Genomic DNA, 72,089 nt, shown 5'->3' on the forward strand with positions numbered 1-72,089 from the left:
CCCCCATAGTTCATATCCCTACCGATGATTCAGACGAAGATACCCTCATCACTTTCCTTAAGAGGAAAAAGAAACAACAAACTGCAACCCCGGTAAAAAGAAGAACTAGGGCCTCATTTAAGGCAGCTACTATTTCTGATGATTCCCTTACCCTGAGTAAAAGTCCTCGCAAGAGGAAAACAACTGTCTCTCCTGGTTCCCTACCTCAGCAACGAACAAGGTTGTTTGCAACAACCGAGGCCATTATTCCAATTGTCCCTCCTATCATTTTAAATCCCCGTATCCCGCATAACCCTGAACCTTCACCTCCTTCACCCTCAGATGCCGAAATTCAAAGTGTTCACGATTTTGTGACATCATTTTTCTCAACAGGGGTAGCTGTTACACAAGAACCAGTTGCCAACAAATTCAAAATAGACATCCGAGATGATATAGGACATGTGGCTATTACACAAGAACCAGCCACTGACCCAATAGGTGCCACACAAGAACCACCTGTTGGGGAGCAAAAAGAAGACGACCTGCATGTGGCTGTTACACAAAAACCAGCCACTGACCCAATAGGTGCCACACAAGAACTGCTGTTGGGGAGCAAGAAGAAGATGCCCTAGGTAAAACTGGTACACAAACTGACCCAATAGGTGAAACACAAGAGCCACCTGTTGGGGACGCACATGATGAATTTAATGCTGAACAACAATTCTCTTCTCCTTTGGAATCTGTAACTATAGAAGCCCCGGTTACTTTAGCCTCTCTACAAGAAGAAAATGAGTTCTTAAAATCAGAAATTAAGGCCCATCAGAAAGAGTTAGCAATGGCTAGGGAAGCCTATAAAAAAGAACTCAATCTGTACATGTTAGCTCAGGTAGCATCTCAAGCTGAAAAGAGTGTAGAGATAGAGAAATACAGTGAATACATGTGGGGATATCTATACTTAAGTAGGATATAAGATAATTGCAGTCCCATTGACTGGAAACAGCCTTGTTATATTAAAAAAGGAACACCCTGTTGTTACACAAGAACCAACAGGGTGTTCAAGAATTTCAGAAGAAGAAGCAAAACCACCCCAACCTACCCAAGTTATTGATGAGCAGAAACCAGAATCAAAATCTTTTACAACTGTGCATATACAAACTGAACCTCCCTGTGTTAGCAATGCTCATGCACAGACTTCTAGTTTTCAAGAATTAAGAAACACATGGAAAGCAGAATACGAGCTCTCCCAAGGAAAGGCATTTCAACAACAGAAGTCATTATGGCTTAACTATGCCTATAGGAATTGGGAAGCAATGGAACAGTCTCGTGCACAGCACAAAGAAAATAAGAAATTAAAAGCCAGACTGTCCCTTATCTTCGATTTGGTCTAGCGCTTACTGGCTAAAAGAAAGCCTTCTTTTAATTATTTGTATTCTTGAGAGAACGCTTAGCATTCCTCCAATTAAAAGCAATAAAGGATGGAAGACTACACCAGGTCTCTACACCACAGCAATTCATTGAAACTTTTGCAAAAGCACCAAACAATGACCAGAATTTGCTGTGTGAACTCTATCTTCACAATGAGGCTATGCCTGAAGATAGAAAGATTAATTTACTTCCTATTTGTGGTGATATTCAAATAAGAGCTTTTATTTCCTTTTTGGCCAACCAGCTTACTTGGCAGAATTCTTTCATGTCTGCAAAACACAATGAAGAGAACTGTCTTCTCTGGATTCATCCGGAACCACAAAATGCAGCCATCTTCCTTATGGAACATCAACGGAATCTACAAGAACCAGGGATGACCGATCACATTAGGAATCTGCAAGCAGCAGTCTTGGAAGATTGCCAACATTATGTCAAAATTAAAGGACCTATGGCCATAAAAGCAAATGAATTATTCTGGGAACACTGTCCCAAAGAAAGACGGGAATATCATCCCTACAATCCCCTCAATCTTCAGGCGGCAATCTCACAGATACCTGATTATGTAAAATGCATGAGATGATGTGTTGAACGGTGGATTGGTTACCCTTTTCATTTCCCTCTCTTATGGCTTCCTGGAGAACAATACAACACTCAATTTACATTGACTAAAAAGGAAGAATTGGCAGCATGGAAAAGACTTTAGAATGTCCAAGGGTTTAGAGACATGGTTGACAGTACCTTCTACACTTACTGCATAAGAAATCTACACTGTTCAGCCCAGTATTCTGATTCTGATTTAGAGTAGACGTTGCATGCGGACATGCAACATTTTCAGTTGGGGGGATGTTAGGTTCCCATATTGTCTATTTTTGACTGTATATTTTTGCCATTATATTACCCTCTTCAACCCTTAGTTGAAAGCCTTTGCTAGTGTTTTGGCTTAATCACTCCAAAAGGTACATAGTAACTTTCCTCATTGCTATATGTTTAATTATTCAACACGTAATCATGCTATCTTTATAATTTTTCCCTGAAGTTGATTAAAGTGCTGACCAATTGCTGAAACTGCCTAACTCGCAGGATCACATTTTTCCGTTGCTGAAACAGCGGAAACACCGCAAACCGTGAAGCTGAAACAACAAGAATAGCATGAACCTCGAAGCTGAAACAGCATGAACAACATGCGCACTTTGAGGAACAGTTGATATTTGCGTAAAAAATCTGCATCGGCAAAGGAGTCTGATTGATTACTATATTGGTCGTAATGATCATGATCCTCATGACTGTAACAATATTTTGTTATCAAGAACTGACTTTCCTATTTATAGTACAAAAGGGTTGAATCAGGATGTATGAAAATCTTTTGTAATATATGTCTCCTCTATAAAGAGGAGACATCTACATTAAAGAGATAGACAGAAAACGAGGGAACAAGTTGTAACACAGAAACAATAGTGAAGAGATGAGACTGAATCTCTTTTTGTAATATGGTTTATTGGCATATGAATACAACTCTGTTCTGAGTATTTTATCTTAATTCTTACGTTCTGGGGAATCTTGTGAGAAGGAAAATGCCCACCTTCATCACAAGATTCACCCATATTCTTTCTGTTATGTGGTGTGTGTGTGATTTTTTTTTTATATCACAAGTACTGCTTCTAATGATATTTACTTTTGCTGAAACTCTGCTTTCCTTTTCAACTGATTGATGTTGTATATGAGTGCCTCACCGGTGATTAGGATTTACAGAGTGTATTGGTGAACTAGAAAACAGAGGCAGGTGCTGAAAGTCCTTACTCTGAGGATAGGGTCCTGATCCTTTGTTGCAGGACAACCATCACTTCCTTTTGTACATTTGTTTCCTTTAAGTTATTTGTTCTTACTTCATTTCTGCAATAAGTTGTAACTGATGTAACACAGAGTAGGGATTTAATAGATAATAGATTGTTTATACTACAGCTTTTAATACCATTAAGATTGAGTACATATAGTACGTAGTCCCCTTTGGAATAATCAGACTTTCCCGGGTTGATAATTTATGTGGCACTCGACTGTTTTATTAATATACAATTAAAGTGATCAACAATATGTTTCATTTGTTCCTCCATTGGTGAACGTATCCTTATGCATTTGCTCACTTCGTTCATCACATTTGTCGTCTTTTCATGTTTGTTGGCGTACCTGTACTTGTAGTCACTCATGACAAGACGATTGTTGTAACATTATTGTTTTTGATATGTTAGATATTAGATGAAAAAATCAAAATTACATACAAAAAATGATAGGTTAGGATATGGACCAAAAACAACTTGGAAAATAAAAATGTTAGGAATTATTATTATTACAGGTCCATATCAAATAAAAAGATAGGATAATCGCTCTAAAAAAGGAATGCAAAATGAAAATGTTAGATACGCAATAAAATAAAAATATTTTCTTTAGAAAATAAAATTAAGGTTGCTACAAAATGACACATCAGGCACCGATAACCAATGGGCACTTTTCAACGAAGATCATTCACTCCGCTCGGATAAATGGCAAAGGAATCCTTTCGGCCCCCCTTCATCTGTTTCCCATTAACGTGAGGAGGGGTATAAAAATAGTTTTCATGGCTATCAGTTTTTGTGAAGTTGTGCCTGCACAGTGTTTCGGACCCCCAAGGCTTGAAACCACAAACCATTATGCCCCCCCCTTCGAAATTCGTTGCTGGTTTCCTTCCATCGAACCGTTGGCTTCTTCCCACGCCATAAGCATCCATTATCCTCCATCCATTCACAAACCTCTATGTCATCAATCCTTTTTCACTCACCCATTTGTTGGGTGGTGTTATATTCTTTCCACGTAGTTAATAGGGGGTTTGAAGGGCACCCGTAACCCCACTTTATGGGGTCCGGGGTAGCGCCCCAGAAAATTTTGGTTTTGGACCATATGTTAGGTTGGCCGGACCCACCTATGGTTTTGTGCATGATTTTCGCACATTTTTTTTGGACGCGATGGTTTTCGGTCCATGGTATTGGACGCGATGGGTTTTGGTCCATGGTATTGGATGCTTCGGCATGTATAAATATGTATTGTAACATTCAAAGGAACACAATGAAAAATCAAGCTGGTAGTCCCGGTTTTGGGATCCAGGGAAAAATCTCTGTGCATATGTGTTTTATGGGTTATGCTCTCGTATTGTTTATTTTCTTTGTTTAAGAATTCGTATGCAGGTAATTTCTGTACAGTGTTAAAACCTACATTTGGTATCAAAGTTGTTTTGGCTTGAAGGGGATGCCTTTGTTGCTAAGGGGTTTCGCTCGGGCCTGTGGTAGACCCTGTTTAGTAGGAGATCTGCGATATTGATTCTGGTGGTGAAAGAAGATGGCGAGCAGTGGAAAGATAGAGATTGAGAAGTTCAATGGTCAGAATTTTGAGTTGTGGAAACTCAAGATGGAGGATCTATTGGTGGATAAAGATCAGTGGATCGCGGTAGATCCAAGTACTAAACCATCGGGAGTGACCGATGAAGAATGGAAGAAGTTGGATCGGAAGGCAAAGAGCACAATACGATTGTGTGTCTCGGATTCAGTATTACTGAATGTATCAGGGGAAGCTACGCAAAGGCTTTGTGGGTCAAGTTAGGGACTTTGTACCAATCTAAGTCTCTGGTGAATAAACTGTTCCTGCGGAAAAAACTGTATAACCTGAGGATGAAAGATGGAGACTCGGTGATAGAGCATCTGAATGCGTTTAATACTGTGGTAAGTCAGTTATTATCTATTGATATTAAAATTTCAGATGAAGATAAGTGCATCAGTCTGTTGTGTTCTCTACCAGATTCGTGGGATAGTTTGGTTATTGCAATAGGTAGCAATGCAACTGCTTTGCAGTTTGATGAAATAGTCTCAGCCTTGCTGACGGAGGAGATGAGATGGAAAAATATGGACAACCAGAATGGTGATGCCTTGTTTGTACGAGGACGGTCCCAGAACAGAAACAAAAATAAGTCATCGAGTGGGAGATCTAAATCTAGAGGGAGATCTGAATCTCCAGGAAAACCTACAAAAGTGGTGTGCTGGAAATGTGGAAAGGAAGGGCACTTCAGAAGGGATTGTAAATCTAAAGATCCTGATAAAGGAAAGGGATCTGATGATGCTCCTTTTGCAGAGGCGAAAACCACCTCAGATGAAGGTGGGGATGTGTACTTGGCTTCTTCAAGTACACATGTAGATCATGAGGCATGGTTGATTGACTCAAGTGCATCCTTTCACTTCACTCCCCATAGAGAGTGGTTCTGCGAGTATGAGAAATACGATGGTGGTGATGTCTTATTAGGAGATGACAGGAAGGCTAGAATCATTGGTCAGGGAAAAGTAAAGTTGAAGTTGCAAGGTGGAAGGGTTAGAACACTTCTAGGTGTTCTGCATATTCCTGCATTGGCCAGAAATCTGATTTCTGTAAGCAAGTTGGATGATGCAGGTGTAAATATGGTGTTCGAGAAAGATACCTGCAAGATGGTTCGAGGAGCACTGATATTAATGCGGGGAGTTCGGATTGGAACTCTATACAAGATGCAAGGTAGCACTGTTGTTGATGGGTGCAATAGTTCTATGGTTCCTGAAAATGGAGTAGAGAATCTAGTGGTCTCTGGAGAGAAGACCATGTTGTGGCATCAAAGGCTTAGACATATTGGAGAGAAGGGCCTTCGAATACTTCATGGTAAAGGTATGGTAGAAGGTATGAATAATAGCTCTCTGGATTTTGATTTCTGTGAAAATTGTGTATATGGGAAGCAGAATCGGGTGAGTTTCCCCTCTGGTGGTAAGAGGACGAAACAGATATTAGAGCTTGTGCACAGTGATGTGTTTGGACCTGTAAAGGTTCCATCACTGGGTAAGTCTGTGTACTATGTATCATTCATAGATGACTTCTCAAGGAATACATGGATATATTTTCTTAAGAAGAAATCTGAATTCTTTGACAGGTTTAAAGAATTTAAGGCTCTGGTGGAAAATCAGACAGAGAAGAAGATAAAGGTGTTGAGGACAAATAATGGTGGAGAATTTTGCAGCAAGAAATTTGAAGAATTTTGTAATAAGTGTGGTATAGCACGGCAGAAGACTACTCCATATACACCTCAGCAAAATGGAGTCGCAGAAAGAATGAACAAGACGTTGATGGAAAGGGAAAGAAGCATGCTCAGTGGTGCCAGGTTAGGACAGGAATTCTGGGCAGAGGCGGTGGATACTGCATGTTACCTGATCAACAGATCACCTTCATCAGCGTTGGAGGATAAGAGTCCACAAGAAGTATGGACTGGTAAGAAACCCTCTCTTTCACATCTAAGGGTATTTGGATGTGATGCATATGTACATGTTCCAAAGGAGAAACGAACCAAGTTGGATAGTAAATCTGAAAAGTGCATCTTTATTGGGTATAAGGATGGTTTAAAGGGTTATAAGCTTTGGAACCCAGTCACACGGAAGGTTGTGTACAGCGGGATGTGTTGTTCAGAGACGTAAAAGATGTCATTCAACATGAAGTCCAACCAAAGGAACCTGAGAAGATAGAGTTTGAGCCAAAGGAGGAAGAATCAGACTCTGCAGCAGAGGAGGAATCAGAAGATGAAGAGCCACAAACTCCGGCTGTGAGAAGATCAGTTCGAGAAAGAAGGCAGCCAGAAAGGTATAGTCCATCTTCTTTCAGTTCAAATTTTGCTTTGTCTGTTACTGATAATGATCCCAGAACTATGAAGGAAGCAGTGGATTCAGAGGATGGAAAACTTTGGAAAGAGGCCATGGTCGATGAAATGGGATCTTTGCACAAAAATGAGGCTTGGGATCTGGTGGAGTTGCCGGCTGGAAGGAAACGCATTGGCAGCAAATGGGTGTTCAAGAAGAAGACAAATGTAGAAGGAAAGGTGGAGAAATACAAAGCTCGGTTGGTAGCAAAAGGTTATTCTGAGGTGCCGGGGATTGATTTTGGTGATATTTTTTCTCCTGTTGCCAAGGTAACTTCTATTAGATTACTTTTATCTGTTGCTGCTGCTTTTGATTTTGAGGTAGAACAGATGGATGTGAAGACAACATTTCTTCACAGGGATTTGGAAGAGGAAATCTACATGAAGCAACCTGAAGGCTTTGCAGTGAAGGGTAAGAAAGAATTGGTATGCAAGTTAAAGAAGTCTCTATATGGGTTAAAACAGTCACCAAGGATGTGGTATCAGAAATTTGATACATTTATACGTGGACTTGGATTCACCAGAAGCAAAGCAGATCATTGTGTGTATTTTAAATTAATTGGTGACCGTATTATTTATCTAGTCTTGTATGTGGATGATATGTTGTTGGTTGGAAATGACAAAGAAATTATCCAGGATTTGAAGACCCAATTGTCCTCCAAATTCGACATGAAAGATATTGGTGCTGCAAACTATATTTTGGGCATGGAAATTAAAAGAGATCGGTCAAAGAGGAAGCTCTGGTTAAACTAGAGGAAGTATGTCGAGACAATACTCCAGAGGTTTAATATGCAGGATAGTAAACCGGTGAAGGTTCCTATTCCTGTAGGTTTGAGTTATCTGCTGAACAGTGTCCCAAGACACAAGAAGAGGAAGAGGACATGTCCGTGTTCCATATGCAAGTGCAGTGGGTAGCCTGATGTATGCAATGGTCTGTACTAGACCAGACATTGCACATGCAGTGGGAGTATTGAGCAGGTTTATGTCAAAACCTGGGAAGGAGCACTGGACAACAGTAAAGCGGGTTTTCAGGTATTTGCGTGGCAATAGTGATTATGGTTTGTGCTACCAAGGAAGACCAAGATTGGACAGAGTGTTGGATATTCATGGCTTTGTTGATGCAGACTGGGTTGGAGATCTGGATCAGAGAAGATCTACAAGTGGGTATGTGTTTAACCTATTTGGAGGTGCAGTCAGTTGGATGAGTAAGAAACAATCTGTAGTGGCACTATCAACTACAGAGGCAGAATACATGGTAGCCACTCATGCAAGCAAGGAAGCAGTTTGGTTGCAGAGATTGTGTTCAAGTATGGGGTTAGTACAGGGAGCTATAAGAATAGACTGTGACAGCCAAAGTGCAATTTTCTTGTCAAAGAACCCTGCTTATCATTCAAAGACAAAGCACATTGATGTTCAATATCACTTTGTGAGGGATATGATAGAAGACAGAAAGGTGTTGCTGGTAAAGGTGGACATTTTGAAGAATAATGCATATGCATTGGCAAAATCTGTGAGCTCTGAGAAGTTCTCTTGGTGTAGAGAAGCAATGGGAATCTCAGGGCTGAAAAATGACTAAGCTCTCCTGTGGCCCCCTGTGGAAAGAAAACAACAAGTGGGAGATTGTTGGGTTGTGTTATATTCTTTCCACATAGTTAATAGGGGGTTTGAAGGGCACCCGTAACCCCACTTTATGGGGTCAGGGGCAGCGCCCCGGAAAATTTTGGTTTTGGACCATATGTTAGGTTGGCCGGACCCACCTATGGTTTTGTGCATGATTTTCGCACATGTTTTTTGGACGCGATGGTTTTCGGTCCATGGTATTGGACGCGATGGTTTTTGGTCCATGGTATTGGATGCTTCGGCATGTATAAATATGTATTGTAACATTGAAAGGAACATAATAAAAAATCAAGCTGGTAGTCCTGGTTTTCGGATCCAGGAAAAAATCTCTGTGCATATGTGTTTTATGGGTTATGCTCTCGCATTGTTTATTTTCTTTGTTTAAGAATTCGTATGCAGGTAATTTCTGTACAGGGTTAAAACCTACACCATTCACCGTCCACCACGTTACAATGTTGTTTCGCATATGCTCCTAAGCCATTGTTGTGCCTAATTAACCATCTAAACATCCATTAAACATTAATTCACATATTTATGCAAATTGATTGCCTACGGCTAAATTTAAACGTTAAATTGAGCCCAATTGCACCTATAAATGTTCCATGGCTCCAATATTTTCCACTTTTCACTTCCATCCATAAACCAAAAGCAACATTTGTCACTTTGTTTGTATTTTCGCCACTGTCATCCATTTTTATTAAAAAAGTTTCTGAATTTCCCCTGTAGCAAGATGGCTCCTAAAGAAAAAATACAGAAGGCTATTGAAGAAGGGAACCTCTCCACTGTCTCACTTGATTTGGATCATATGCCCCTTGTTGATTCCCTTTTCAAGATCAATAATTGTGAATGTGAATTTGGTTTTTATGAATTACATTCATGGTTAAAACTCAAATATGTTGATAGAGAGGATCCCATTTGCTTCTGAGAGACACTTTTGCCATCATATTCTTTTCCTAAGACCCATCACTTCCCTGATTTAATCTCTTGGTGTCAGGCCAAGTATGATTTTGTGCAAAGAAAAATGATGACTCAGGATGGAAAAATGATGATCACCATTACTGCTAAGAGAATAAACCAAGTGTTAATGATACCTCCATCTGACTCCCTTAGCCATTTCTCACCTGCATCTCTCATGGACCTTTATAATAAACTTACCTTCCCATAGAGAGCCCTTATCTTTGAACTTTTCCTACTAGAAGATGTCGAATTACCTAAAAGAAATCCACCATATTCATCTTCCATGTTCCCTGAACCTACTAGACATATTATCTCTATGTTATCATACCTCCTAGGTTATGAAAATGACCAATCTGTTGATGAATCCATCCTTGGATTCTTTTCCACTTTTTGGTTGATAATATACATGAAAAATTTATGAATTTGACCACATAGGGAGTTTTCAAGTACATTTCAGTCATAATCCATTTAATTTTGTTTCAACAAGGAGACCTATTTCCCATTCAGCTAAATAGACAAGATGAGCAGGGAGTGAATCAATCAATGATTCACCGGACATAGTAAGTAAGAGAAGGATCATCCAACTTTACATTCTCTCAGTTCATTGATTATTTTATACATCCAGTTCTTCAACTACTCAACGGCTAGGAAGAGCCCAGAATTGGAGAAGAAATTAAAAAGACATTTCACCTATCAGAGAAGGCCAAAACTGGTGACTGGTACCTATACCATAATTACACTGAGATTAGGATATATGGCAGTGAGTTGGCTCCATAAAAATTGCCTAAGTATGTGCCATTGAGAATATTCTCACTGGAATACATCACACAGATGATAAATATGGATGAAGTCCATTTTGTCTCAGGTAGCAACAAATCACAGTTTAAACTTAAAACCAAGGTATGGAATTTCATTTGTAACACTGGGTTTGCAGGTACAGAAGCAAACATATTACTAAAGAACATGAACCTCCAGCCAAGCTTAAATTGGTCTTATGATCCCTTTGGGATCATTTCATCTCTAAGAGTGTAGTTGAAGGCAACACCTTACAACCATACTCCCAGACTAGAATTGGAGAAGTTCATGAACCGGGTGAGTGGTCTGAAGGAACTCTCACAGAAGCAAATGAATAGATTATTTCTACTCCACAAGTAAAGACTCCAGCTACTCAGAGTTCTCAGCATAAAAGAGCCAGAGAAGAAACTTAGTCAGCTACAGAATCAGGTAAAGAGTACTATATGTTACAAAAGAAGTTGAAAACTGGACTATTAATGTCATCAGGAAGCAAGCCACAAGAGGTAATTGATCTTGGAGAATTGGAAGATGTTTCATCCATAGGGACCATAGATCCCAAGCCTCCTTCTACTTCTTCAAATCCTTCTTCAACTAAACCTATGGAGATTATTCAGTCAACTGAGACCAACTCAGCAGGAGATACTAATATCTTCTCAACATTTTTGGAAATCAAGCAAAAGAATGAAAGTCTTAAATCTCAAGTATACAGTCAGTTTTGGAAACAGACATCCACTTCTCAGCATAGACTTCTTTCTTCCTTTGACAGTGAAAGAGGAAGGGTGCAAATGGCATTTTTGCAGGCTAAAATTTCATTTCCCAAATCCATAGCAGATTACAAGAAGACCATATTCTCATTTTATGTGAACAAGATACATCCAATTGATTAAATGGATTTGCATAGGCAATCAGGTGAGATGTTATTTTCAACAATGACTACAACTGCCATGTCTCTTTCCAAGCTTAAAACTGCTTTGTCCAATGTACAGTCACAGCTTAAAATTGAAAAGTTGTCATCCTTGTCTAAAGATAACAAATTAAAATATTTAGAAGATATCGTTATCAAGATTGGATATGATCCCCACGACTGTAAATAAATTGAAGAAATAATGCAAAAGAAGAATGTAGAGAATACAACCTTGAAGAAACAATTGAAGCTTCCTTTAACTAAGGATCCGAAGACCAAAGCAATGGAAAAAAATGAATAGCACAGGAAGGAGATGCTGAAGCTCATTATTGAGAAAAACACAGATCAAGAAAATAGAGGAGTAGACAGAACAACTTCTCAAGGAAAAAGAGGCATCACAGCTTGTTGTGACCTCGATGACATCAATTCCAATGATAGGTGCAGATTTAAGCTTGTCTCCTAGTGACATTACTTCATCTTCAACAACATGTGAAACAACAAGGTTATCATAGGAGCTACAAGCACAGAAACAACAAAATGAGAAGTTACTCAAGAAGTTCCAAACCCTAGAGACACAGAAGGAAAAACATGATACCGTGTATGTAGAGGAAATGAAAACGTCACATAGGTTTGAGCTCAAGGTTAAATAGTTAGAGAGCAAGACTCTAGTGGAAAACACTTTGGCCCAAGCCAAAGAAGACATCTGGTTAGATATTAGCCACTTTATAACAGAAGTATGGCCATCCATACAAATCATTTTTGACCAGCGAGAACTGATTGCTAAATGCAGGGGAAAGATAGAGACCTAGAAGGCAGCATTGGGCACAAAACCCAAAGAAGCATCAGGGATGATCAGGGTACTAAAATATGAAACTAGGCAGCAGTTACAAGACATGAACATTCCAGATATGACAACTAATATTTTGGAAATTAAGAAAGTCCTAGTGAAGAAGAATTTGTTAACTCAGCTGAAAACAAAATGTGAAGCCTTGAACACTACAGTTAGAAGGTTTCATTCTAAATTCAGTATGTTGCATAAGAAAGGGTTGCCAGAGATAGTGTCATTAAATGATAAACTAGTAAAATTAGAGGATTATTGTGAGATACTATATACTATTGCAGCAGACAACAGTCAATTTGTAGGGATTAAGAGACAGATTACTGGAAAAGAGGTTTTGGAAGCCTTGAGCTCTAACCCCACCATCAAATATGAGGTTGGACGCCTGTTTCCCACTAAACCCAATTTTAAGAGATATACCAAAGTTGATGAGATATTTAGAAGGATGGTAAATCTCGAGATACCTAGAGAGAAAAGGTGGGATCAATTATGTGAAACAATTGATTAACTTTTCATTCCAACAAGAAGACAACAAAAGTAGTTTTTGAAGGAATAGTCATCAACAACTTCCTGTCTAATAGGGACACATCATGCAACAATTTTTCTTTTCCTATCTTCTTTCAAGCTATTTTGTAATCAGTTTAGGATATTTTGCTTAAACTTGTATAAATAACTCTCTTCTATGATTTATTAAAGGTGGTACCTTCCATAAGAAATTTTGTAAAAGAGTTGGTGTACAATCTATTTCTAGATCACTGATAGTAAAGCAAAGGATTCTAAATTTGGTGTCATACAGTCTCATTTTATTCTATAAGTTTTCAATGTGTTTCAATTCATTATGTTTATTCTGCATATGCTTAAGTTTTACAGAGATATCAAGTGACAATAAATGTGTTACACTTATTCTTAAAATTCCTTCTGAAGTTATTATCATAAAGAGACTGAGATATTGGATTGTCTGTCTGAAATGCTCCCTCTAAATCATAAAATTGTCAACATATTATGTAATTTTAAGCATAGTTTGTTTAAATTTTGAACATTGGACAAATTTTTTCCCACTTATGATAATTTATCTTTCTGTCTGAAATCTAAATTAATCATATCTCCTTACTATTTTTTCTACACACCTTATAAATTCAAATCATTGTGTGAAGTTAAATAGCAACCCTTTGATTATCTATTAGTATTATATAAAAGAGTTAATACATCATTCTTATAGTTTGTTCTATGTATTGTTCCTCCATAAAAACAAAAACCAAAACCCCCAAAACAAATATCTTAGATGATCTCGCATGATCAATTGACCATTATCATCTCAGAGGAACAACAACGACATCGAATCCAAATCCTCCCAGTCTACCATTACATATGATCATTTCAGAGTAAGGTGACCGGGAGAGGAAGCAAGGTTGTGATGCGGGATGATGGCTTTGGGCAACTGCTGATGAAAATTGAGCAAGAATCACTAAAAGATGGAGAAAAGCAAGCTATGTCGACAGTGACTGTCTGCATGGTCAGGCTCGACTGGGAGGCAAAACTACACAAATTTTGGGAGGAGTAGTCTGGGCTGCTAGAAGGAAAGGTAGGTATGATCTACACATTTTTCAGAATGAATGGGCAGCGGGGCTAGACAGCTAGATTTTCATAATTTTCCAAAGAAACGGGTCGAGTTGCATGAATGGTCAGCAGGCAGGGATTGCGCAGTTTTTCTAGGGAACTGCTCGGGAGACTGGCAACCAAAACTGTTCAATTCCCAGAGGGAAATACCAGTTGGTTACGTTAGAGCCTGGATCTACCTCAGGCTGAGAAAGGTAGGTCTAGGGTAATATCAAACCATGCTTAACCTGGTAGCTAACCATACCAGGTCAGGAGAGGGCTCTCTCCTTGTCAATCTCAATGAAAATTTATCAAGGAAGGATTGAGATGATTGATATGAAAACTAATTTTAGGCTAGATATGCTTGCTTAGAGGATTTTTTTTGAATTTAATGGTTGGTTGCTAGATCAGATGGGGAAGGCAGATTTGGGTCTGGGAAATCAACACGGATTTGTAGAGGTTTCTGTCGGGCGAGGTAGGAAAGTGTTTTAGCACTTTGAAATGAGTGTAATGGAGAGTCTAAAGACTGGTGAAGAGATGGGGAGGGCATGAAAATGTCATGAGTCCTCTTCAGACAATAGAAAACATGTAAAAATAAATAAACCCTAAGGCAGAGCACTGAAATACCAATGGATTCTACCTTTTACACTTGATTCATTTAGTTTATGCAGAATAAGAGAGATGATGGTACACATAAACATAAGATCAATTGAATTACAAAAAAGAAAACAATGCTAATTCACATTACCACAAGAATCCCACAAAATGCTACAAAACCCTGGTTTATTTCCTTGCCAAACTGTAGAAATGATGTACAAAGTAGCTCAATGCATCCACAAGAGTCCAACCTTGACAAATGACTAAGAAAGTACAAGATATAGGAATCAAACCACCTCTACTAGCCATCAGGGGTCGAATCCATGAGTCAAGGAGATTTTTCAACAATATCTAAACGAGGAACTAAAAAATAGGCAGTGGAACAGCTTGCCTCTAAAACTATGGAAACTGATTCATTCAGCTCAAAACCACCTAACACTGATGTATCTAACTCCTTAAGTCATTTTTCATCATTTTTACATCATAGCACATCAATTTACATAATATTACATCATGAATTTGACCATGAGAGAATAAAAAGTCAAACTAGTAGAAAACTAGGCGAAATTTTGAGTCCTTGAGCAAAATTGGCAAAATTTTGCCTGATGCGCAACACCCTTAGTCTGATGCACAACGCCATTCCCAAGCTGAGTTTGAAGGCCTTCCCCTTCACCAAATTACCTCCAAGATGGCTTGTTATAAATCTGTATCTATATACTTTCTAGGACAACTAGAATTTTTGGATTTGTAGTCCATTTTCCCCTTCAAAAATCACTTCTCCCAAGACTGCTTCCTGTGGGTCGAAAAAGTGGCAGAGAGGGCATTTTTTAGGTGTTTTTTTCCCTTTAGGTGACCCAGATCTCCTCCAAAATTCATGAAACGTTATGGGTTTTAGTATTTTTTCATGAGGAACCAAAAAATGCAAGCCATTTTGCAAAATTCCCAGCCAATTCAATGTGCAGCATTAGTGGCGCTGCGCATGAAATGAAATTTCATGTGTTTTGCAAAACTTTGATGCACAACGCCCTTTTTCAGACCAATTTTGGAGGCCTTACCAGTGTAAAAATTATGTATAGGATATCTCATTAGAAATATTATTGAGTCTACTTTCCAACGGATCTTGAATTTTTCAATTTGGAGTTCATTTACCCTGTAAAAAGTCAAATCTCCCAAGACTGGTCAAAATGTGCAAAATGAGGCTGCCTAAATGCAAAGTGTTGTTGCAGTCAACTTTTGAAGGTCTTCCTCAACTCCAAATTGAGCTCATGATAGCTCATTGGAAAGTCTTTGTGTCTAGTTATCATTTCACTTATCAAGAAAGTCTTTTAGCCAACCAAGCTAGGAGAAAGCTTGATTTTCCCAAGGTCACTCTAGAGGTGCAACAACCCTCCTGAGGCAACTTTATTTTTGACATTTCTCTAAAACCATGACACTATGTAAAAGGTGAAGGAGGTTTTATTCCTTGGCCTATTGTAGAAAAAAACCTCTCTCACATTTTCTAAATTCATTTTTCCTTGCTCAGAAACATCATTTGAGTAAAACCTATCCCAATGTGTGGAACATGGGATTTGTCGAAATGAAGTGAAATGAAGGGGATAAGGGGATTCTAAATTCTTGAGAAAGTTTTGGGAAGTAGGGAGGGATGTTAGGAAATACGGGAAAGTGGAATATCAAATATTGAGTGAGTGGAAAGGGTCCAAAATGGAAAAACACGGGGCTAGCCTAGAAACTTGTCAAATTGTAACAAGAAGATAGGGTTTGTGGGAAAATGATGAATTTGAGGGATATCAGTGATGGGAAGTGTTTAATAAGGTACATTAAGGATAGGGGAAGGTGTATGAACATCATGATACAAGTTTTGTTGATGATTTGACCATACAAGAGAAATTACCTTCAAAACCCTAGGAGAGGGAAATGGGCCTTACCCAAGCACAACTGAAACATGTGGTAGCAAGGGGGCAAGCAAGGAGTTCAATCATGCTAATAGGTTCCTTTATAATAATTTTTCCACCCTTGTGAGGTATCCTAGGTTGTACATTCCTTTCTCTTGAACTGTCACTTAATGTTTCCTCTTCATAGCTTGAATCACTGTTTCTTGCCATGGTGCTTGGTGTTTGTCTTAGGGAAGTGATGTGATGAAGATATGGTAAAAAATGGTAATGAGGGAGGACAAAGGTGATGAGTATGAAAAGATTTTACTTTTGGGAAATGGAGTTGGGGAATAAAGTGATTAGTTTTGGGAAACTAGGGTTTAGTGAGGGATTTAGGGTTTGGTGAAGGGAATTAGTTGTTTTAGGGGAATGGAATATGGAAAATGGGATAAATGGAGTGATTTAGGAAAATGGAAGAGGGAAAAGGGTTTAATTATGTTTTTATGATGGTGGAGTGAAAATTTCACAACGGAATGGAAAACAGTGAAGACAATCTAGGGTTTAACTTTCAATATGCAAACTCATGAGGAACACAAGTATGACATCAAATTCAGCTCTAGGACAATGATCACTTCCTTGTAGAATGGAAATGTAGCAATTTTGAGGGTTATTTTACGATTTGGAATGATTTAGGAAGTTCTGGACTGATGCGCAACACACTGGGCCCAATGCGTAGTGCCCTCCTGATGCGCAATGCCCGTGCAAAGTGACACTACAAGAAAGCCACTGGTGCGCAGTGCCAGCCTGATGCATAGCGCCAGGCCAAGTTGCTTGAAAAACAAGGTTTTTGTCTCCTTTGCTCCAAATCGTGTTTTTTGCTCTCCAAGAGTATTTTGCACAATGAAATGACAAATGGCACCCCTTTCACTTTAAATATGAATGACTTTAAATTTTTACTTATACTCAAACCCACTTTTCTAATGTCAAAGTCACTTTTGGTCTTGAGCTCTGTTTTTCCATTAAAATTGACTTTTCTTAGTCATTTGCTAAACTGATGCATTGATGCTTGTGTTTTTGTCTGCATTGGCTGGATTTGGAAAGGTGAGCAAGGGCAGCAGCTTTGAATTTATTACATATACAAAATATTGAAATTACATAAAAATTTTGTACATAGAAAATAAAAACTCTATTTTACCTCAAAACAGAGTTTGGAGGTAAAAACCACTTATTGAGCATATCATCATTGAAATTTTGATTTTGTGAACTTATTAGACCTCCTCATGTTCCTGCTGACTACTTATTGAATTTTTGTTGACCATGGTGCCAAAGCGTAGACCTAGTAAGACCTAAAACCCTAAAAATGATTTTTGCAAACGTAATGACAAAAAATGACTGTAAATGACCTGAACATGTGAAAATAGGCCAACAGGTAAATGACATGAGGGAAATTGACAATGAACCACTACCATCAGTTGATCCATGACCTAATGGAATGCAACTGATTGGATGGGACACCTAAAGTGAATGCAAAAAGAGAAATTTGATCACTAATGGAGGGATGAAGAAATCGACACTAACGCGCTGCTGGGGTCACTGCCAGCCAAAATTGTGCAATTCCCAGAGGGAACTAGCAGTTGGTTGTTGGGGTCACTGGCAGCGAAAACTACACAATTCCCAGAGGGAACTGCCAATTGGCTACCTGAGAGACTGGCAATAGAAAGTGTGCAATTCCTAGAGGGAACTGGCAGTCTACTGTTAGGGGTTGCTAGCAAGGAAAATTGCACTGAGGTTGGGAGATCGACCTGCTAACCATCTTTGTGCAATTTTTGAGCTGAGATGACTGATGGGAAATGAAATGCCTATTTATGAACATTGTACAATTTCTAAGATGAATAGTTGGTCGATTGTCGGGATGACTGACTAGGAAAATTGCGCAATTTTCTGAGGGAGATAGGGATGGGAAAATGGTGTCTATACAGCTTGTCCGTGCAATTTCCTCAGTCAGTTGATCAGGTGGGGTTAGTGGCCTCTATGAAAATTTTAAGGGCAGTCAATCCCAGGGTGACTATTGGGTCTGACTGCCTGGGTGGCCAGCATGAGAGTTGATTGGATTGCTTGCGGGCATCACAACTTGCAAAGATAACTTGGTGCTTATGTGTTGTTTTGGTTGACAGTCGATCGAGCCGATGGCAGGGTGATGGTCTGGCTATCAGAAGGGAGTCTGGTTATCATAACATTCATCAAAATGTCTAAGTGTGTGAACAATTGAAAGATGCATAGGTGATCATACAAACACACACTCTCATGACTTGACAACGAAACGACCAAACGATCCAGACATACATATTCAACATGACTCAACAACAGTTTAAGTGACAAGTGCGACACTCGTGATTGATCGTTCATTGATCGAGACGATTCTTGGGCGACTTGACTATGACTCCATGTGTGAATGCGACAGATGCTTTCATAGCAAACACAACAAGCACATACGAAGCGAAGACATTGAGCATAACCAAAACATGGTCGCAAGCATGACTTAGACATCAGCATGCAGAGACTTGAATGCAATGAACAAGAAAGGTGGATATAAAGACTCAGATGAGCTCACGGAGTGAACCCAAGTGTGCACAGTCATCAAGTGAATCTCTTCAAGGGATGCTCCAAAATTGGTGCAAGCCAAAATTTTGGAGGGCGGTTGTAGCTACTACAACACCTTCTAAGCAGTAAGGCTTCTCATTTGATCCTTCACCACCCTCTCAGGAGTGATGAACAACATCTTGTGCATTAATAGGAAGATCTTCGATCTTCTTAACATCTCCTTTCTGGGTTGCTTTCTTCATCTTCTTCCTTCTCTTCTTCTCATTATCAATAGCCTTCACAGGTTTAGGCTCATTGCTTGAGAAACAAGGTTCTTCACCCTTCTCTTGAGTTGCATAGTTTTCTCCTCCATATATACATTGCAATTTGTCCAACATTTCCTTCGCTAACTCATTATGCCTCACTTTATCAACATTTGGCTTAGATGGCCCTTTCATGATGATTTCCTTGGCTTCTATACAAAACTCATTCATTTATCCATATATCACAGACAACCAGATGTTTTCATTGAATTTCATCAAATAAGCCTCCATTCTAATCTTCCAGATCCCATAGCATGATCCATTTAGAAATGGAACTCCTTTTTTGTTAGCCAAACTTGATTTGCCAATGTTTCCCTTAGATGTTCCTTCTAGTATTCAAGTTATTCCTTAAGGAACTTGGCTCTGGTACTAGTTGTTGGAAACAATGTTTAATACTGATATGGGGGGGTGAACCAATATTAATGCTAATTTAAACTTTTATGTGAATTTATCTTTTCATTCAAAAATTGCAACCATCCATATAACCATCAACAACATATCATGTGGCAGCAATATGAAATCATCACATGAACACAAACACCATGAGCATCTTACACATTGGACAAAAGTTTAACGTGGAAACCCTTCTGGGAGAAAACCCACCAAAGATTTTTTTTGTTAATGATGTAAAAATAGGAGAACCTAGTCTATTACATCAATATGTTTGTGATCCACCACTCATAGGAAGAACCAACTCCCCTTGATTGTTTGCTAGCATACACTAGAAGGAAGCACCAACTCTCTCCTTTGGTAGACACCTAATCAAATTACCAGAAGCACCAACTTCACGAATTTGTTGCAAGCACCAACTTGTAGCTCTTGGATTTATGCAAGCACCAACTTGCAGGAGGAACCAACCCCTAATCCTCTCAGACACCAACTAGAGATGGAAGCACCAACTTCTTGTATGCAGGCTCCAACCCAAACTCAAAAAAAAAAAAATTACTGCTCACTGTAATTGGTAGCCTCTTTGCCTATTTCTAGCTCTATTCTGCTCAATATCCATTTGGCCCATGCAACAATTTTCCCTATGCACACTTTATAGTAGTTCATTGTTCTACTCGACGGTCTACACTAATACACAACACTTTCTATACTCTGCCCACTCTGTAGCAACACACTATACTAAGCCCTCTACTCTCAAAAATGATACACTCATATCTTGGTCTTCTTCTTTTTCTCAGACACTTTTGAACTCTTTCCTCTTCATAGGCACTCTCAGCCTCGTCTTCACAGCACAAGCTCATCCAGCCTCTTCCAAGTAGCCCACACACATAGAGCTTTCTTCTCTCATCTCTATTCTTTAGCACAATCATATCTTGCCTCTCTTTAGAGTGCACACAATCATAGATCTCTCCTCACATATCACTCAACAATGTTTCCTTCCCCCATGTTGCTCAATTACAATCCTGAGCTTTGTTCCTCTGTTGCACACTAGTCGATGTTGTCTTTGTTGTCATCCACAATTCCTGAGTGTGTACTTCATTCATGGCTTCCCATATTGCATAGGACCAGCCTACCTAATTAATATCAACATGTTGTTGCATCGAAATTACTTGGCCACTGTAGATAAATTAACTCAAGGAATGGGCACCTGAGTGTTCTTCCATACTGAAAATTAATTCTTAGCCAATTTTCAAATTATAGCAAGGCTATCCATGCTTCTTGATGCCCACAGAGATGAAAATGTACTTCAGCATGGCTTCTGTAAGCTTGGTTTAATATTTATTCAATTCCAGGAACCATGCAAGGAAGACCAAGCATAGTTTTTATGGAGTTAACTTCCACCTCTTCAAATCATGGTCATCTTTGTCTTAGTATCCTACCTTCGACATTGACCACTGAATCCATTGCAACATATGTGCAATCGTGGTCCTTTCTGCCTTGACTCAGTGCTCTCTACAGTTGCCATTACCACAACTGCAGACTCGTTTTCATGCTCAGAGGTGATAATATATTCACCATCTGCTGACTCATCCATGCCTGCTAACCAACCTATAGAGGTCCTCCAAATATGGAACAAGTGCCAAGCTTTGCCCAAGGTGCCAGAGCACTACCAAATATAACTATGATGCCCCTTTTATTGATTAGAGCCCTTTTATTCCTCCGGGTGGCCTTTTTTTCCTTTTGTATTTGGCTAGAAGGCCCATCTTCATAATAACATATAGAACCATTGTAGAACTAATTCCTGGGTGCTTTTTGAGCTATATCCCTAAGGGATTGTTTTTCTTCATTAACGTATTCATGCCCTTGGTCTCATTTTCCACAATATGGTTGTTTCCTATGACTATTGGCTAAGCCTATAGGCTTTAAGCCACTTTATGCCCTTGGTGTGCCAAATTCCCCTTGTTAATGGATCTGCACCGTTGGTATCATTTCTACACGAAATGACCAAGGCCTGGAACTAAGTCCAGAGCTCCCAAGCCCGATGCTTTTATAAATTGTGCAAAGAACTTCTTCCAAGTTCCTTGTAGAAGGCTTAATTGTCCCATGGGGTCCACCTAGTGCAATCACTGGCCAATCAAAGGCCTTGATGAGATGAGTTGTGTGACTAACATGTCTCGACGCTTACTTCCTGGAACATTCACTTTATGCACCATTAAGAAAATTCTAGGATTTTTCTGGTAGGATGAGCTATCTTGCTCGGGTCGACTTGATGGATTTTCCATTTTCCCATGATTTGACACAACCACATCTTCCCAATGCCCAGTCAGCCCATTGGTTCCTCTGCACACACCGCTCAAACCTTCTGAGGTAACCCTTTAGGGATGATGGAATTCTTACATCATCAACCCCACGTGGCACCTCCTAAGTCATGACATGTGCCACCCAGATTTGGCCCATTAGGCCACCTAAAAATGCTAAATCTTCCTGCCACATGTCCTTCATATAGCTAGGTTATGATGACATCATCTACCAACATCATCTCTTGAGATTCAATCAAATTTTTCCACATGTCCTACTAGAGGAGAGAGAAAGGGTCCTTCGAGGCCTTATTTTGCGACTAGCCTCCATTATAATAAAAAACCACCAGATTCCAAAATTCGATTCTAACACCACTCCTAAGTGGATTTTTTTTTTGGGAGGGGTTCCCCTAGAGTATCTCTCCTTCGTTGATATGCATATTCAACTATGCGGGAAAACACTTCTAGAAAGTCGAGGCCAGACAAGACTTCCCTCTATCGAGATGTCAGAATGTAGCTATATGGCCCAACACCTATCTCCCGACACTTCCATTTTGTTCCACTTAATTTTCCTTCGAGCTAGCCTTTGTGAGATTTTTTGTCACTATGGAGACCTCCTGATGCCTTTATCATTGACTGTCACTACCAACCTTACCACAACTATGCCTCAACGCCTTGTCTGTTGGCATTTTTTCTTTATAAGCCTTAAGTCTTTGTCGGGGCTATATTGTCAGGTTACCTTCGTCAGGCCAAGCTATCAAGTGGGGCCTCCACTTGCTAATAAATCTACTTCCATCTAGTGTACTATCACTCCTTGTAAGCCTGCTAAATTTCATTCTGGTGCTTTAATTTTTACACCAAAACTATGTCTTCGGGGAAACTCTATCAGGCCATGTTGTCATGTGGGCTCCACCTATCAGCCAATATCCCGTTGTTGTGTTTTCCATGCCACGTTTGCTTGGAACTCCTTTTCGCCACTCTGTTAGGATTTTTCATTGAGTTTGGCACTGCTACCAACTTTGGCTATGTGCCAAAAGTAGGTTACCCCTTTGACCCAAGGCCACCTTTAACTTTGCCATCTAACTTTGGGGCACCTCAAATTTGACTAGCAATAACTTCTTATCCAGGATCCCCTTTATAGACTTCCACATATCGTTGGAAAGATATTTCCAAGCGCTATCTGACTGTGCCACTTCTAGGAAAATACGAGCTATATTCTTAAGGAATAATCTCCTCCAAATATTGGGACTCCCATCCATAATAATCATATTATAGATTCTCCAATAAGCCTACTACTAAGATGATTCTTTACAAGAGACAACAACAACCATGGGACTCCCCCTGAGATTGACACATCAAGCACATTAACACCATAATTTGTTGCCTCTAGCTCTAATGATCATCTGGTTGACATCAATTCCAACACACTTGTTTCCACTAGCCACTAGACCATGCCAATAGTCAAACAATTTCAAAGTAGGTATTATTTTCTACTCTAAGTCAATTCATTTCCATTTCATTTCCTTAAAAAACATGAATATTTATCATCAACATTTCTATCTAAAAACAAAACTATATATATATATATATATATATATATATATATATATATATATATATATATATATATATATATATATATATATATATATATATATATATATATATATATATATATATATATATATATATATATATATATATATATATATATATATAGATATATATCATGCCTCGTAGATTTAGGGATAATTGAGGAAAATTTATACCTAAAACCCCCACTCCTACCTACATCCAGCCTTCATTAGTTGATTGTGGGCCTCCTACTTTATCTACAAGAGATATAAAAGGCTTCTTTTGTGAGAAACTATAGATTTTTTAAGAGCCTATACAAGGAGAAGGACCTCCATCACCTAGTGAAAATATGGATAGAAATAGATAGCCTAAAGTCTTTCCTATCCAGGAAAGAAAGGGGGAAGCTAAAATGAAAAACATCAGCCCCACTTCTCTTCCACTTTTCCATGGAATGGATTTTGAGGACCCTGACACCTTCATGTTTGAATTTTTTGTATTCTGTAGGACATATGATTATACATCTAATGAGTAGAAGCTCAAATTGTTTCCTTCTACAGTCAAGGATGTAGCCTTGTTCTAGTTCATGAGTTTAGAAGGAGGCAACATCACTGCATGGGTCCAGATGTAGTAATAATTCAACACCAAATACAGAGACTATTGCAGAGAAAAAGATACAAGGGAGGAAATCTTCATAATGACCCAAGGGCCAGATGAATCACTAGAATACTATGAAGAGAGATTTCAGCTGAGCTACAAGAGGGCACATATTTACACAATTGATCTAGATTCATTGAAACTAGTCTTTCTAGAGGGGGTTAGAGAAGAACTAATGGAGACTCTAAATCTGTTGGTCAATGGACATATTTATCAACCCAATTATGGAAATTAAAATAGTGTTTAAGAACCATTCTAGATCTGTCAGAAAAAGAGGTAGATATAGACAAGGTTTGGTAAGTGTTTCATCCTCTACTTCAACCATTAATAATGAAATATGGGGTACATTGTAGGATTTTAAAAGCGAAATCTTACATACTTTTTCCCTGTATATGGACACATTCATATTAAGAAAAAACAAGAGAAGGAAGAAAGGGAATTAGCCATATTTTTTCCTATATGCACTAAGAGGTACCCTAGAAATGAATGTCCAATAAATGTCATAGAAATCTACTCTATGTGTAAATATAATCATTCAATAAGTGGCCATCTCATCTAGCTTTAAAATTGGTGTATAAAGGAATAGAAGGAGGTATGGAGAAACTCTGCTTTGTTAACCAGTAAAGGCCACAATGCCACAGGCCATATTTTCAAGTTATGAAGTATCCTTCCTCTTTCAATACAAGTTATAATGCACCATTTCAATCTTGGCATCCACCTAACAACTCACCTTGGTTTATGCCTACTCCATGGTACTATCCTTCTCCTCAACTTGTCATTTCCCCTTTTTCAACCATACCAATACTAGCCTCCTGAATGGTCTAATCCATCATTAGGATGGAAGCTTTAGGAATCCCAACTATCTGCCCTAATGCCTCCTCCTCCTCAACCACAGCCACCCCAAAAATATCCACCAAAACAACAAAAAATTCTTTCTCAACAAAATTTTAACCCCAAAAATAAGTAGTCCCAACAAGTCTACGGTGGAGAGGCATCTTATCTTACCTCTGCTATAGAAATCTAAGAAATCAAACTCAAGTCGAGGAAGGTACTTCCTAATGATCACCCACCTTCTCCAGTAGAAAATATTGAAGAAGAGAACGAATACAACACTCCTCAAGCCAATAAACCTCCATATCCTAAAAGGTTGATCCATCCTAAAGCACACACCCCAGAAGAAGCTGAAATTTTGGGAGAACAAAAAAAATTGTGTCAAAATTCCCCTCCTTCAAGCTATCAAGAATGTTCCTATATACAATAGATTCATCAAAGAGGAATGTATTAAGAGGCCAAGAATGAGAAGGAAAGATGCCCCTACTATCAACGTCATAGGGAAAGTAGATGATCTCATGCTTGGGAAGATCATCATCCAAAATTATTGAGACCTTGGAAGCCCAGTAGTAGATGTGCACATTAAAAAAATTGTAGTTCCGAACACCCTCATTGACTTATGAATTCTAATCAATGTCATGACCAAGGAAATTATGCTCAAGATTAATCTCCAAGGAGCCTTAAGAAAAATCACCGCGATAATGCAACTTGTTGAAAGATACACAATAGCACTAGAGGGCATCCTTGAGGATGTCATTGTTTCCATTGATTCCTAGGAGTACCATGTTGATTACCTTGTTATCCATCCCAAAACCAAGTTCAATGGATATACCCTTATCCTAGGGATTCCTTGGTTTTCTATTGGTGATGCCTACATCAATTGTAGATCTGGAAACATGACAATTACAAATGGGCAGCTAAGAAAACAACTTGTACTATATCCCCCTTCTTAACCCCTTGTTGACTATGATATTCCTATGTGGGTAGAATAGGAAGAAAAATAAGAACTATATCCATCATCATCATATCCCAATTGTACATTAGAAGCCACTAGTGGTAGCAGGAAATTAGATGAGGACAATATGATTGACAATTTTTTACAAAATAAGTATCTTACTACCATGAATATTGACGGTATAAAAGAAGAATATTTAGAAAATCCTTCCTTCTCTCAAGACAGCTCATGAGAATATTTAATCATTGTTGGTTCTTATTAAGGTAATGTGAAATTCATATAAGGCATCCCCTCTAAAAGTCTGAAAATCATCCCTTTTCTTTCAATTGATCAGGAAGAGAAATTACTCATTATTTTAAGGTCTAACCTTGATGCCTTTGCATCGGATTACAAAGAGATGAAAGGATTTCACCCCTCTATCTACACTTATCATATATACAATAAAGAAGAACATAAACCTGTGCTCCAACCTCAAAGAAGAATGCACCCTACATTAAAGGACATTGTAAAAGAGGAATTGAAGAAATTATTAGATGTGGGCTTCACCTATCCAATTTTAGACAGTGAGTGGGTTTCACCTTTGGTAATTGTGCCTAAGAAAAAATTGAAATCAACATTTTGCATTGATTACAGAGAAATTAGTAAGGCCACCAAGAAATATCACTCAACATTTTATTAACCAAATTTTGGATGCACTTGCAGGAAAGAATTTGTTTCCATTTATGGATGGGTTCAGCGACTACATTCAGATCCAAATCAATCCTAAATACCAATATAAGACCAATTTCACCTTCCTACGGGGACCTTTGCCTATAATGTCCTTCCATTCAACTTGTGCAATTCCCTTGCCACCTTCCATAGGGCGGTATTGAGTATTTTCTCTACCCTTATACATGACATAGTAGATATGTACATGGATGACTTCACACCTTATGGTGATTCTTTTCAAGAAGCTCTCTCCAAACTATGCAAGGTTTTGATAATATGCATAGAAAATAATCTCTCCTTAAGCACTAACACGTGTCAATTTTTTTTATGAATCTAGGAATTGTTCTAGGCCACTTCCTCTCTAAATATGGAATTTAAGTGGGTGCTAATAAAATTTCCATTATTAGAAAATTTTATGTGCCACAAAGACAAATAGATGTTAGGAGATTTTTAGGACTTGATGAATGTTATAGGAGATTATCAAGGATTTAAGCAAAATTGCTTCACATTTATATGGTTTACTATCAAAATATTAATATTTTTGTTGGATGGACTTATGTCAAAAGGCATTTTAAGAGCACAAAGACAAATTGACAATTGCACTAGTCCTTAAGGGACCAAATTGGCCCTTTCCCTTCCACAGACACAAATGCATCAAAAAAACAGTGGGGGGAGCATTGGGCATACTTAAAGGTAAATTTCCCTATGCCATATATTTCATTAGTAAAAATTCGTCCAAGGCTAAAATCATTTACACAGCTACCGAAAAATAAATTTTGTCAATTGTGCATTCTTTTAATAAATTTAGGAACTACATTATTGATATCGTGTTTTTGTGCATGCTGATGATGCAGCCATTAAGTAATTGAAAAAACCTTGTGTAAATGCTTGAATAGTTAGATGGCTATTGATGTTACAACAATTTAATCTATCCATGGTTGATAATATAAGGAAAGAAAATGTTGTTGCAGATTCCTTGTCCAAGCTAACCTTGTCTACAGAAAATGAAGAGATGGTGGATGACTAGCCCTCTGATGAGCATCTCTTTGTCATATCATAATTATCTCATTGTTTTTCTAAATTAGGAAACTTTTTGGTTTCTAGTTAGTTTCCCCATAATTTGTCTACAAAGTTAAAGAGAAAAATTGTTAGGAAAAGTGTTGTACCTGGATTGGGGGAAACATCTTCAGGTTGGGGCTTGATCAAATCCTAAGGAGATGTGTAAGAGAAGAGGAGGTCTATGACATCCTCTCAACATGTCATTATCGACATTATGGGGGTTATTTTACTGCTAAGAGGATAGACTACAAGATTCTTCATGCTCGATACTAGTGGCCTACTCTTCATCAAGATGCCAAAAGATAAACTACACTATGTGATGAGTGTTAGAGGATGAGGAAACCTACTCAGAGGGATGAAACAACCCTACAACCTCAAGTGAATTTTTATCCATTTGAGAAGTTAGGAATGGAATTCATTCGACCTATTGACCCCCCTTCTGGATATAAAAGTACATAATTGTATGTACATATTACTTAACCAAGTGGGCTGGAGTGAAGGAAGTTAAGGAAACAATAGAAAAAAAGTAGCAAAGTTATTAAGGGATATTTATTTTTAAAATTTGGTTTCCCAAAGGAATTAGTGACTAACCAAGGTGTTCAATTCACTTCCAATATAATAAAGGGGATATTGAGTATGCATTATATCAAACATATAAAGTCCACCCCATATCACCTTCAAACAAATGGGCAAGTGGAGGTGACAAATAGTGCATTAGAAAGAATTTTGACTAAGGTGGATAGCAACTATTGAACCCCAGAATTGCTTGTTTTTGACAACCCTTTTTCACTTTAATGCTTGCTTTTTTATCCTCACAACTACAATTTGGGTATCAATTTACAAATTAAAAGCATATCAGGTACATAATCATCTTATATTTCATAAATGTCATTTTTCTTTATTATTTAACTTAATATCTACTTAAACTAGATAATTAAAATGATTCTGCAACTAATGAATGTTTCTATAGCTAAGTCCAAGGTTCGATAGGTTGTGGAGCCTCATCTAAGAAACAGGGCACATGGGTAGTTGACAATTAGCTAGAACAATGATTTTTTCCTACTTGCAGAAGATGGATCGATGAAGAAAGAACTCTATTAGTTCCTTTGAAAGGTGAATCAAGCGAGTGAGACGCATATTTTCCGCCTCAAGATTTTCCGCGTTGATATAAAATCATTTGAAAGATTATGATATCTTATCTCTTCAGTTATTTATAGCCAATGTCAATTAGCATAGGCGTAAAGCTCTGAAAACATTTATTGCTTAAGGGTTTTATAAATATGCCTCTTGGCATGGCTAAAACATATTTTAATTTTATTTATAAGAACTATGTTTTGATATATATAAACTTTGTTTCGATTCCATTCTGTTGTGTGATCTCGATGTGTGGATAATTAATTTGTGAAAGCTTGATAGTGCTACCTGCTTCTCATAGGAGGCCCCCCTCAAGATAGTAAGGTCTTTGTTCATTAATAGTTAGTATTTAAGTTTATATTTCCTTTAGGTTTTTGTCAATTCATTTGAGTAATTAAGTTTTGATTCTTAGATACAAGTTTGAGATTGTTTCTGCTAATCATTTTATTGTTCAGGTGAAGAGATATTTTAGATGCACATTGATAGAGTATAATCTAACATAGCAGAAGTATAAGCTTTATATATTTTTGAATTAGTCACCAGAGATTCCATAGTAAGAACATTTTTCTGCCAACGTTTCAAATCCCAACTCGGATCCATCATCAGGACAACTTGAATGCTTGATAGAAGAAGAGCAGATTTTTAGGGTTTAAATAGAAATGAGGAGAGAAAAGAGGGGAAGGTCGGCTCTCAATTTTCTTATTTTTTTTTTGAGAAGTCGGCTGCCACTTGATTTAATTGATTCATTTAATTAATTAATAAATTTTTTTTAATTGAATATTATTATTATTATAATCATTAGTAATAGTAAAATTAATATAAATTATTATTAAGATTAATTGAAAGGTTATAATAATTTTAATATAGAAATTAGTAGTTAGAAATATTAATTGCAATGATCAAAATTAATGATTATTATTACTTTAATTATTATTATTAATATAATAATTAGTACTTAGTAATACTTGTAATATCAAATCAATAATATATATTATTTATTAAAATTAATTGAAAGGATTAAAATTATTAAAATTATTATTATTAATATAATAATTAATTATATTAATTATTATCAATATAATAATTAATTATTAATATAATAATTGATATAGTAATTAATATAATAATTGGTAATTAGTAATACTTGTAATATCAAATCAATAATATATATTATTTTTAAAATTTTTATTGAAATGATTATAATTATTAATATAATAATTAACTATATTAATTATTATTAATATAATAATTAATTATTAATAATATAATAATTAATTATATTAATATAATAATTAATTATTTTAATTATTATTAATTAAAAATTAATTATTATTAATTAAAATTAATTATTAATTATTATTATTATTATTAAAATTAATAGAAATGATTATAATTACATTAATTATTGTTATTAATATAATAATTAGTAATTAGTAATACTTATAATACCAAATCAATAATATATATTATTAAATAAAATGGAAATGATTATAATTATTATAATAACTATTATTAATATAATAATTAATTATATTAATTATTATTAATATAATAAATAATATAATAATTAATTATTAAAATAATAATTAATATAATACTTAATTAATTATATTAATATAAATATGATATGATAATTAATTATAATAACTAATATTTTTATTGATTATTATTAAATTTTATAATTATTTGAAAGAATAAATATTTAATGATAATTATTATTATATTAAAATAGATATTTTTATAATAGGAAATTAATAAGGATGATTAAATTAAAAACCTAATTCATTAATATTGTAAAGTTTAATGGAGAATTATTATTATTATTGCTATTATTATTATTATTATTATACTGATATTTGGTTAATTTTCCTGATTAGGGGAAACCAGCTTCCACTAATCTCCAAACCATTGTCTCTGTTGAGATTATGCGGGTGTTTGATAATTTCAAGAGCTTCTTTGATCTTTCGCTTATGGTGATGCTCTTCCTTAGCGATAATGGAGGCGTTTTGACGAGTGTTCTGCGAGGGCGGAAGAACGAGACCTTTCATTTTTAATATCAGCTCCATGTTCTTTGAGTCTAGTCTGCAGAGAGCGGCCTGTTTCACCAATGTAGCTTTTTCCAAATGAGCAATCGATCTTATAGACCCCTTTAAGTTGATGTTTATCAATATTATCCTTAACTGATCTCATACTTTGCCTAATTGTTCCAGGGGCTGAGAATTGCGTGCTTATGTTTTTCCTTCTTAGGACTTTCACTTTATATAGTAGTGATTTTCAATTACATAACTAATCCTTCTTTAAGTTAGAACAAATTTGTTTGTAAGTGTGATTTTATTGCAGAGAGTTATTTCATTTGAGTACAAGTGTGACTTACATTTAAGAAAGTGTGGGTTTCAAGAGTGATTTTCATTTAAGCAATTGTAATTTACATTTAAGCAAGTGTGGTTTTGAGAGTGATTTACATTTAAGAAGTTATAGTTTTCAAGAGTGATTTTTCATTTAAGGAAGTGTGATCTTAAGAGAAAGAGTGCTTTTATTTTAAAGCAAAAGTGAGTGTGATCATTATTCAAGCAAGTAAAGTAGAATTGATTTAATTTTTTATAAGTTACATAGTTATAGAATAACATATGCATTTATATAACTGAAATTAACTTAGGAATTGAATGAGTGACAAAGACTTCTAGCACATATAGTGCACATACATTTCATATATTTACTAGCGCTGGTTGATAATTCATGTAAGTAATTTAACATAAATAAAATTACCAAACATTTTGGCATCATTTCCAAGGAAGTGCATATAGGAGTTTTTTTCTTTTTCTTTTCATTAAAAAATTAATAATAATAATGATATGCGAACGAGATTCTAGAGGTATATTTTTAGGTAGAGGTTGAACTTTGCTTCCAACATCATTGCTCACCTCACCATGACGTCGTAGTTCCACAGCATCCACCCAAACTCATGTTCCATCTATTGCAGGTAGACACAAACTTCCTAGGCTACTTAGATCTGAAATCCAACCTAGAGATTCACCAATTTCATCAACTAAAGACATAATAGAAGAAGAGGATCATATATCCCTAACAGAAGGAGTAATTTTTCTATCTTCAACTAGAGAACAAATTTTAGGACAAGAACTAGAAATACCTGGTGAAAAGGAAGAAGAAGGAACCTATTTTAATATTCCATTGATAGAAGAACAAGAGGAGCTAGAAGAGAAACTAGAAAATCCAATTTTGGAACCTTACATCAGTTCTGAGGAATCTATAATGGCATGAGAGGGGAAGGAGCAGTACATAATGTGAATGGTGAACAATCTAGGATTGGAGGTGGAAGAAGATGAAATAGAATAGGTGGAAGAGGTGGAGGAAGAGGAAGAGGAGGAGGTAGAGGAGATCTAGAACCTTTTGAATTTCCCATCCTCGATGAAGATACCATAGCTACAATGAAAAATATCTCACCCTCCATCCTTCCTAATTTTCATGGATTAAGGAATAAGGATCCTAAAGCATTTCTCTTTGAATTTGAAGTCTTGTGTAGATCCTATGACTACCTACTTGATACTCAAAATTTGAAATTGTTTCCATCCACTATTAAGGATGCAACATTAAAATCGTTTATGGGCTTAGGAGTACATTCCATAAGAACATGGGAACAAATGAAAACAACATTATTAGAGAAATACAAGGATTATTGCATGCATCATAATATTAAATATGAATTCTTTAAAATGATGCAAAAAGAATATGAAAATATTGAAGATTTCATTGAAAGATTTTCTTATAATGTTAAAAGGGATAAAATGCATAATCTAAATGAAGAAAATTTGAAAGATTTCTTACTAAAATCTATTAGAGATGAGTGGATTGATATTATCAATCTTATGGGTAAAGGAGATATTTCTCAGTTATAATTTGGAGATATTTGTGAATTATGCATACACATTTCAAGAGGTAAAGCAAGAACTGGGAAAAATCAAAGAGACCTGTTATGTCTAGGATTAATAAATATGTAGTTGGGACAGTAAGTAGAGCTAAAATAGGAAATTTGCTTGACAACTTTAAAAAAGATATTTTGGGGAGTCTTAGTGAGAAAATAGATACCCTTAAAGCACAAAACAAGCAAAAGGCTGAAAATGTTGCATTATCTATCTTTTGTCCAAAATGTAGAAATAAGCATGCCTTAAGAGAATTCCCTCTTGACTTAAAAGTCTAGAAATTTATGTTATATGTGCAAAAAATCATGATAAAAAGGAATGTCCGTCAATAACAAGTCTTAAAGTTGTAGTAATACCAAATCAAGTATAACCCCTCTTTTGTATTGCTAAGAGACCACGGAAAATCCACAATCAAATATGAATCAAGGTTTCAACACTCAAGCATATGTACAACCATCAAAAAGTGATTGGACTGCACCCATTCCTTGGCAACCTTGGCCTCAAACTTGGGCACAAGGATGGAAAAATACTTATAGAAAGTATCCTTAATATCCTCATTTCAACAACCTTATTCTATTTTTCCAGCACAACATTTTCCTCAACCTATTCAACCATCCTAACCTCAAAATTCAAATCCACAACTTTCATTACCATTTCCACAAAGACCAAATCAATTTCATGCCCAGCCACTTCCAAATCCAAATAATAATAAAAGTTCATAGCCTTTTTATAATATGGAAGGTCAAAATTTCCAAACCTACATGGTAACTCCATTAGATCTAAACAATGTTCAACTTAGATCTGGTAAAGTATTGGAAAAGAAGTCACCATCTATTGTTATTCATGAATCTAAAAAAGAAAACCTCTCTGAGGAAGAGACATCTCCTCATCAAGAGGAAAATTATAAAAAAAAAGCCACCCCCACACATCTTGAGGATGTTCCAATAAACTCAACTCTCATCATAGAATAAGTGTGAGTTTCTGTTCAAACACCACCTTTTCCTCAAAGACTGAAAATTGATAAAGGGGTAGAAAAACAAATTTCTTTTCCTGATTATGATATGATAGATGAACTGAAGAATGTTTGCATGAAAATTCCTTTGTAACAAGCTATCAAATAAATACCAATATTTGAAAATACAATCAGGGAGTTAAGCATTAAAAAAAAACTGGAAGAAAAAGAAAAGAAGGTAAAAGAATTCAATTAGTCAGAAAAATTGTAGATATCATGATGAGAAAAACAACAATTCAGAAATATCTTGATCCAGGAAGCCCCATTGTGAAAACACACATCAATGGTATTGAAATTCCAAACACATTAATTTATTTAGGAGCAACCATAAACATCATGAATAAACAAACTATGAATCAATTGAAACTTCCTAATCTTCAATATACACCTACATTATTGCAATTAGCAGATAGATCTGTTATCAAACCTAATGGTGTGTTAGAAGATATATTCATATCCTTATATTCTTGGAAATATCCTTTTGACTTTATGATCTTGACACCCAAGAATAATTTAGGAGGACATCCATTGATTCTAGGAATATCATGGTTAGCTACAGCTGATGCTTTTATAAGTTGTAGATCTAGTGATATGTTTATCTTTGATGGAAGTTCAACAAAGAAATTCACATTATATCCTCTTGCAAAACAAAAATAGATGTAGAATATGAAGAATGGATAGATGATGATATGATATATGACAAATCTTTTCTACTTCACAAATAGATGAGGAAGATCAGATTTTAAATCTAATGGAAAGTAATGAATCTTCATCATATTATGAATCTAGTCAAAGTTTTCAAGAAAAATGTAATATTGAATATCTAGCGTCTCGTCAAATGTCCTTACATTCTATGGAGAAATTTATAAATTCTTTAATAGAATTTTTTCCAGGGAAAACTTTAAAATGATAATATGGAAGAAACTATCCATGTGGAAACTATGATTACCGAGAACTTCCTTTTGGGTCATGTAATGTACCTGCAACATTCCAAAGGGAAGTTTTAGGTATTTTCTCTGATCTGATTCATGATTGTGTAGAAATTTACATGGATGATTTTACTTTCTATGATTTTCTTTTTGAAGAAGCTCTTAAAAGTTTGGAAAAAGTTCTCATTATATGTAAAGAAGAAAATCTCTCATTAAGTCATGCAAAATGTTTTATGATGTTTACTTAGGGAATTATTTTAGGACACCATATTTCAGGAAAACGAATTAGAGTGGATACATCTAAAGTGGAAGTTATTTCTAAATTATTAATTCCAACTTGTCAAAAAGATGTTAGAAGTTTTCTTGGTTTTATTGGTTATTATAGAAGATTCATAGAAAACTTTACAAAAAGCCTCTCCACTTTTCAAATTTCTCACAAAATATTGTGAATTCATCTGGAATTTTGACTGCCAAAAATATTTTGAAACATTGAAAGAAAATATCTCTTAAACACCCATTTTAAGAGGACCAAATTGGAAACTACCTTTTTACATTTCAATATATGCCTCAAATACAGCCTTAGGAGATGTATTAGGAAAAAAGGATTTAAATCCTTATGCCATTTACTATACTAGTAAAAATATGACTCCTACAGAGTTAAATTACACTATAACAAAAAAGGATTTTTTAGTTTTTGTATATGCCATCAATAAATTCAGACATTACATCATTGGTTATGAAACCTTAATACACACAAATCATTTTGTAATTAGATATCTGATGAATAAACCAATTACTAATGGCATAATTACAAGATTGCTATTGTTATTACATGAATTCAATATTACTATTTTGGATAGACTTGGAAAACAAAACACAGCTGTTGACTTTCTATCTAGAATCCAAAATGATAATAATGATGCTCCTGTAGAGGATAATTTTCCTAATGAATATATTTTTGCATTATCTATTAAATCTCCTTGCTTTGCAAATATTTCTAATTATTTGACTACAGGGAAGTTACCATCATACTTGTCTCATCGAGGGAAAAGGAATGTTATTCAAAATAGTGGAACCTATTCATGGATAAATGAAGATTTGTATAAGACAAGACTTGACCTAATCATTTGAAGATGTGTCGAGAAGATGAGGTACCATAAATATTATAGGTTTGTCATGATGAACCATGTGGGGGACATTTCGATGATACAAGAACTTCTTATAAAATCCTTCTCTTAGGGTATTATTGGCCTTCTTTTTTTAAGGATTCCAAGGAATATGTTAAGGGATGTGACAGTTGTTAGAGAATGGGAAAACTTGTTCCTTCAAATGAAATGTCTTTATAACCTCAGGTACTTATTGAACCTTTTGAAAAATGGGCTCTGGATTTTGTTGGTCTAATCAATCTGCCATCAAGACAAAACAGGTATATTCTTGTTTGTACATATTATATCACAAAATGGGTAAAAGATAAAGCACTTTCTTCTGCTACTAAAAATGTTGTATTTTCATTTATTTTTGAGGATATTTTCACTTGTTTTGGTGTTCCAAGGGAAATTATGATAGATCAAGGCACTCAATTCACACCAAAGTTGGTACAAAATACAATGGAGGAATACAAAATCAAACATAGAAGGCCAAGTCCATATCATCCACAAGCCAACAGAAAATTTGAATCTACCAACAAAGTAATTGAAGAAATTCTTACCAAAACTGTGCATTTTCATAGAAGGAATTGGGAAAAACGATTCCAAAAGATTGGTGGGCATATCATACCACATTGAGAAATGCAATTGGACACAGTCCTTATGAACTTGTTTATGGAAAACAAGTCATGTTTCCTATTGAGTTATAGATAAAGACTTTTAAAAAAGTAGTCAAATTAGGTCTTGTTTTATGAGAAGCCCAAAGACAAAGAATGGAGCAAGTGAATGAACTTGATGAAATGCAACAAGATTCTATTCAAAGAACCAATATATTTTAGCAACAAAGATCTAGGTGGCATGATAAGTTTATCAAAGAAAGAGAATTTTAGCCTGGTGAATGGAAATTGCTTTTTGATTCAAAATTTAAATATTTCAAGAAAAGTTTCAAACTCATTGGCTTGGTCCATATGAGATAGAAATTGTCTTTGATAATGGAGCGGTCAAAACTAGAATTCTTAATCAAGAGAAGGTGACCTTCCTTGTAAATGGTCATAGATTACGAATATATCATGAACCATTAACAAGGGAGGAATTCATAAGAAATGTGAAAGACAATCTTGATTTGAAACTAATCAAGGAAGACTCTTCTTCCCCTCCAACTTATTATTTTACTTTTGATTTCAAAAATAAAATATAAAAATAAAAACAAAAACAAAAAATGAAAAAAAATATACAAACATGAAAACCAACATTGTTGGCATGTTTATACAGAAAATCCAATTTGAAAACCAAGAGTTCTTAGCAGCTTATATTTTCTTTTCCCTATTCTAATCCCATTTTATTTTTATTCCTCTTTTTCTCCTTTAAAATAATACAGATATGGAATTGTCAACAATATGCAACTCTAACAAAATTATGAAGCTGAATTGGCAGGTTGTGACCAGAGCGAATGGAAATGATGATAAAATAAAAATCCAATGAATATTGCAGCTGAAACAATTGGACAACCTGCAAAAGAAAAATTAAAAGCAGTAACATAAAGGAGCAAAGGTATGTAAATATTGAGTTATATAGTAAAGGTAAAACATTTGAATTATGAAATAAAAATATGAGTAACCATTGCTACTCCCATATTCAATAATGATTACCCTTAATTGTTTTCACATGAATTTGGTTTAATTAAAATATCAATGTCTTGTCAACCAAGTCAAGGTATAACTATGATATAATCACCCTCATCCATTCATAATTCCTATGCATGTTGAACACTTCCATTTCACTCAACTCTGTTTTACCGCCAAGACCACTCTCCCCTAAATTTTGTTTTCCTAACTCATTTCATACTCAAATTCATTCCCATTCCTTAAACATTCAAAAGGGTGATTGTGGGTTAGACTTCCTCTACCATGGGGGTAATTGTAAGGTCAAATCTGAATGGAATTAGGTTTCTGGAGGGATATCCAGAGGTCAAACAAATTTTGCAACAAGCTCGGTGGCTAGAATTTGTGAAGAAATTTGATGGCCATGAGAATGAGGTAACAAAATCTTTACTATGGCATATGATGACATTGAAGTAGAAATTAGGGATGTGAAGCTGGTGTTGACATAATCCTTCATAATAGAAGCAACAATATTTCCAAGAATTGAAGAAAGTTGGTTTAAGAATAGAACAATTGAAGAAAGAGAATGGACAATTTTTCTCAAGAATCCAGGTATGAATATTTCTGAGTTTAAAAGGTGAATACCAGTCATGACTTTGAATAATAAATGGAGAAATCTGTTGCTAATGATTTAAAATTTTATAACTTGTGCAGGAATATTTGGTAATATGTTCTTTTATCATGCAATATTAATGATGAATTTTCTAGATGGAAATGAAATTAACCTAGCATATTTTCTACTTCAAAGCTTAAGAAAAATGGCTAGTAGCATTCAAAGAAAAAATCAATATATTGATAGTGCTCTATATCATCATGGTCTAGTAAAAATCTATATTGAAGCACATCTTAGAAACATTGGAGACAAGTGGGAAGATTTCTTAGTTAGTAATCATTTCAAGGAAGTGTAAATATAAGAGCCCAATGGTATAACAAAGAGAAGTAGAAGGAAGCTACCCATAAAATATTATTCAACTCCAAAACAAGAAAAACATTTAGACGATGATACTCCTCTCACATATATGTTATTAAATATTAAAAATACAAATCTTAAGGGGAAGGTAACTAGCACTAAGGAAGGAATTTCATCCAAAGAGAAAACAAAGAAAGAGAAAACAAAGCAAGGAAAGGTTAAGAAGCAACCCCTTATTACTAGACCATCATCTTCCATAAGAAGAAGTGCAAGGCTCAATAAAAAATTGCATGAATAGCATCCACAGTCCCTAGAATTTGTTGATTTAGAGAAATAAGAAATGGAACCTACAGTTCCATCATCACCAATACCATCACCTACAGTTCCATCATCATCAATACCATCACCTACAGTTCCATCATCACTAATACCATCATCTACAATTCCATCATCACCGATGCCATAACCCACAACTTCCAGTATAGTTAGAAGAACCCCAGAGATTGATCCTGTGCAGTAGGAAATTTATGACTATATAGACTCTTCATAAAGAAAATATACAGGTAAAATCATTGCATCATCCTAAAATCAAGGAGAAAATGAAGCATTCCATTCTAATATATTAGAATAACATCAACTTGAAGAAACCCTTAAACAAGCAATTTATGAATTAGAAAAACTGAATAGACATGTAAAGCAGGAGAATGAAGCAATAAAAGCATAGAATGAAATCCACAGAAGTCAGAATGATAACATCCTACTACACCTTGGTATGTAGTGTAAGAAAAACAAGAAATTGATAGCTCAAACAAATTTATTAAGAGGAAGATTATGGGCCTGCAACACATAATTCCGACGAAAAAGCTGAGGATGACAATCACTACTAGGAAATCAAAGAGGAGTAACTTAGATGTCCTTGCTCAAGTATCTGAGGAGGTTTAGTAACAAGAAGGACTCTCAAATTTCGAAATTATGCATGAGGACACACAATTTATTCCATGTGGGGGAATTTTGAACCCCATAATTGCTTCTTTTTTACAACCCTTTTCCACTTTAATCCTTCCTTTCTTAGGATATACCGACACATAGGAAATAGGTAAGTATAACTTGGTCTAGTGTAGAGTTAGGTAAAGTGTGTTTCTTTACTATGTACTTTTGTAACTTATAATACAAAGGTCATGATATGTTCTAGACATGAAGTGATCCAACAGTTCATTCTCTCCTCAGTATTACTGACACTTGATCTATGGATTAACACTCAATTGGTCCATGATTTCTATAAAGAGCATGGAGGGTCATTTGTAGAGTGACCGTTCATGAGATAGCTTATGTAAATTTTCTTTCTTTTATTAATAAATTGGCTGAAGTGGCTGCGTTGGCCCAGGCCATGAACTATTTCCCTCTTTGAGGGTTTTAACCATGTCAAGAATACTGGTGTATTGATTTGTGATCTATTTGTGAGTGGTGTCCTTTGGTGTTCTATCTGAGGAACTTAACCTGTAAATTTCTACATCCTTTTTTACCTTCATAACTACAATTTGGGTATCAATTTACAAGGTTGAAAGCATAGAAGGTACATAATCATCTTATATTTCATAAATTTCATTTGTCTTTATTATTTAACTTAATATCTACTTAAGCCACTGAATTATAGTGATTTTGTAGCTAATGAATGTTTCTATGGCTAAATCCAAGGTTCGATAGGTTGTGGGGCCTCCACCGAGAAATAGGGAACATGGGTACTTAAAAATTAGCTGGAACAACAATTTGTTCCTATTTTCAGAAGCTAGATTGACGAAGAAGGCACTCTATCAGTTCGGTCAAAGGATAAGTCAACCATCGTGAAAGGTGAATCAAGCGTGCAAGATGTAGATTTTCCGCCTCATGATTTAATGCGTTGATAGAAAATCATGAGAAAGATTATGATATATTATCTCTTTAGTTAATTATATCCAATATCAATTATCATAGGCATAAATCTTTGAAAACATTTATTGCATAAGGTTTTATAAATATGCCTCTTGGCATGGCTAAAACTAACTTGAATTTTATTTGTAAGGACTTTGTTTTAATATAAAAACTCTATTTCGATTCCATTTTGTTGTTTGATCTCAATGTGTGGATAATTAACTTGTGAAAGCTTGATACTACTACCTGCTTTTTGTAGGAGGACCCCCTCGAGATAATAAGGTCTTTGTTCATTAACAGTTAGTATTTCAGTTTATATTTCCTGTAGGTTTATGTCAATTCATTTGAGTAATTGGGTTTTGATTCTTAGATACAAGTTTGATATTGTTTCTGCTGATCATTTTATTGTTCAGGTGAAGAGAGATTTCATATGCACATGGATGTTATAGTTTTCAAGACCAATTTTTCATTTAAGCAAGTGTGATTTTAAGAGCAATAGTGATTTTATTTTAAAGCAAGTGTGAATGTGATCATTATTCAAGAAAGTAAAGTAGAATTGATTTCATTTTGTATAAGTTACATAGCTATTGAATAACATTTTCATTTTGATAGCTCAAATTAACTTAGGAATTGCATGAGTGACAAAGACTCCTATCACCTAAATTTCATCAGTTTACTAGTTCTAGTTGATAATTCATGTAAGTAATTTAACATCAATAAAATTAAAAAACAATAGTAGCAAAAAATATTGGGTAAACAAGCTTATTGAGGCCACTTGGGCCTACAAAAATACCTGAAAGAACACCATTGGTTCTACACCCTTTGATTTGGCCTATGGAAAGAAGTCCCTACTATCCATTGAATTTGAGTACAATACACTATGAATGGCATCACAACTTGATTAAAACATAACAAAAGCTTAGGCAAAGAGACTGTAGCAGTGAAATTATCTTGATGAACTTAGGTTGTAGACTATAATGCACATTGATGTAGTTCAACCGCAAAGAAAAGTTTGGCATGTTAAGCACATCAATGCTAGGATCTTCCAGGAAGGTGATTGGGCCCTCTTGTATGATTCTCGGTTCAAATATTTCAAAAGAAAAATCATGACCAGATGGTTGGGTCCTTATCTGGTAGAAAAATTCCATGATAATGGCTCAGTTCAAATCAAGACAATTGAAGAAGAAAAAATCTCGCTTCTAATAAATGGCTACATATTGAAGTTATATAGGGATCCCCTCTCAAGTGTAGAAATTATGATGTAGATTTGCAACTGCGCATGATGTTTTAATCAAAATCACAAGATACAAACCTACTGTATTGTTTTGCAGAACTTAATTCACAATTTAGAACAAAAATTTTAGACATGTAACAATAAATAACACACATACACACATTAATTTTCCTCGAGAAAGAAATTTGCTAAAAACCCAAATTCCTACTTGCTTAATGTGATGAATAGAGATGTATTACAATAGCTTTTCTCAACTAAGAACAACCTGCAAGTCAATAACCTATCTCTTTTCTCACTGAGAAGCTCTAAACTAGAATTAGTCAAATTTTCCCTCTACTTGAGCTCCTATTTCCTTGCGCAATTCCTTGAGAAATTAGGCCCCTATTATTTAGGAATTTCTCCAGAATGGTTTGCGCAATTCCCAAGGTTGATCATTTGACTGCATGCAACACCTATACACTCAAGACTAGTCTACAACCAATGTTACACAACCTTGGAATCTCCACCACAACTGGGGAACTCGAATTCTCTGCATGCACTAGCTATTTTGGGTTGATTAAACAATTAATTGGATGATCACTGAGTTTGACTGAAATCCCACTACAAAACTAACCTTCCACTAGTTCCTCCAATAGTTTGAACTAGTTTAATTGAAGACAACTTGACATAACTGACCTTGATTGCTACAAATTAGCAATCACACATGCAAAAATGAACTCTAACTCTTGAAATTTGAATCTACTAAGTAAACTGGGTGACACAATCCATGTCACATAGGTTAACTACATCCAAGTTGCTTGTTGATATGGAAATTAGAATTTTCTCAATTTAATCAAGGAAAAATCAAATTGAGAATTTCTTGTTTCATTTTTCAACACTCCTTCTCAGCAAGAAAGTGATTACCAACCACCCCTATCCTGCACCTATGGAACTTGAACTTTCCTCTTGAAAAAACATTTGTCAAAATGTCAACATCTTGTTCCTCTATTGGAATGTAGTGTACCAACATTATCTGTCTATGCACACAGTCCCATAACTGGTGATACCAGATATTTATATGCTTGGATCGATTGTAAAATACAAGATTCTCAGATAACTTAATGTAACTATGATTATCGCACTAGATTATAGTTGGATCCATCATCTGACCAAATCATCCAACAAGTATCTTTCTCATCCAGATCGAATCACATACTTCTTGACCTGCAACCATGTATTCTATCTCTGCCAAGTTGAGTGCCAGAGATATTTACTTCCCGATGTATCAGGAAATAGTTGTGGACACAACACTAAAAATTCCACTTTATGTACTCTTTCGGTCTAATGGACTCCTTGCCCAATCTTCATTTGTGAAGCCACATAACTTTACTCCCTCTATATGTATATACCATAGTCATAACTGGGGATTTTCTCTAATCTATCGTAAAACATGCTTAGATTCCTTCCAAAATAATCTAGTTGGCCTAACCATAGCTTGGCTTAGCTAGTTGACTGCATAGCACATATTTGGTGGTTTGTTCAGAGTATACATTAGTGAACCCACTAGCCATCAATAAATGGTAGCATCCACTTCTTCACCTGAAGTGACATCCTCATTCCTCTAGTTGGTCACTATAGGTGTCTCCATTGGTATACAACTCTCCATTCACAATCTTTGTAGTATCTCATTTGCATACTTTCCTTGAGATACAAATAGTTCCCCATTTCCTTGCCATACTTCCAACTCAGGGAAGTAGTGCATGAGACCCATCCCCTTCATTTAAATTTCCCTTGCAAGGTCCTCCTTGCAAGATCTGACCAACTACTCATCACTAGTTAAAATAAAATCATCAAAATATAAGACAATAATAATCAATTTACCTTCTACCAACATGTGATAGAGGTTTGCATCCGCTTCACTTTTGGTGAAGCCCAAACCAGTGAGATAGTTATCGATCATGGTGTACCAAGCACGAGGTGCTTGTTTGATATTGTACAACGCTCGCTTGAGTCTTCACACATGAGACCCTTGATCATATGTCTCAAAACCTTCTAGTTTCTTGATGTGCACCTCCTCCTCGATAAATCCATTGAGAAATGTTGTTTTCACATCCATCTGGTGAATCTTCCACCCCATTTGTGTAGCCAGAGAAACAATTTATCTAATGGATGAGTACATTTCTACAGAAGCAAAGGTCTCCTCATAGTCAATTCCTTCAACTTGAGAGTACCCCTTGGCCACAAATATGGCCTTATACTTATGCCTAATTCACCTTGAAGATCCATCTTGAACCCACAATTAATTTATCTATTGGTCTTGGGACCACTTCCCAAAACATTTTCTATATAATGGGATGGCTCAGTCTCTACAATCTCTATTTCTTCCTAGAAATAGGATGGGTCAATCTCTACAATCTCAAGGATTAGAGCCATTTAGCCAATGTACCAATCAGGTGACCTTCTCTGCCTACACAAATTTGAAGGAGCTCCCACATTCTCCCTCGCATATTGCACAAGTCTATCAACTTCCCTGGTTCTTTTTTTGCCTTCTATGGATGGTTCTTCTTGAGTGGACGTCTCCACTCTCTACTTCTAAAATTTTAGCTTCTCCACAACTTCTTGGGCCTCATTGTTTGGAGTTAAAATCTCCTCTTCTAGTGGGATTTGAGGCTCCCTCTCTAGAGAGCACCACATTGCTTTCTCATCATCAAATTTTACATCCCTTTGCACAAATGTTAGTCTGAGAGATGGCAAGTACACAAGGTAGTTGTGTGGATTTTCTATGTAACCCATAAATAGCCCCAATTCTACTTTCGACTCAAGCTTCTTCATTGATTCTTTGGAGACATGGCAGTAAACATAGGCTCCAAAATCTTGAAGTGAGACGAATCCTGATTTCTCCCCGAGAAATCCTTCTTTGGTATAATCATACCAAGAATCTAATGAGGACTCTGGTTCTGCAAATAGACTTATGTGTTGCATGCCTCAGCCCACATATGCATAGGTAGGCCTTGTTCATGAAACATCATTTTCATTGCTCCAATAATGCTACGGTTCTTTCTCTCAGCCACCCCATTCTATTGTGGGTTGTGGGGTGTTGTAAAATCTCTTAGAATACATTCTTTTGCAGGAAAAAAATCTAAATTCATTCGACACATAATCATCTCCATTATCACTCCTAAGATCCTTCACCTTCTTGTTGGTTTATTTCTCAACCAATGCCTTAAATTCTATGAACTTGGAGAATGTATCATCTTTCTTCCTGCTGATGGTGTTGGAAATTCATCAACCAGGGGGATCTCCCCTATATGATGTCCCAACTAGAACTCACACCGTTTGGTGTAGGAGTCCCATCTGATATAAAGGCTCGGTTAGATCTACGTTAGCTCTGGCTTTCAGCACATGAGAGTGTTACACTGGTATCTTCAAATAGTAAGGTAAGTGTGCATGGTGAGTGTGTAACATAAATGTGTCAAGGTTCTCTTATTGCAAAAGGTGGGAGAAAATTGAGCCTCTAAGTGAGAGGTAATAGTACCACCTAGGAAGAGACACACACGAACTAGGAATGGTATGTCCTACATCCACCGGAATAGTCCACAACGGACACATCCATCATTAAAACCAAATTATAAGGAAAGACCATTCCACCATCCAGCAGAGTAATCCACAATGGATGTGATGGTCGTAATAACCTGTAAGTGAGGAAGGTATGTCTAGTATCCTACGAAGTAATCCACAAGGATGAGACAACAGTGATAACCAATACAACACATTCCCAACAAGGTAAGTACTAAAACAATCGAAATAGTTCATCTATGTTAGTAGATGTGAAACAAACATGCACTACAAATCTCAAAAGAATAGTCTTACAAACATCTACAAGATGTGCATGACAAAGTGTTGGCTTGAACAGGATTTTGTATTAAAAAAAATTCTAAGACACATATGTACATCATAAGTCACTAGCCCCACTAGTGGGACATTTGAGCCACTCCATGCTCCTAAAATAACTGATGAAAAATCTCTATGCTTCGTGGGATGAGCCAAGGTGAAAATTCCTTTTCTTATACAATGATGGGGTATATATAACCAAGGGTAATGCTTGTCCCTTGTGACTCTTCGACTACCCTCATGACTATTTAACTTCCTATGACTTTTCAACTTACATGACTCTTAATATTTAGGTGTGTTCATTGGACTTCCACTTTACATTAAATTTGATTTACAATAGACATGTCCCATAGAAGTGATGTATCCTTTGATAGATCATGACATAAATTGACATGACACTGCTAACATAAACTAGCTTGTTGAGGTGGAAATGTCAAGTTGTTGTTGCTATTGAGTGATAGATGTGTTCTTGGATGCACTTTCTCTTCTCCTCCACATAGCTTGATGATGCGGAGTCTTAAATGATCTTTGGTCTTGGGAGGTGGTTGTATGCATGTGTTCCCTTTGCTTGTGCTTGATAAGATTCTTTGTACATCCAACTGTAAGTAAGTCTTCTAACATTTTCGCTCCTCCTTCTCCTTCTTCACCATCTCGCCATGATCTAATAGTGTACCAATTCTTGCAATTCACATATGAAGGGAGGACATCAAATCCAAAAACTCCCTAGTCTAAGGTGTTGCAATGTTATCCATGGACTAAGCCCGGTATAGATGACAGGCTGGGAAGAGGGCTTAGCAACTGCGCATTGTGTAGTTCTAGGTGACAGGGAGGGAGATTGGTCACTGACACTGCATAGTGCGTAGCTCAGGCTTGAACAAGGAACTCTGAAGCACAGTCTTCACTGTCGGGAAAAATTGTGTAGAGGCCACTAGGAGGTAGGATTGCATAGTTGAGATCGTCATTGATAGCTACAAGATGAGACCCTGGGAGTCAGGTCTCTGTAGTTTTCAAAGGGAAGACAGGACCAAGTAGGGACCAAATAGGATAGTTCTACACAATTTCTAGGATCTGTGAATCCCTGCTAAGGGATGACACTTGAGGATGCCTCTGGATAGTTCTAGGAGGAAAATAAGGCTTGGGTCTCTACTCATTGTGAGGTTACAGTAGGCAAGTAGGAGGTTTGATGGCTATCCTTATAAATGTGTAGTTTAGGTCAGGCTTTAGGTAGCTTTTGTGTAATTCTGGGAAGGAAGGCAGGCTGCTCCACTCCAAGATTGAACAGTGCAATTGTCTTGGAGGGCAGTCTTTGTGCACCGCACAGCTCCAAGTAGCAGAGGAAAATCACTGAGGGCTGAGACTGCATAGTCCAGGTCAGTTAGGGTCTGATGAAGTGGAGTTGTCTGGTTAGAAGTATTTTAAGGAAAATGGCTAAGTGTGGGAGGCAAGTGAACTTGTGATGAACTTGACATTGTGATCACACACTCAGCATACTTCGATGACATGAAAACATAGATTATCGGAACAAGAAAACAAAGAATTACCCTGTGTGAGGTTTTCTATAACTAAAAGTGACAAGTGTGACACTTGAGATAGACCTAAGGATGATCGTGACGACACTTGTGCAACAATGCTTAAAACTTTGTGTATGAGAGCTACAGGTGTTTACATGGCTAGGAAAACTTGTATACATAAAGGTAAACCTTCAAGGTTGCTAGAAAGGCTCGCAAACATGACATAACATCCAAACATGCCAAAATATGACAATTGGTCCAACAAGTAGAAGGGAGAAAAACACTTAGAGGAAACACATGGAATTATTATCATTGCTTGCAACCATGCATGTAATTGAAGACATAATGATATGACAATGATAAGTACTCCTTAAAGCTACACTAAGAGGTGTATTTTAAAAGATGTGCTTTGTTTTCCATACCTACCCTCCAAAGGGTTATGCACCAGCTGGAGTCTTCATGTGGTCTTGATCTTCTATCATACCTTGGGTTCCTGGGTCTTCATATCTTTCTACTCATCTCCTTGAGATACATCTAGCATGTCATCCTTCTTCATGGCCACTTAGAGACACAATTGTGTAGTTTAAGAGAGAAGTGATTGCTGCGAGATGAGGCTCTGGGAGGACACATATGCATAGTTTCAGTAGGTACTGACTGTTGTGGGATGAGGCCCTGGGAGGAAAAACCTGCACAGTTTCAAGATGCAAGGTAAACTAGGTAGCTGAGATTCCTGAAGGTCAAACTACACAGTTTTTGGAGATAGTGGGTTCCAGTTGAGGTAAGGAAAATGTAGGAAGCCACTGTGTAGTTTTGGATTCCAAGGGAGGCTAGGATTTTTGTGCATTGTGCAGTCCTAGTCAGCAAGGGAAAAGCTTGAGGATTGCCAATGCGAAGTGCGTAGTTCATGAAAGTTGGATGAGGCTAGGTTGCTAGGGAAACTCCGAAATTTGGTTAAGTGTGGGATCAGTGGAACTGATCTGAAAAGTGATAGAATTTTATTGCGATCACATAATTGAACACTTAGTAATACAACATAGACCATCCAGAACATGTAAAAACAAACTTTGATTAATACAACAACCTTTGTGGAAGGTTACCCCAACTACGTCTTCGATGATAGACTCCGGGAGGATAAAGGTGACACTTGTGCAAGAGTGCATGGAATGAGTGAGAAACATGTATATGTGATGAGAATAACCCATTCTCACAAATATTTCCTCTTGAATAAAAATAAGCTTCCCTTTGCATGACAAGTGATGATCCCCATGCCTAAAGATGACACATACTATATAAAGATAAAAGCATGAACTCCTCTTAAGATCGAAGAGGGGAGCTTGAGATCATTAGCTTACTAATAAGTGACTAAGGAAAAATCAATCTCAGGATCCATATTAGGCTCCTAAATTTAAGTGTAGGCCAAAATTTTGGAGGGCGTTGCAAGTGCTACAACACTTGGTGACACACTAGTTCAAAACAATCTTCTCTGTCTTGGTTCATTTTAGTGTAGGGCCTTGGTTCTTCAGGGAGTATTGATTCATCGTGAAAATTACTTTGGCTTCCCTACTTACCCCATGGGTAGACATGGTCCCCTTTGTACCTTCATAGTTGAACACAACATAAGATTTAGCCAGATCAAAGTGTTTCGAATTAGGAAGGGTAGTTTAGCTCATGAGCTTAAGATTTTTAGAGTATAGTTTTTCATCTTTGGTGTTGCTATGTTGCCAATAGGCCAAGATAGTACCCCGATGGAGTCATGTAGGAACACAAAAATTGATCCACTACCAGCAAGCCCAAGCAGTACCGCGTGGAGTTTCCTTCTTCACCTCTGTGTGCAGGAATCCGTTCTATTCTTTCGCCTTTATTTATTTTTGAAAGAGAACTATGCATTGATACTTATTTATTTTGGGGGGGGAGAGGGATCTCGAATTATTGAGAGAAGGAGAGGTTGTTCCTTCAAAGAAGCATATGAAGACCTCTGACTTAAGTTTTCTCGTTTAGATTCTCCCCTTCTCCATTCTTACTAGTTGGATAAGCTTGAAAACAACAAAGCAGAAAACTAAGTGTAGGCATGAGGTTCCCAGACTGGACACGGGTTCATGGATGAAAGGTCTCCTTACAGACAGTTCATACTTTCCGTCACGATTTCATTGGCTAAAAGATACAATCAATTACAATGAAGTCGGACACATGACTAGCTAAATGTTGAAGTGTCACAAGACTCTTTGAACTTTATACACATACACACTTGGAATCCACAATAGGTCCAGGCGCAACACTTATTTGTGAAATGGAAATGAAAGGAAAACTCAACAAGGAAGAAAGAAAAGAAAAAAGAAAGAAGACATAGAACCAGAAAGAAGAATGAAAATGAAAGATAACAAAATGACTAAAGCAAACATGATGTAAAACTAGAATAAGAAAACTAGGATGAACTACAGGGAATGAGTGAAATATGAGTGCAAGGAAGGGAAAACGAAGATGCAACTAATCCTACCCTCTCCTAACAACTAGAAGGTTGGGGTTATCTGTAATGAAATTTTTAGTGAAGCCACAATAGTCATTCCTGACCTACATCTACAAAGATATGAACAGTTAAAATAGACATAAAGTGATGTGCAACTAAGAATACAAAAACTTGAAAAACTTGAATAAGAAAATGAAGGTCTTTCCTGTAGGTGGAAAGGTGTGTCACACCCACTTCTCTTATCAAATTCACATGCTTACCTTTCGATGAATACTGTTATTCAAAAAACCTCAGAAGCCTCTTGCGAGAGTGTCCTCATCTGCACCTAGATTTTTAGCAAGTGCGAGGAAGGATTGAAACTTGCTGCCTACAATAGAGCTTGCCAAGTAAGATTGTTCTAGCCATTCAACTATTGGATCGTAGAATTCATGATGGTCGTCTTGAAAGGCACGTAACTGTTGAAAGGATGAATTATCGATTCGAGAGAAAAGATCACGATGGGAACCTTGTATAGAAAATGGATTTGATCATCCTCCATGGTCATGCCAAGACAGTGAGGACATGCCATAACCATCAGCGAAGGCTGAAGTGCCTCACCTATTTGATAGAAATATGAACAAAAATATGTTTAAAAAGGAGAAACAAGAGTGTGAAGCAAATGTCATTGGATATGATCATGGGAAAATGAAAAACCGAATGAAAATCACCCAAGATAGAGAATTGGTTAGATAAGTTGATTGAAACATCAGATTCCTAGTTTGTGATGAAAAACGAAAAATCCATTTGAATAATCTTGTGAATGATCTGAACAATCAAACCAAGTTCTCTACGAGCCAGATATGACAGACCACCTTCCTACAACTGGTGACCATTTGTACAAGCATCATAGTCATCAAAATATTTTAACAAGGATGTTAGGACCGTGAATGCATGAAACTAGTTGAGGCATGCTTATTGGAAAAGAACTTGATTCATGTGACAACTTGTGAATTTATCATCACACAAAGGAGATTTCTGATGGGATGAGAGAAAAAATTTGTAGTACAAGATTCGTAAGAAGACCGAGGAATTTACCATAAGGGAAAAATTTGATAGAAATGATTGAGAGCAAAGATAGTCTTTAAGATGATTAACTTCACAAATACATGACTTCATGAGAGACAGACATTCCCAACCCAAGTTTTATGTGAGGGATTTTCATGAAGACGAATGAACTATGGAAGATTCGTGAATTTGGTCATAAGTGTAATTTTGAAAATTTGAGAGATCACACTTGAAATACCAAACATATTTTACACAGGAATCCACATCAAATGAAACCATGCATACAGATGGATTTCACGAGAGAAACCAAATCTGATTTAGTTCAGGGGGATTATGAGAGTCGTGAGATCTTGACATAGCCATCAATGAAAGTTGAAGTGCCTCAACTCCCTGGCAGGTCCTGGAACTTTCCAAAATTGTAGAATCACATTTTTAATCTTGAACTAGATCATGCATGATTTGAGGGTGGCTACTATTGCTGATTTCAAAACTTCTCTCCAGATGGAAGCCATATATGTCACAAGTTTCACTAGATTTTTCAGCTTCAACACCAATCATATTACTCATTTGAAGAGGCTATTCTGATATCACATTCAAAGATAAATGCATTGGTGAGATCTCATGAGTAAGCTAATTTGAGAGGTTTTCTTCATGCAAAAGAAGAGATGTTGAGGGGTGAGAAGAATTCTCCATGATTTGATTATTTTTAATTTCATCATGGATAGCACCTTGTGTCAATTGAAGAGATAACTCATTAGATGAAGAAGCAAGAGAATATGGAGTATCTCCATCGCAAGTGGCTGTGTTTCGAATAGTGGGACACAAGGTAAAACAAGATGAAGGGGGAGTTTCTATAGAACACCTTCTTTAGTCGAAGCAGATTCTAGATATAAATTAGAATCTTCATGAGAAACTGGAAGATCACATGAGTTGCTTGGGCATTCGCCACGACATACGAAAATAGAGTTATCATCATTTGGATGACTCCCACCCAAGGATGGGGGTTGATTGAAAGAATTGATTGTTTTATATTTTCCACCAAGATTAGAAGATTGAGAGACGTTCAAGAATAGAAACTCATTGTTTTGAAGCAAACAATTTTGAAATAGAGAGGAAAAATTGAAAGTGTCCTCACCTTTGTTCTCCTTTACCTGCGTGATGTGACTGATTTATACCTGATTGCAATTTGAGACAGCAGCTTGAGAATCAAGAGAATGCAATTTTTTTTTTGGTGAAGTAGATTGATTAAGCGAGTCATGGTACAAGGATTCATGATGTGAAGAATATAGAGGATAACAGAAATCTAGATCTGCCTCGAGATTAGAGTTGTGAATGGCGACATCCTCTTGTATAATGGAGTGAGTCTTTGTTGTAGGCTTCTTGAGCCATTCTGGAATATCATCCATTGAAGTGAGAGATGAATGAGAATATGGATTGGAGATTTGATTTGTAAATTTCTCAGTTTCATGATCACTGCAAGGAGGCACCCACATCAGGGTCAGAAAAGGAGGAGGAAAAGGAAAAAATGGGGTAGTGGGTTCCTCCTCTACAATTTGAGGTGCCTCATGATCCACAATAGTTGGGGAGGAAGGGAAAATAGGAGGTTCACCATATTGGGATACGTGAACCAAGTTTTTAAACTCTTGTCTCAAGCCTAGTTCAAATCTTCTTCCAAAATTTCATAGCAAAGGTGAAGGAATCGATCAGAAAAATTCTCAACTAATTCATTAAGCACCATTCTTAAGAGATTGATCCTTCCACAAACATATCGATAGTTATACTTAACAAAGTCTTGATTGAGCTCCATGAGGAAAGGATGAAGGCAATGGATGAAAGAAAGTGGCAAGGTATGGCCCCACTAATTAACATTACCTTCAAGGGTGAGGAAGAAAAGAACGTAACCAAACTCTTCATTATCGATTTTGTACGGTTCACAAAATTGAAGAAAATTGGAATTGTTCTTGGTTATGGACATTCTGTCCTCACCATCAAACTTTAACTGGGACAAGTGATTGAGAAGCTCATCGAGGGGTGAAAATTGATAAAGGGAAAAATTGGAGAAACATCTCGTGAGTACAATTTGTGTATGAGCCATTTTTTTATAAGAGATTCAAATCAGATGCAACGGCCTTAGCTTGTCATCTGGCCCCCCTTATAGAGCCATTTTGTTGACAGTGCTAGAAATTAATCAACCAAGGAGATATCCCTAATATGAAGTCCTAACAAGACTTCACACCGTTTGGTGTAGGTTTCCCAACTGGTATAAAGGCCTGGTTTCCATATACTCAGATATATTCCTTGGCTCTAGCTTTCATCACATGAGAGTGTTACGCTTGTATCTTCAAACAAAAAGGTAAGTGTGCCTGGTGAGTTCGTAACGTAACTGTGTCAAGATTCTCTTGATACAAAGGAGGAAGAAAAGTGAGCCTCTAAGTGAGAGGTAATAGTACAACCTAGTAAGAGACATAGGTAAACCAAGAATGGTCTGTCTAGCATCCAAAGGAATAGTCCACAACAGATGTGGTAGTCTTTAAAAACAAAGTAAAAGGGGATACCCTTCCACCATCCAGCAGAGTAGTCTACAATGGATGTGACAGTCATTATAAATATTAATCAAGGAAGGTCTATCTAGTATCTTGTGGAGTAGTCCACAAGGATGAGATAGTAGTTATAACCAATACAACACATTCCCAACAAGGTAAGTACTAAAATAACCGAGATAGTTCAACTATCTTAGTAGATGTGAAACAAACATGAATTAAAAATGTTGAAAGAATAGTCTTACAAACATCTAGAAGACATGCATGAGAATGTGTTGGCCTAAACAGTCTTCCATATTAAGAAAAAGTTCCAAGACACATATGTACATCATACCTCACTAGCTCCAATAATGGGACACTGGAGCCACTCCTCACTCCTCAAGGAATTGATTGAAAACTCTCTATGCTTCCTGGGAGGATCCAAGGTGAACATTTCTTTGCTTATCCAATGAGGGCGTATATATAACCAATGGTGATGCTTGACCCTTGTGACTCTTCAGCTACCCTCATGATTGTTTAACTTCCTATGACTTTTCAACTAACATGTCTCTTCATATTCAAGTGTGTCCATTGGACTTCCACTTTATATGTTGGGTCCCTATAATACTAGTGACACCCCATTACTAATGTAGTTGTACCCCTTATTAATATTGTTGTGCCCCATAGAATCCCTTTATTGTTACTTTTGTGGCTTTATATTATTATTGTTAGGTCGGCTGGGTTATATTGTGACTCTTTAGACTCCTATATATAGAAAGGAGGTTTTTTGTCATTTGAATCATCCAAGAATTGTTCATTTACGTAATGTAAAGGAGGTTTCCCCCTCGAAGAGGCTGAATTCTAAGGCGTTGATCTATCTTTTCTATCTTTTTCTTGAGCTGGTTTCATAAAATTTGGTATCAGAGCTTTGGATTCTAGGGTTTCGCTGCTCCAAACAGGTCATCATGGCATTTTCACTATAACTTTTTTTCTGCAACGTTTCAGAAGTTTCAAGAAAAACCCATTTGAGAAGAAATCGCGCTATATTTGCGGAGATATGATTTGAGGAAGTTGGTCTTTTTGCAGACTCCTGAATTACATTCCAAATAGGTGACCTGGGGAAAAGCATCATAACTTTCTCTCTGGGGATCGGATTGAAATTTCGTAAGAAGGTACAAAAAGAGGACGGAATGTAGTTTCTTGTATGCATTTTTCAGATCCAAAGGTTGAAACAGTGACTCATGGCAAGTCGTACAAGTTTTCTCTACTGAACTAGTCTATAATCAAGTCACTGTGGGAGATTTCGCATAACTCTTCCTTGGAGAATCAAATTTGGGTCAGACTTGTGGCATTGGAAAGAGGACATAGAGGGCTACTACAGATCACAAATTTAGATCTAGATGATTGGAAAGTACAAAGATACATCAGAGGCAATATCGAGCTCCTACAAAGTGAAAAATGGTGTGTATATTTTCTTAAATTTTTGCTTAAGCTTGGTTTGAAAATTTATTTTGAAGGAATTCAAAGGGCATAGTAAAGCATTATTATCGATAACTAATGCCCCGAGGAAAGAAAATGCAAACACATAGTAAGGAACTTGAAAGCTCTAGCATGACTCATGAAGAAGAGGAAGAAATGCAACATGATATATCAAAATTACAAGACCAAGTGCAACAACTGTCCCTTGCACAAAAAGGAACAGAATCTAAGATGGATGGTTTAAAGAAAGGCGTAGAAGCTAAGATGGATTGTTTAAAGAAAGGTGTAGAAGCTAAGATGAATGATGTGGAAGCTAAGATGGATGATTTGAAGATAGATTTGAAGACAGACATGGAAGAATTGAAGATAAATATAAATAAGTTGCTACAAGAAAGGGTCACTAATGGTGAAAGGGTATTAAAGGGAACTCATGATGAGAACAAAAGAAATGTTAATCATGATTCCATAGACTCTAATTTTGGATCAAAGACCCACCATATTCAGAAAATCCACATGAGGAAGTTTGATGGCAAGGATCCCGCAACATGGATATTACAAATTGAGCAATTTTTGATCTCAATAATGTGCAAAACACAAAAAAGGTACGTATTGCAACTTTATATTTGGAACCAAATCAGTTTGTATGGTATCAATGGCTTTGCTCTCATAAAAAATTTATCACTTGGGCAATTTTTACGGAAGAATTGATAGCACATTATGAGGATACAAAAATAAACACTTTTTTTAGCCATCTAATAAGTCTCAAACAAAAGGGTTCAATAATGGAGCACATTGAGGAGTTCCAAAAATTGAACATAAGGGTAAAAGATATTCCAGAGGAGCATAGGATTGATGTGTTCGTAGGGTCTTTAAAGGATAATATCCAACATGATGTTCGCCTTGGGAACTTGATTCATTAGAGAAGACATTTAGGTTAGCAAGAAAAATGGAAAGAAAAATTATGGCAACCAGGAAGCATACCACTCACAACTATAAAGACGGAAGTGTTGTTGCCGCTAGTCTTCCACAACCTATAAGGTTGACACCACAAAAATTGGAAGAAAAAAGAGCAAAAGGGTTTTGTTACAGTTGTGATAGAAAATACACTAAAGGTCATAAGTGTGCTGAGAAGAAATTATTCTACATAGATTGTGAAGAGGAAGAAGAAAAGGAGCAAGAAAGGTCAAAAGAAGAGGATATACTCCAGGAACAAAGCCTAGATAAAGAAGAAATAAATCCGATCATATCTTTTAATGCATTGGCAGGAATTACCATTCCTCAAACCATCAAGATAGAAGGACAAATCAAGAAGAAAAAGGTAATAGTGTTGATTTATTTAGGAAGTACCCACAATTTTATTCATTGTAAGGTAGCAAGAGAATTGAATTGCTTCTTATATCCAACACCAGAGTGTCAGGTGATGGCTGTAAACGGAGGAATAATAAATTGCTCGAGAAAGTTCCATAATATCAAGCTATCCATGGGAGAATATGTATTGACTAGCACAATGCTTTCCATTCCAATGGGAGGTGCTGATGTTGTACTAGGAGTCCAATGGCTACAATCCTTGGGTACAATAGCTTTTAATTTTCAAGAACTTTTCATGAAATTTTCTGTGAAAGGAAAGGAAGTTGAATTAAGGGGTATTTCAGGGAAACCGGGAAAGATAATAAGCTCTAACGGTATGACAAAGCTTCTAAAAAGGGAACAAAGAGGTGTAATTGCATAATTATGTTCGCTAGATGTGTCCATAGTGGAATCATCTATTTCTACAGATCTCCAAAAAGTCTTGGACAATCATTCCAAGGTATTTGAGACTCCCAAAGGTCTCCCACCTATTCGTGATCATGATCATGCTATTCATCTGATTCCAGGAAGTGTTCCTCCAAACATCAAGCTGTATAGATATCCCTATGCCCAAAAGAGTGAAATTGAACGTATGGTTGCAGAAATGCTAGAGGCTGGTATAATTCAACCATGTCAAAGTTCTTTCTCTACTCCAGTCATATTGGTGCACAAGAAGGATGGATCATGGCGCATGTGTCCGAATTATAAGGAGCTCAACAAGCTCACTATTAAAGATAAGTTTACCATTCCTGTCATTGATGAATTACTGGATGAATTTCATGGATCAATTTACTTCACCAAGTTGGATCTTCGTTCAGGATATCATCAAATCAGAATGAAGATTGAAGACATTCCAAAAACAACATTTAGAACTCATGAGGGTCATTATGAATTTTTGGTCATGCCTTTTGGACTTACCAATGCACCTTCAACATTTCAAGGTTTGATGAATTCAATTTTCAAACCATTCCTTAGAAAATTTGTGTTAATATTTTTTGATGATATACTAATCTACAACAAGTCTTGGAAGGATCATGTTGAACATGTTGATAGGATGCTACAACTATTGGAGGAGAAACAATTATATGCAAAAAGATCCAAATGTTTCTTTGGAGTACAAGAGGTGGAATATCTGGGTCATATTGTATCTCATGAAGGAGTTAAGGTAGATCCTAGCAAAATTAAAGCCATTAAGGAATGGAAAATTCCCACATCCATAAAGCATCTCCGAGGATTTCTTGAGTTGACAGGGTATTATCGCAAGTTTGTTAAGAATTATGGGAGAATAGCAGCACCTCTAACATCATTATTGAAGAAAGATGCATTTTCATGGACTCCAGAAGCAACAAAGGCATTCGAACATCTTAAAAAGGCAATGTTCCAAGCACCGGTCTTAGCTACACCGTACTTCACAAAAACCTTTATTGTGGAATGTGATGCTTCAGGAAATGGAATTCGTGCTGTTTTAATGCAAGATGAAAGACCCATTGCTTTTGAAAGTCATCCAATCAAGGGAAAGTTTTTACTCAAAGCTATTTATGAGAAGGAAATTTTGGAAATACTCCATGCACTTAAGAAATGGCGACCCTACCTAATGGGAAGACACTTCAAGGTAAAAACGGATCATGATAGCCTTAAATAATTTTTAGAACAAAGATTATCCTCTGAAGAGCAACAAAAGTGGGTCACAAAGATGTTGGGTTCTAACTTTGAAATCATCTACAAAAAAGGGAAGCAAAAGGTGGTGGCAGATGCACTCTCAAGAAAGGATGAGGATGTGGAAGCATTTTTGTGCGCCATTTCTATTATCCAACCAAATTGGATAATCGAAGCAAGGGAGGAATGGAAGAATGATGAAGAAGTGTGGGCACTTATACGAAAGTTACAACAAGATTCCAGTATGTCTGATACATTTAGCTGGCAAAATGATTCGTTATGGTACAAGGATCACTTATACCTCTGTAAGAATTCCCAGCTAAAACAAAGGATTCTTATGGAATTGCAAACTTCTCCCTTAGGAGGGCACTTAGGATTTTTAAAAACTTACCACAGGGTTAAGAAGGAATTTTTTTGGGATGGCCTTAAAGCAAATATTCAAAATTTTGTGGCGGAATGTTTGGTTTGCCAACAAAATAAATTTGAAACAATTAAGACACCTGGTCTATTACAACCTTTATCCATTCCAAGCCAACGTTGGGAGGAGGTTTCAATGGATTTTATCACAGGTTTACCCAAGTCTGAGGGAAAGAGTGTCATCATGGTGGTAGTTGACAGACTTACCAAGTATGCACACTTTTGTGCATTATCACATCCATTTAAAGCCAGTATAGTTTCTACTGCATTTATGGAAACAATTCAAAAGCTACTTGGAAACCCAAATATTATTGTAAGTGACAGAGATCCCATTTTCACTGGAAATTTTTGGACAGAATTATTTTCTTGTCTTGTTACTCAGTTAGCTCATAGTTCACCTTATCATCCTCAATCTAATGGGCAAACTGAGATAGTAAAAAAATGTTTGGAAGGATATCTTCGTTGCTTTGTATCTGATAAACAGACACAATGGGTCAAATGGTTGCCTGGCTGAATGGTGGTATAACACTTCCTTCCATACAGCAACAAAAATGACCCCATTTATGGAACTTTATGGGTATCAACCACCATCTATCACATCATATTTAAGAGAAAATTCTAAGGTTCAAGCAGTGGAACATCACATTGAACATCAACAAGAAGTCCTCCAACTCTTAAAGGATAACCTCGTGTTGGCATAGAATAGAATGAAACAACAGGCATATCAACATCGTAGCGAAAGAAGTTTTGATGTAGGTGATTGGGTATTCCTACGGCTACAACCATATAAGCAAATGTCCCTCAATCAAGCTAAGAAGGATAATAAATTATCGCCAAAGTATTATGGTCCATACAAGGTGTTGCAAAAGATTGGTACTATGGCATACAAATTGGAGCTTCCTGCAGCTTCTCGATTGCACCCAGTTTTCCATGTTTCATGTTTAAAGAAGGTTATAGGCGACAAGATCCCAGTTCAAACAATATTGCCAAAACTTGACGAGGAAGGAAAAATTATATTGGAACCGGAAGCAGTCACAGAAACAAGAACTTGACAGCTACGAAATCGATCAATTTCGGAGTATCTTATCAAGTGGAAGAACTTATCCGCTAAATATTACACATGGGAGGATGAGAATTTTATACAGAAGCATCCAGAACTTCTCAAGCATTGAGGGCAACACTTTTTTGAAGGAGAGGGGCATGTTGGGTCCCTATAATACTAGTGATTACCCCATTACTACTGTAGTTGTACCCCTTATTAATATTGTTGTGCCCCTATTATCCCCATATTGTTATTATTGTGCCACATAGAATCCCTCTATTGTTATTTTTTGGCTTTATATTATTATTATTGTTAGGTTGGCTGGGTTATATTGTGACTCCTTAGACTACTATATATAGAAAGGAGGTTTTGTCATTTGAATCATCCAAGAATTGTTCATTTACATAATGTAAAGGAGGTTGCCCCCTCGAAGAGGCTGAATTCTAAGGCGTTGATCTATCTTTTCTATCTTTTTCTTGAACTGGTTTCATGACATTATATTACATTTGATTTACAATAGACGTGGCCCATAGTAGTGATGTGGCCTTTGACATCTCATGACACAACTTGACTTAACATTGTTGACATAGACTAGCTTGTTGAGGTGGCAATGTCAAGTTGTTATTGCTGTTGAGTGATAGATGTGTTCCTGGATATGCTTTTTCATATCCTCCACATACCTTGATGATGTGGGGTCTTCAATGATCTTTGGTATTGGGAGGTGGTTGCATGCATCTGTTCCCTTTGCTTGTGCTTGATAAGATTCTTTCTCTTTCTTCATCGTCTCTCCATGATCTAAAAGTCTACCTGTTCATGCAATTAACTCATGACTGGACAACATCAGATCCAAAAAATCCCTAGTCTAAGACGTTGCACTGTTATCCATGAACTAAGCCAGAGATGGATGACAGGTTGGGAAGAGGGATCAACAACTACACATTACGTAGTTCGAGGTGATAGGGAGGGAGACTGCACAGTGCATAGTTCAGGCTTGACTGGGGAACTATGGAGCACAGTCTTCTTTGTCAAGAAAAATTTCATAGAGGCCATTGGGTGGCAATATTACGGAGTTGAGATCATCATTGGAAGTTGAAAGATGAGACCCTAAGAGGTAGGTCTGCATATTTTTCTGAGGCAAGACAGGATCAGGCAACAAAGGGACCAGATAGGATAGTTTTGTGTAGTTTCTAGGAGCAGTGAGTCTCGACTAAGGGATGACACTAGGGGACACCTTTGTGAATTTCTAGGAGGCAATAAGGCTGATGTCTCTACACATTTTGTGGTTCCAGAAGGTAGAGAGGAGGCTTGATGACTGATCCTGAGAAATGTGCAGTTCAAGTCAAGCTTGAGGCAACTTCTGTGCAATTCTAGGAAGGAAGGAAGGCTGCTCCAATCCGAGATTGCACAGTGAAACTGTCCCAGAGGATAGTCTTTGCGCACTATGTAGTTGTAGGTAGAAGAGCATCATCAATGAGGGGCTGATACTGCACAATACAACTCAGTTGAGGTCTAGTGAAGTGGATTTGTATGGTCGGAAGGATTTTTAGGAAAATGGCTAAGTGTGGGAGGCAGGTGAACTTGTGAGGAACTTGAAATTGTGATCACACACTTAGCATACTTCAATGACATGACAACATAGACCATCGGAACAACAAGACAGATCATTACCCTATGTGAGGTTTTCTAGAACTAAAAGCGACAAGTGTGACACTTGATATAGAACTTAGGACGACCATGAAGACACGTGTCTGACAGTGCTTAAAAATTTGTGTATGAGTGCGACAGGCGTTTACATGGCTAAGACAACTTGTATACATAAAGACCAACCTTAGAGGTCACCAAAAAGGCTTGAAAACATGACATAAAAACCAAACATCCCAAAAGACAACAATTGATCCAACAAGTGGTAGGAAGCAAGACACTTAGAGGAAACACATGGAATGACTAGTAGTGCTTGCAACCATGCATGTCATTGAAGACATAATGATATGAAAATGATAAGCAATCCTTCAAGCTACACTAAGAGATGTATTAAAAAATATGTTCTTTGTTTTCCATACCTAGCCTCCAAACAGTTATGCATCAGATGGAATCTTCATGTGGTCTTGATCTTCTATCATACCTTGGCTTTCTTGGCATGCATATCTTTCTCGTAAGATCCTTGAGAATCATCTAACATGTTATCCTTCTTTGTGGCCACTGAGAGACACAATTTCATATTTTAAGTGGGGAGTGACTTCTGTGGGATGAGGCCTTGGGAGGACTCATATTTGCAGTTTTAGTGGGAAGTGACTGTTGCAGGATGAGGCCCTAGGAGGACACACCCTCGTGATTTCAGGATCCAAGGAAAACTGGGTATCTGAGATGCCTAAAGGACAAAACTATGTAGTTTTTGGAGACATTGGGTTCTAGCTGAGGGAAGGACACTAGAGGAAGCCACTGCATATTTTTGGATGCCAAGGGAGGCTAGGATTTCTATGCATTGCACAGTTCCACTGACAAGGGAAAATCTTGAGGGTTGCTGATGTGAAGTGTTCAATTCCAGAAAGCTAGATGAGTCTAGGTTACTAGGGAAACTCTGAAATTGGGTTAAGTGTGGGATTAGTTGAACTGATGCAAACAATGATAGAACTTGACTAGAATCACACACTTGAACACTTAGTGATACAACATAGACCATCCATAACATGTAAATACATACTTCTCTTAATTCAAAAACCTTTGTGGTAGCTTACGCAAAGTGTGGCTCCGATGATAAACTCTGGGAGGATAAAGGCGACACTTATGCAAGAGTGAATGGATGGGTGTGAAACATGTATATGTGATGATAATAACCCATTCTCACGAGGATTTCCCCTTGAAGAAAAACAAACTTCCCTTTTCATGAAAAGTGATAATCCCCATGCCTAAAGATGACACATAATATATAAAGATAGAAGCATGAATGACTCCTATTAAAATCGAAGAGGTGATATTGAGATCATGAGCTTACTAATAAGTGACTAAGGAATAATCGATCATAGGAACGACAATAGGTCCTAAAATTTAAGCATAGGCCAAAATTTTGGATGGTGTTGCAAGTGCTACAACACTTCCGCATGAAGAATATCCAGCACTTCCTTGAGAAGTCATTAATAAAAATGATAAAATATTTGTGTCTGGCAATGGAGGTTGTCGAGAAAGGTCCACAAACATCATAGTGGATCCTTTCTAGGACTGCATGTGCTTTGTTGTCCTAATCACGGAATGTGGATTTTTTGTACTTCCCTAAGGTACATCCTTTGCATACATCCATCTTCTCAAGTGATCCTTTGGGGAGGCCAGTGGTTATTTGTTGCATAATATTCAAGGTGCTATGATGGAAATGGAAACTTTTTTTGTGCCAAAGTTAATTGAAATTGCAGCTATACACCTTCGCTTCCTTTGTGATTAATGCAGCACATTCTTCCACATCTATCTTATACAGGTTCTTCATATGAACCTCAATATGCTTCACCTTTTCTATGGATATGTGTCTCAGGAATGATTTTCCTTTGTTGAAGATCACATCATAACCATGGAATTCCAAAACTACAACAGAGATGATATTTTTCCTTAAGCCCGGAATGAACATGACATCCTTGAGCCTACGAAGGGATATTAACTCACTCTAAAAGGTGATTATACCAATATCGATTGCATTGTACCTTCCATCATCCCCAGCTCAATGTGCATCTATAAATATTTCTCTTCCATGTCACTAAAAAACTCTCTAGACCATGTCATGTGGAATGATGCACATAAGTTTAAGTACCACACACTCCCCATCATTGTGTTGGTCATTCATGCGATAAGGGTAAAGTCAAGATTGAACTGTGAAGCCAAGACTTCACTTGCTACTCCTCCTAAGGTCTTCCTGCTTTCCTTTTTGTGTGGACACTTCATGGAATAGTGCCCGAATTCATGATAATGGAAGTGTCTAATTTTGGACAGATATTTCTTCTTTCCCCCTTAGTTGGAATTTGGTTTGGATTGAGATTTATTCCCTTTTCCTTTCTCTCCCTTTTCAACCAATGAATTCTTTTATTCATTCTCACCATTGGATGAAGTCCCATCTTTGGTATTTTGCCTTATTTCCTCCTATACCAAATCAGACCTTAGGCATTCCCAATTTGGTAGTTTCTCCCTCTCGTTCACCAAATCTTGGTGGTTATGTCATCTCTTGGGAAGGCATAGAATGGCTAGGCTTACCAAGTCATATTCTGCAACATTAACACTAACCCCACCAATTTCATCATTACATTGTGTGAACATGCTCAGATATTGTTGAATAGTGTCATTCTTTTGCATTCTTATATTTCAAAGTCTATCCTTGAGCACCAATTTTCTCATTTTGTCGAATTCCTTTGTTATAATATCCACAAATATAAAAACATCCTCAAATGGTGTATGTAGTGCATTGTAGATATTTGTGAACTTAACAATAGCATCATTGATTTCAAAAATCATGAAAATTATTTATATATGCTTTATTGTATAGGTATTTGATTTCTTAGCCATTATGGTCTTCTTATAGAATGTAGAAATTCCATGAATGTGAAAAGTTGAAGTGGATTCATATTTATTTGCAAGTATAGCTTATTTTCAAACTAGGTTTGATTATGTTCTTGTAAACGTGAGATGTTGGCTTGCATTATCTCATAGTCATTAACAATATTTTTGATATGCAGTTGCATGCTTCTTGTATCTAATGAGCATACAAACAAATGGACTTCTATGTGAAAAAGTGAAAACTATACTGAAGATGCAACGTTGCACTTATTTTACGTCTTTATATCTCTATTGAAATATTTTAAAAGAGAACAAAAAGAAAAAAAAAATGTTCTATTTTTCTCATAAGATAAAGTGTTTGAATGCATCTAATTCAATAAAGCACCTTGTAAACAATTCCATGTTATTTTATTCATATTGCATAAAATTCCAAGCCATGCATTATGACTCTTTCACATCTATGTATCATTTGTGTACATACTAGCTAGATGGAAAATTGTTGTTAAACACACTATTTTATGTTTCCTACTGAAACTTACATAGAGATTCTTATTACATGTGTCTAGTTTTCAAGAATACTAGCTGTCTATAATGTTTCAAAAAGACCCATACATTTATGACAATAAATGGTGCAAGAAATCTAATCCACACAATGTCAATCTTGCCTTCTATGTAATTCCTAAAAAATCTTCTACACCATTTACTAGATCATCATGAATGACATAATTGCCTCCAATTAACTCAATAAGCATATTTTGTTTTAATGCAATTATAGAAGGAAAAAATATCTAAAAATATATCCTTGTATAAATAGTTATTTGCTTTAATTGTTTTTATTTTCTTGTCAATTGCTTCTACTATAAATGTCTTTGATTGCAAAAGTGCCCACATTTTCTAATTGTGTTGTTCAACATATTTGATTCTATTGAAAAGCATGGGAAAACTAGATCATCAAGTAGGAATCTATAATAAAGTATGTTCACGTAATTTATTTCATCATTTGTTTGTGAGCATGTTCTAATTTTATTCAAAATTGTTATGAAGATTTCTTCAACACTCCACACTATTTGTCCAAAACATGTATGGAATCATGTCTCAATAGAAACATGGCTATTTTAAATTCAAAGAGTCATGTGCAAGCTATGGCTGTAAAGGTCACCATAAAAATGAGATGGGGATTTAGTATTTCCAAAATATTATGTTGCCATGAGAATAATTTCATGCACTCTCCAACTAATCTCATATAGCATTCTTGACCTAATTAGTGGCACTTCATCTATAAGAAATTAGTGAAGTTGTGCATATTATTTAGTCAACATGTTTGATGTGATAGAGTTTAACGGAAGCATATTTGAAAAGTGTAAAGGTAAGTGGAAGGTTGAGCATACTATGATGCCATTTTTTTTATTTTCATCTTTGCTAGTAAACGTAACTATGATCCCCCTTCATTTTTTTATTTTATTTTTAAAGAAAAGGATATGGATGATTATATTAAAAATGAGATCTTGAATCCAACTTAGAGTTTTTACATTTCTCCAGTGTTGTCAATATCCCTTGTGGGTTTGAGAATGAGCATGATGGCTCAATCCAAACTCTCAAGCAAGAACACCATTATATATATATATATATAAAGGTATTTTCTCTCCAGCTAAAACGTTTTCAAAATACTCTCAAAATCGAAATACATTTATATTCCATGTTGAAAAAATGTGCAACAAGAAATTTTAAATTTAGGATGTGCTAAAAATAGCATGTCTAAAAATAGAAGTTTGGCCAGTGAGGTCATTGGCCACATTGCGTGAGAGGTGAAACTGCTAAAAATAGAAAGTTATAAAAATAGCATTTCTGGGTCCCTTCCTATTTATAGCAGTCCCTAGTCTATCTATAGGAAGTAAAATTAATTTTGGTCTTAAAAGTAGTTGGAAATATTAATTAATTAATTTAGTTGAGTTAATTAGTTAAGGAAATTCGAATTTGACGTCTTTGTGAGCATGCACATGAGTTGTCCCACTGATTGAGGAATTTTTCCTTAATTTCCTCCATTGATTGAGGGAATAAGTATGAGTTCTATAATGAGAGAATCCATTGACTTAGTTCTAACTAGTCAAGTCTAGTTAGAATATTTTAACAAGTTATTAAAATAATAAAATATAGTCTATTAATTCTTGCATGCATGTGACAACTATTATTTTAGATAACTGAGAATTCACACATGGATAACTGTTGCATGTCAGTTCTATCAGAGACCCAATTGAGATCAGATGAGGGACAATGTACTATCAGATGCTTGGATATTTCTAGTAAGTATTCCTTGCATGGAGAAGGATCTATTTCTAAGAGAAATACGTATTATAGGAGATTGGAGGACTTGTGGCTTATATATTGAGGCCTAGGTAGTCTATGATCTTCATCTTCTAATTACAGAGAGAGCGGGATAGATATTGAGCTAATTATTTTTGTATGTTGTTGAGGATCTCCACTTGGTTGATAATACATGGTTGGGCTTTTATGTTGGTGCTTTCCCCTGTATATATCTTGTGTTATGTGTGATCATTTCTCTAGATTAGTTATGCATGTTTCTACTTGATGTTGCTCATGAATTCGATTATGCTTCCGCTTAATGTTTTGTAGAAGTAGAACAAGTATTATTCTTTAGGACATTGCATATATCTGTTTATTCTACAGGTGAAATTTTTACATGCTATCAGAGCACATGTGATCAAGCAAGAGTAGTATACTAGTAGGAGAAATTCGAAGTTTATTATTCGAGATATAGATCTCAATTTCTTATCACATCCATTTCATCAATGGCATTCTATGGTTTGAGGCTTGAGTATGCCCTTGATGGCAGCTCAAACTATATAGCTTGGAAGGATCACATGGAGGAAGTTTTGGAAGATAATGGCCTTAAGGATTTCCTTGATCAAGAAATTCCTAAGCCTACTGACAAGACTAAGCAGATGGAATGGAGGAAGTGTGTGGCTAGAGCTAGGATAATTCTCTTGGAGGGAGTGGGATATCACATTGTCTCGAGCCTCCATGGGAAGGAGAATCCGCATGCAATGTGGAAAACATTGAAAGATTTATATCAGAATAGCAGTGATCAGAGGAAACGAGCACTAAAGGACAAACTTCGAAATATCAAGTGTGAAAGGGATGAGATGATCTCTATGTATCTGACCAAGCTCATCACATGTAGGGATGAGCTTACAAGTGTAGGGGTCATGAAATCAAATGAGGATATGGTGAGTCTAGCACTCCTTGGCCTTCCTAAGAGTTGGCATAGCTACTAGGACTCGGTGAATGGAAGGGACAAACTGCCAGATTGGAAATGACTATGGTCGGATTTGATGCAAGAGGAGATGAAATGGAGCTCTAGAGAAAGTTCTTAATACATGCATGATGAAGAGAATTGTGCCTTAGCGAGTAAGGTGAAGAGGGGGAAGGATAAGGTTTCTCTTTCCAAATCTAGTTCTTCCAATGATGGGAAGAAGGTTGACAAATCGAAAGTGAAATACTTTCATTGTCATGAGGTGGGCCATTATGCTATAAATTTTCCACGAAGGAAATCCAAGAAGGGATCCAGAGAAGGATCTGAAGGTGAGGCACTTGCTTCACAGTTTGAGTTGGATTTCACACTCTTCACATGCATGGTTTCATCCATGGTGGGAAGTGGTTGGTTTCTTGACAGTGGAGCTTCTTTCCACATGACCGGTGACAAGAGTTTGTTCAGTATTTTGGAGGAGAAAGATCTCCAAATACTCATAGTGATGGGTAATGATGAGAAGTATAGTGTTTCAGGTGTAGGCACAATTATTTTTCAGAGGGAGCATGGATCTAGCCCTACCTTGACCAATGTCAAGTATGTACCAGGAATTAAGAGAAACTTGGTGTCGATCGTTATGCTGGAAGACAGAGGCTATGATGTAGTCTTCAGTAAGGGAAAGGTTTTCCTTAGACACATCATCACTAGACAGGTGAAGCAGATTGGTTCACTGGTCAAGAACCTGTATGCTCTTGAGGTTCAAGATGCATGCAAAGCCTTGAGTAGCAAGGCAACTGATGGAGACTTGGTGGTTGAGAGGGAGGGTATATTACCTCTCAACATGCAGATCTAGAAGAAGTCTCAGACGATTGTGGAGGAGCCATGATTGGTGCAGTAGCTTCAAGAGGTTGTGGAGCAGCCACAACATGGGAAGCTGAGTGGAGATCGAATAGATACATCTACTCATCCAGAGACCTCCAATAGGGGGAAACTTCAAGCTAGGTGGGTAGAGGGATCACATGTAGCCATACCTCCAGGTAGGAGGTGGGGCGATATAGAGTGATCATCCCAAGGAGGAGGGGCAGGATCCTTGAGGTAGCCAACCTCTTGGATGAGACCTTGCTGCAGGAGCCTTGATGTGGAGTAGCAGGAACTGACTGATTGGGTAGAGATAGATGTGGATGGAGTGGAAGAGAGAGCGACAGTGCAAGGAATCCCAAGACAACACATAGCTAGCAGGCTACAACAATGCGAGAGGCACAATTTTTTTCACAGTGCTAGGTGGCACAGAGAGGTGTGAAATGGTGCGAGATGCATGGAGATGTTGCAGTAGCGCAGATGTCAGATAGGGAGCACTTGTCAGCAGTAGGTAGAGCTCCAGCATCAAAGTATGTTCCTAGCCCAACAGAGTGGTTAGTTGTGAGTGATTTTGTTCCAAGTGTTGTTGGAGAAAGTGGACCGGGTAGATGTGTTGCATGCAGAACATTCTAGAGTTACAAGATCGGGTTCAAGAGTAAGCCTTTCTTGTTGGGAGGGAGTGTTGAAAAAATGTGCAACAAGAAATGTTAAATTTAGAATGTGATAAAAATAGACCTACTAAAAATAACATGTCTAAAAATAGCATGTCTAAAAATAGAAGTTTGGCCAGTGAGGTCATTTGTCACATTGGGTGAGAGGTGAAACATATAAAAATAGAAAGTTCTAAAAATAGCATTTCTGGGTACCTTCCTATTTATACAGTCCCTAGTATATGTATAGGAAGTAAAATTAATTTTGGTCTTAATAGTAGTTGGAAATATTAATTAATTAATTAATTCAGTTGAGTTAATTAGTTAAGGAAATTCGAATTTGAAGTCTTTGTGAGCATGCACATGAGTTGTCCCACTAATTGAGGAATTTATCCTTAATTTCCTCCACTGATTGAGGGAATAAGTATGAGTTCTATAATGAGAGAATTAGTTGACTTAGTTCTAAATATTCAAGTCCAGTTAGATTATTTTAACAAGATGTTAAAATAATAAAATATAGTTTGTTAATGCTTGCATGCATGTGACAACTATTATTTTAGATAACTGAGAATTCACTCATGGATAACTGTTGCATGTCAGTTCTGTTAGAGACCCAGTTGAGATTAGATGAGGGATAGTGTACTATCATATGCTTGGATATTTCTAGTAAATATTCCTTTCATGGAGAAGGATCTATTTCTAAGAGAAATACATATTATAGGAGATTGGAGGACTTTTGGCCTATATATTGAGGCCTAGGTAGTCTATTATTTTCATCTTCTGATTACAAAGAGAGCAGGATAGCTATTGAGCTTATTCTTTTTGTATGTTGTTGAGGATCTCCACTTGATTGATAATACATGGTTGGGGTTTTATGCTGGTGCTTTCCCCTGGATATATCTTGTGTTATGTGTGATTATTTCTCTAGATCAGTTATGCATATTTCTACTTGATGTTTCTCATGAAATCGATTATGATTCTGATTAATGTTTTGTAGAAGTAGAACAAGTATTATGCTTTAGGACATTACATATATCAGTTTGTTCTAGAGGTGAAATTTCTACACATTTCTCACTATTTATTAATTTGACTTTGATTAAATACTTATTTTCCTTGGCGATATATTTTTGGCCCTTTTCCCAACTTGGATCAAGCATGTATTTCTGCTAAATTGAAGGGGTCACCCTTTTGTGGGTGTTCTTTGATGTCCTTGTTTCTTTTAGTAGGTTCTCCCTCATCTTCCTAATCAGCGCAATAAATTGATTTTCCAACCTTATTTCATGAGGGTTCAAATGGGGATCCAACATTCATGAGGGTTTGCTAAATATGGAATTTATTTGTCACTGAGTCTAAAGGATCCTTTTTGACATGCACATCTTCCTGGATAATTTTTGTTTCCCCTGATGAATCCTCTTTGGCAAGAACTTCTTCTTGGTTTTCTTTTTCTTATTCCTTATCCTAGGTATATTCTTCATTGTATACCTTATAATTTTTTCTCTAAGCTCCTTCCCACTGTTTTTGCCTCTGACTACTTTTCCAAACTCTATTATTCTACAATCGCTTGGGACACTTTTTTATTACATGCCCAATTTCATAACGCACTCGACATCAAAATGAAGCATTTTCATAATCAAGTTTCCTAACCCATACATAGACTAGAGTTGCTATATTTATATTAGTAGGAAATCCCTTATTAAAATCCATCTCCACACATATTCGAGCGTAAGTGGCCTTGAAAACAAAAATCAGTTTCTAAACTACGACAATAAAATTCCCCTATTGCATCTCCAATAGAAGTTAATGATGGGAGATTCCAGAGATGTAGGGGAAGGTTTGGGAGCCTTCCCCAAACTAGAGTCACAGATATCGACTTAATAATCAAATCAAAAGTATGATTCCATGGGGATGAAGAGATTAGCACTACCCCATAACTAGGGCCGAAAATCGTAAATAATCTTCTTATCCTTGAGTTTATCAAAGACAACAACAAAATAACCCCAATTTAGAGGGTAAATATTTAGATCATTAGAAAATGGACGTTTCCAGAAATCAGATATCCACTTGTGGATATCATATAATCGTGTACAAAACCTATCAAATATGTAGACCAAACCTTGATATATATATTAGAAAAAAAATCACATCTAAAGGCTTCCTCCTCTAATGGAACATTAAAGGAAAGAGATTCTTGAAATATGGAAAGAGAAGATATGGATTTTAACATGTAACTATAATAAATGTTGGCTCGATTTGTTTGAGAATAAGGATTTATAGAACCAGTTGTCATTTCTGTAGGGAATTTGTCTTCTCCATTGTAGCATGATTGTTCACCATTATTTGGAGGTTGTGAGAGCCATGCAATAGATTTCTAACGGATATCCATGTAGCAAAGGAGGGATGACTGACTAGAGAAAAACACTAGCCACACAGGGGCCTATAGGGTCATCGCTTCATGATCCCCTTTATTTTCATAAGATCACTTTCAAATTGTTTATTGTAAATTTGCAACAATGAATAGTATATTATTTTTGTCATAAATGTTTTCCCTAGTTAGAAATAGGTGAAGTAGTATGTTAGGGTTTACTTTCCTCATTGTAACTTCTTTATTATTTATTTTTGTTCCTTATTGATTTTTGTCATAATTACATAATACTATTATATGCCTGAGATGAATGGTTGTTGACTTGTTTCGATGTACTAGTATATTGATATTGTATTTATCTAGATGTCATTTTGTAAATTATATCAAGTTGTATGTTAAGATTTTAAACTAAAAATATTTGTGGGTAATCATCTAAATGAGGATAAACTGTAAAGATCTATTTAGTTCTAGTTGTAAAGAATGTTTGTCAAAAGACAAATTCCCAAAATGTGATGAGAGTAGATATAAAATCGATAAAGTAATGAAACAATGTCTCACAAGTTTCTTCATTATATACCCATAATTCGACATTTGTGAAAATTGTTCAAGTCAATAAACATATCACAATTTATGGATTATCATGCAACGAAAAGAAGTGAAGATGGTGTTCTTTGAATTCTTGTAGATGGATTTTCATTTAGGAATATAGAGGAAATGTAACACCATCCTCCCACATCTACCCAAGTAACTGGACAACCGGGGTAAACATGTGACGAGAGGATACTTGATGGGATTCAAGCTCCTGTGTTACCTTAAGGAAGTGGAATCAGTGGAAACACAACATACATACCTTCCACATGAGTAACAGGACTCCCGGAAACCATCCTAACCTCTCAAGTAACCAACCCCTGGGTCCCACTAAGTTTTTAGACCAACTAAACCATGGGCACTTCCATCATATGGGCATGGATGTGTCCAGAAGGCTTTGTACACTCCCACAGTAGGGTGTGCCAATGTCCAGGGACTATTTTGCTCAGTGTTTTTCCAGTGTCTCTAGGATTTGAGCCACTTTTTCAAGCTTGGAGCCAAAGTGACCGCCCATAATTAAGTGGCACCTTCATAACAGAAAGATAACAAGGGAATGATGATACAAATGCAGATACTTGAACAAGAGCTTAACTAGACCCCTACTATCCATGACAGACATTTCCTCAATCATATCACAAATATGTAATCTACAGGTGTAAACAAAAGATTTAAGCATAGGGATCTCATACCTATCTGAGAATCATTAATAAGCATTGTTCCCTTATATCATTAGTTGCATTATCATCTATTAGGTCATAGATACATTTTTCATTCATTTACAAATAAAAACATGAAGAGAACCAATCATCATCACTGGCATAATACATGCTTATAACCAACATAATAATAATAGAAATATCAAGGATACATCAGCCATAGAATCGACATATAAACCAGTACAATTACACATAATATACCAAGGAAATAATCTCTTATTAATGAA

The sequence above is a fragment of the Pinus tabuliformis genome, chromosome 9 (assembly GCF_031772625.1).
Source record: "Pinus tabuliformis cultivar Carrire ecotype Pingquan chromosome 9, CPIR1, whole genome shotgun sequence".
Lineage (NCBI taxonomy): Eukaryota > Viridiplantae > Streptophyta > Pinopsida > Pinales > Pinaceae > Pinus > Pinus tabuliformis.